This window comes from Marmota monax, unplaced genomic scaffold (assembly GCF_021218885.2).
Source record: "Marmota monax isolate L192 unplaced genomic scaffold, Marmota_monax_Labrador192_F-V1.1 WCK01_AAM20220418_F8-fsc00376, whole genome shotgun sequence".
NCBI lineage: Eukaryota > Metazoa > Chordata > Mammalia > Rodentia > Sciuridae > Marmota > Marmota monax.
This window is the reverse complement of record NW_026692651.1, coordinates 159,510-231,598: the sequence shown is the minus strand read 5'-3', so window position 1 is coordinate 231,598 and position 72,089 is coordinate 159,510. Positions and strand designations below refer to the sequence as shown.

The following is a 72,089-nucleotide window of genomic DNA, read 5'->3' as shown; positions in this document are numbered from 1 at the left end:
CCTCACAGTTTTCACAGGTCACAGGGCATTGCATGCACACACAATGCCACATGGCTCAGGTGAAATTTTCTTGGCAGATCTGAGGAGACAATTTCCAGTCAATGTGGGAGAACTAGGGTCTTGTCAGAAACCTAGGAATCCAATCCTCCTTTTAAGCACAGGTGTGAAGGGAAGGGAAGGTATAACAGTGGGAATTTTCAGGGCCCCCTAATCCCAGGTGGGTGTGGTGCCTATGATGTTGTTGTTGCATGATCTTACCTGGGAGGTGGAGCTCCCACAGTTCAGGGTGTGCAGGAAAGCTGCAACAGTTCACTAAAGCTACCTTGCATTCAAGTGCATATTTAGACACTTTTCTTCTCCTTGTAGTGGCCTTGGCTAAGGCAGAGACCAGCAAATGTACTGAGGGTGTTAGGTGATGCCACACTTTGTCATGAGCATCAACCCTGATCTTCTGCCGATGATAGAACCAAGCCTGGATCACTGTTACCCTGAATACTATGCCTCCAGAACTTAGCATGCAGTCTAGGCTTTATTCTTTTTGTTGTGCTGTGTCTTGGAACTAGCAGTTCAAGAGGCACCAGTCTCTTCGTACAGCCCCAGAGCACCAGCTGGCAATTAATGACCTTCCCTAGATTGGCTAGGTAATTTAATGCCCCAAGTTAGGGCCCAAAGGACCTTAATAAATGTGATTCTGGGACAGCAGTATGGATGCAAGTTTCCGCACAAGGACACATCACCGCTGGCCAACAGCCTGCAGCCAAGCCAAGTTCACAACTTCAGAGAAACTCTTCTGCTCCTCCCAAGAATTCATTCCTCTTTATTCTGACAGCAATTGTCTAATATGTCCTGACACTGATGCTGTTATATCCTGGTCATCACCAATTCCTATGGAAAAAAAGTGTACTTCAGCTTAACCTGATTTTCCCAGGAACTTGCTCAAGATAGCATCTATTCATCTAGCATATGGTTCCCAAACTGTGCCTAATCAAATTCCTTTTAAGTTTGTCCAGAGTAGCATTATTAATCCAATGTGCCAATATTGGGCCAAGAGAACACTCAGGAATGTACTTTCTGGGGCCCCAGACTGGGTGCTGGTTTCCACTCTTACACAGTTCCCAGCCCAACCTGGGGCCAAGTCAAGGACACTTCCTCAGAGAAAAAAATTCCCTCTCCCACCCTGAATTTCCTGTTCCCTATTCTGCCACGAATTATTTCAGAATGCCTGAAACCAGAAACCTTAAATCCCAGCTGTCCTCAATTTCTGTGGGAAACATTCTATTTAGCTTACCATCCTTCTAATAGTAATTAAGGCAGAGAAAACTTCTCAGTCCATCCCCTGGCTCCCATCTGTGACCAATGTAGCTCTGAAGTCCTGACGGGGGCGGGGGGGGGAATTATTCCAGTAAGCAAATCATAGGCCAGAACAACCCTGAGTGATGTGACTTTCCAAGTCCTCATCCTGGGTGCACTTATCCATCCATATGAACTTCACACCCAGACCCAAACTTGGGACCAATGACATCCAATGACCAGGAGAACCTAGGCTTCTTTTAGGACATTCTTCCTCTGTTTTTGTAGCAAGGATATCCTCAGGTTGTGTGTAAAAGGCAAGTTTTTATCCTGATTCACCTACTTTAAAAGAAAATTTATCTCAACTTTAGAAAACTGATCCTAGAGTTATCACAGGTAAAGTACTTTTATGGGGGTCCTGATACCCACATGTGACCAATCTTCTAAGTCTTGTCAGGGGAAGCAAAGCTCTAATGTTCATGTTTGGGCCATAAGAACCTACAGGAATGTGCCTTTGTAATTTGGACCTAGTAGGAACAGATCTCCCTGCATGCAACTTTTACATGTCACCACAAATATTTGGCCTATCCAAGCACCCTCACTAATATAAATATTTCTTATATTTCCAGGAATTTCTTTATCCCTCTTCATACCATAAATGGCCTCAGGTTGCCTGCAGCTGGCTCAGTTGGAGACTGAGTATCACCTGCTTCTGTGGCAAAAATTTTACTTCCACTCTTTCTGCTTCTCCTAGTAGTTGGGATGCAGTAAGGTTCTTCATCCAGTCCTTGGATATCCAGCTATGAATAATAGATCTCCTTATAAAACTAGCTAGGAGAAGAGAAGGTAATTCACAAGTCCAAAAGATGTGCCAGAAGAATCCTCAGAACTCCTCATAAACATGGCTTTATAAGACATCAGACTTATTGCAGGTTTTCATACATGAGCACATCACAGCCCATTCATAATCTGCAGTCAAGCCAAGACTGTCCCCTGATAGAAAGTGTTGTTCTCTGCCTAGGAATTACTTCCTCACTCTTATGCCAGAAGTCACCTCAGACTATCAGAGACTGGCACTCTTGCAGCATTGGTGTATGCTATTTCTTTAGAAAAACTTTGACTTCTATTTACCCTTCATTTTCTTTATATCCAGCACCTGGATCCCACTTGCAATCAATTCATCACTTCCTAAGTATGGCTATGGGAGGAGTATTTCACTGAGCCAAGTTTGGGACCAAGGAAACCTCAGGAATGTGGCTTTCTGGGGCCAAATCCTAGTTTCAGGGATCCAGGTCTGCATGCATCACATGCCACCACCAACATGAGGCCAAGCAACTCCCATTTCTGTGGAGAACATTTTCTCCTCATTCTTGGAAATTATTTCTCATTATTCCTGCAAGAAAGGAATTCAGATGGCCTGAAAATGGCAAGTTTGCATTCTCAATTTTTTTTCTACTTTTTAGTGAATCCTTTATCTCATTTTTTTCTAAGCTGCATGTAGGGTTATCACAGGCAAGTCCCTTCATGTGTCTGCTGGCTCCCTACATGTGACCAAACTCTCCCCTTCTAACTCTGTTGAAGAAGGGGTTATTGCAATATTTACATTTGGGCCAAAAGAAACCTCAGGAATGTGACTGGGATCCCATTCTGGGATCAGGAGTCTAAGCATGTGCACTATGTATCCTGCCTCCAACTTTTGGCCTAGACATGTTTGTTCAAATGTTTCTCCTATTTCCAGGAATGTCTTTACAGCTCTTTCTACCACAAATTGAGTCAAGTTGCCTACCATTGGAACACTGAATCCTGAGTGTTTCCAGATTCTTCTCCTAATGGTTTGAGTCAGACAAGTCTCTTCATTTAGCTCCTAGAACCAACCCCAGCTGAGAATAATCAAACTGTCCTTAGCCTGTATAGGGGAGTGTAACTCCTATTCCCAAAGGTTAGGCCAGCAGTGCCCTCATGAGTGAGGCTTTCTGGGACATCAAAAATCATATAGGTTTCCATGAATGTGCATTTCACGATCCATTCAGAGCCTGGAGCTGAGCTATGAACACCACCTCAAAAAAGATTTATTACTCAGCCATAAAGAAGAATAATTTATGACTTTTACTGGTAAATGAAAGGATCTAGAGAATATCATGCTAAGTGAAATAAGTCAATCTCTCAAAAGCAAAGGTTGAATGGTCTCTCTGATATGTGGATGCTAACACACAACAAGAGGAGGAGATAGAGGTTCAGTGGATTAGACAATGAATATTGAAGGGAAAAGATAGGGATAGAAATAGGAAAGACAGTGGAATGAATCTGACATAATTTTCTTATGTACATATATAAATCCACCACAGTAAAATATCAACATTGTGTACATGCACAAGACTGGGATACTATTTAGGAGAATAACTCCATCTTTGAATAACTGTGTCAAAAGAGACTCTACCATCATGTATAACTAAAAAGACAATGTGTGTATGTGTATATATATATATATATATATATATGGAACCAGGACTAGTGTTCTATAGTATATTAGGATGACTATTATTAACAAAAATATTATTTATTTTGTGAAAAATGAGGACAGGAGTATAAATGTTTTAAACACAAAGAAATGATAAATGTTTTAGAAGGATACTGATTATCCTGAGTAGGTCACTGCAAATTGTATTCATTGATTGCAATATCACAGTGTACCCCATAGATGTAGACAATTATAATGTGTCAATTGGAAAAGAGAAAGAGACCCTGAAGAGCTTTCTAGCTCCTTCCACCACCAGAATGAAGAGAGAAGGCACTGACTACAAAGAACAGGACTAAGACAGACCATGTAAATGACAGAAACTTGATCTTGAACTCTCCATCCTTCAGAACTATAAGAAATAACTAATTATTGTTTATAAGTCAAAGAATAATACAAAGTGAATGTCTGAATATAGCACAATGGATTGTAATTTTATATATAGCTAAAATGTATCAATTAAAAATGAATAAATTGAATGAAGACCACTAGAGTAGAGAAAGGAGATTGGGGGAGGGAGAAGGGAAGAAAAAAGGGCATAATATGGAAATTTCAATGGCAAAAACTGTGTTCTACACATTTATGAATGTCAGGATGCATCCCTACAATTATGTATACAATGTACTAAAAAGAACTCATAGTAAAATATCATAATAAAAAGAGTTATTCTAATACTACATATTTCCTTTACCATCTTCTAGCAGTAATGTTTTCAGACTGCCTAAAACTGGCACACTTAAATCCTGTGTGTCTACTATTTCTGTGGAAAAATATTTAATTTATCCTGTCCTGCTTCTCTAGCAGTGCAACAAGGGCCATTTTTTTTTCAGCCCTTGACTCCTCAGAGCTGATCAATAAATCTCATAAATGTGGCCAGGGAGAATTATTACAATGCACTAATGCACTAAAATTGGGTCCTTAGAATCCTCAGAAATGCATCAGTCTGAGAAATGTGAGTGCAGTTTTCCACACATGGAAAACTTCACATAGCAGCCATAACCTGAGATCAAGCCAAGGAAACCACCTGAGAGAAACATTTCTCCTCCTCCCAGGGACTTCTGATTGCAGCCTACCTGACCTCTTCTCAATTCCTACAACTTTCTGTGGTAGACATCCCATGTGACTGGCATCTCTTAATCTGAAGCTTTGGGTTTCTGCTCACTTCTTTGCTCATCACTCTCTGAGAGTCAGTCCACAGAGAATCTGACCCTGCTACACATAATTCAGTTTAATTCCCTGGGTTCAATAAGCAGAAATAAAGAAAAACAAAGAGTGCAATTAAAAAGAATATTCAGAGTGGTATTCATTTCCATATTATAGAGGTATAATTAAACAACAAAATTTGCTTACATTTACATTGTATGATGATGATGAGATATGTATATATATAGTTTGTATATGTCATATATATGACTATGTGAATTGGTAAATGTGATATGTATATTTTTTCAGGTATATAGGAGGCATATGTGTACTACATACAAAATGATAATCATAATAAGGCTCTTAGAATGTGAACTCTGGAAATTTTGATCCCACAGAATTATGTGGAACAGAAATGGAGTGAGGTTGGCTGGGGTCAATAAGTTCTGGTCAGCTACTCCCCAGCATGAAGACTGCACTCCAGGGCATTGTGTACTTGATGGTTGCAGAGGGCAGATCCTAAGTTTTCTCACCACAGACATAAAAAAAAAATAATGATAACTATGTGAAGTTGTAAACGTGCTAATGTGTCTGAATGTCTCCTGCTTCTTCTTCATATCTCTGTTCTCTAGATAGAATGTAACATCCTAGTGTTCTGTTGAGGAGTAGTGCTGAGAGTGGACCTTGCCTTATTCCTGATCTTAGATGCACTGATTTCAGTCTCTCCATTGATCATGGTTTTTGTACTTCATTTGGTTAATTTGATGTATTACACTGATTGATTGATGTAAGTTGCACCACCCTTGCATTCCATTTAAAAAGCCCACTTGTTCAGGAGTATGACTTTTTTTAATGTGCTGTCCAATTCAATTTGCTTTTTTTTCCCCAGGATTTTTGTATTACTAGTTCCTTGCGGATACAGCTCTTTGGTTTTTTTTGTTTTTTGTTTTTTGTTTTGTAATGTCCTTCCTTGTGGTTTCAGGGCAATGATTACCCACTCAGAATGAATTTTGAGAGGGCTACCTTCTCTTCAGTTCTTCAAAAGTGTTTGAGAAAGATTGCTGTAAACTCTTTAAATGTTTTTGAGAATTATTTAGTAAATCATGTCTCTGGTTTAATTTTTCAAAGGGAAGATTTGAAAACCAAAAACATCTTTTTAAAGATTAAACTATCAAAGTTTTAGTTTCACATTATTTGAAAAAAAAGCATGTTAAAGTAAGCAGAATTCTCACAGAAGCATTGAAAGTGCTGCCTCTTCATGCCAGGAGCCAAGTTCTCCCTTTGACAGCACAATTAGCCCAACAACTTCAGTACTCTCTCTTCTTTCTTGGCTCATTGCTCTTGCAACATGCTTTGGGGCACTAATTTTCTCAGTCCTTTTGGCCACCTAATTTCTTCAAAGATACTGCCTGCATCAGACACTTGAGGCTTACATCAGATGCCTCTGGGTGTTGCCTGCTAGGTGCACCAGGGTTCATGTATGAGGGATGCTCAGTAGGCAGAACTCTGCAGATGAGCTCCCAGGGGTTATCTGCCATCTCCTTAACTTAATGAGTCTCATGGCTATTCTTCAAAACTTAATTTGCCAGATTCCAAAACTTTCCCTCATTATTCCAGCCATTGCTTATCTCTATGTTTTGCTCATTATTGTGCCTCTGTCCTGTGTGGCCCTCTAACTATGCCCAGAGGGGATTAGAAGTGTTTTCTGGGAGTGAAGGCGGTCTGCAACTGTCCAGGGCTGGTATCCAAAAACCTCACCATGAAGACCAGTGTTGAAAATATTTTCCCTTAAGCTCCTCTCCAGAAGTTTGATAATTTCAGGCCTTACTTTTATGTCACTTATCCATTTCAAGATGATTGTATGTGTGATGTAAGAAAAAGGGCCAGTTTCATCCTTTCACTTATGGATATTCCTTTTTTCTCAACAATATGTCTGGAAGAGACTCCTCTATCTCAATGTATCTTTTTGGTGCCCTTGTTGAAATTCTTTCTACCTGAACACATATATTTGGATGATTTCTTAGCTCTCTACTCTGTTCCATTTATTTAGGTTTCTAGTTTTGTGCCTGTGTTGTACTGTAGATTTAATGGCTTTGTAAAAATATCTTAAATTAGAAAGTGTAATGCCTCCAACTTTGTTTTTCTTTCTCAGCGTCTCTATGAACATTTCAAATTTTTGTAGCTCCCTAAAGTTTTTTTTTCCATTTTTTTTTGTGAAGAATATTTATGTGATTTAATAAAGAGTCTATCAAATCTACATTTATTTGGGTAGCATGGATATTTTAACCATATACATTCCATATAATAACCATGGAAATATGATATATTTCCATTTATTTATGCCTTCTTTGCTTCTTTTCGCTAATGCTTAATTTTGAGTGTACAAATCTTTCACTTCCTTGCTTAATTGATTTCTACAGTTATTTTTATGCAATCAGAAGTGTGGTTATTTTCTTGATTTCCTTTTCCCCTAGGTAATTATTTGTGTAGAAAAGTAATACTGACTTTTGTATGTTGATTTTTTTCTAATTTTTAAAAAATTAATTAATTAATTTGTTCTAATTTGTTATACATAACAGCAGAATGCATTTCAGTTCATAGTATACAAATGAAACACAATTTTAAATTTATTTGGTGGTACACAAAGTAGAGTCACACCATTCATTTCTTCATACATGTACCTAGGGTAAAGGTGTCCATTTCATTCCACCATGGTATGTTGATTTTGTATCATTCACTTTCCTTAATTTATTTATTAGTTCTAAATTTTTGTGGTGCCTTTGAAATATTCTACATATAAATTATGTTATCCACAAATAGAAATCATTTTATATCTTCCTTTTTGATTGGGATTACTTTGATTCCTTTTTCTTTTCTAATACTTCTTCTTAGTACTTCCAGTACTCTGGGAGGTAGAGCTATGAGAGTGGGATTCCCTGCATTCTAGTGCACTATCCAGCCTTATGTTAAAGTATTTAATACAGTTGAGTTGGTACATCGAGGAAGTGCTGAAAGTTTTCAGTGCTATTCTGCATGTAGAAATCTGGTTGTCCATATACCACTCTTAATCCTCCTACTAGTATTTCAGAACTTGTGTGTATTATAACTGCACTTTTAAAAGGGGTTTTGGTTTGTTTGTTTGTTTTGTTTTGTTTTGTTTTAGTGTGCTGGGGATTGAACCAAGGGCCTTGTGCATGTAAGGCAAACACTTAATCTACAGAGCTATATCCCCAGTTCCTGAAAGAAAAAAAAAATGTTGAATGCTGTCATGCATTTCATTTTCTATTAATGCAAAATATGTCTTTTCACATATTTCTACATGTATAACATTCTTCTGTTATTTTTTTATGTTCATTCACTTTAGGCTTGTGAAGCCGTGATGTCCTCTTTATCTATTTCCTTATGATATATGTCTTCTCGCAAATAAGACCAAGGATATTTTATATTTTAAATAATATATTAATCCATTTGTTTATAAGCTGTTTTAAATATATTAGGATTTATATATTAGGATTGTGTTTGACTTTATAATATATTATTTACTCTTCTTTTGAGTGTATATTTTTTGTGCATTATAGTTTTGTGTACTAGTGGGACTTTGTTACATATTCACACATCCACACGCTATAACAATATAATTGGCCAATATCATTTCTCAGTATGTTCCTTTTTCCTCCCCTCCTCCCTCCCCATGCAAACTTTACTGATCTCATTTCTATTTTTAGGAGACTCCCCATCTTTTCTTTCTTTTTTCTGTCTACTTCCACTTATACACTTGACCTTCTGAGTTTGACTTATTTTACTTAACATAATGATCGCAAGTTTCATTCATCTTCCTGCAAATGACACAATTTCATTGTTCTTCATGGCTGACTAAAACCTCATTGTATACATACAACACATTTTCTTTATCTGTTCATCCATGGATGGACACCTAGGCTGGTTCCATTGTTGGAAGCTGTTTTGAATTGTGCTGCCATAAACATGGGTCTGAATGTATCCCTGTAGTCTGACAGCTTTAATTCTTTATAAATACTGGGGAGTGGTATAGCTGGGTCAAATGGTGGCTCCATGCCCAGTCTTTCATGGAACCTCCATACCGACTCCCATAGTTGTTGTACTAATTTACAGTCCCACCAACAGTGTAAAAGTGTTCCTTTCCCCACTTCCTCTCCGCCATTTATTATTATATGAACTCTGCATAATTTTTCTGTGTATCTCACCTACAGGAATGTCTTTAGGTCACTTCAACATCTTTCAGATTTTCTGAATGCTCAAGTCTTCAACTGCCTATGTGTGGAGTACGTTTCCATTCATCCCTGCCTACTGTGACTTCTTTCTGCCATGTTTTGTAATTTTCTGTACATGAGCCTGTCACCTCCTTGTCCAAGTTAATTCCTGAATGTTTTATTGTTGTGCCCTTGATTAATAGTGTTGCTTTCTTGGGGTCCATTTACAGACCCCACATAAGTGGTTTGAAGCCCAGCTGTACCCATCGCCTTTGGCCTGAGTAATTGAGCCTTTCTCATGTCACTGTGGAGATGAGGAAGCTGGTTTCCCATCTCAATGAGCACAAATCCAACACCCCCACAGCTGCTGGCTAGCTGGCCAGCACCACAGTGAAGTAGACAAGTGCCCCCTTTGCTGAGTTTTCTTTACATTAGCTAGTTCCCTGAGAAAGCCTACAGATAATGCCTGTGGATCTTGATGAAGGCAGAGTCCCATGGTTTCTCTCCCCAAACTTAACTCTTTCTCCCTGTCACCTCCAACTCTCAGTTGTCACCTCTGACACATCTGGGACATAAGCGTAGGAGAGCAGTACATTTCTCCTCCTCTTCCCTCTGACACACCTGAACCTGATGTTCTTCAGTCAGAGCTTCTTCAGGGAATGCCCACCTTGGCCTCTGGCCTCTGTCAAGAGAGAGACCTCAAATCCACATTGGAAGGAAATCAAAGCAAAAGACAATCATGTTTATTCTTTTTGTTGCTACAACCAGGAATTGTTTTCTTTATTTCTTTCAATTGCTCATGGTTATTAGGAATCACTGGATTTTTCTATGGTTTTGTATTCTGCTTCTTAGCTACAGTCATTTATTAATTATAGCACTTTATTGGGAAAACTTCAGGATTTTTTTAAACAGATAAGATCATGCTATTCGTAAATTAAGATAATTTTGTCAGTTATTTTGTTAGATGTCTTTTATTTATTTTTATTTAATTCATTATTCTGGCTGTGACATACAGTTCTTCATTAAACGAAAGTAGTGAAAGTAGGAAATTTTTCTTGTTCTGATCTTAGAAAGGAACTTTCAGACATTCATCATTGGTCATTGTCTTTGCTTTGAGATTTACTGTAAGAATCTGACTGTTCAGAGGTAGTATCCTTCTTATTAATCTTGCCATTCAAATTCTTTCCCTGTTCCTATTGTTTCCCTAAGTGGATTCACATTTCCTTCAATTTCCAGTTTAATAGCCTACGATGAAATTATACTGAGTTTTACAGAGTGCCTCTTCTCCACCAGTGGAGAGCATCATCAGTGATTTTTCTCCCTTATTTCTGCTAGTGTGTATTGTGATATGATAGATTCTTTTTGTGTGAGTGCATTGAAACTCTCTTGATTTTTGGGATAAGTTGTAGTTATTTATGCTGTGTAACACCTTCAGTGTGCTGTTAAACTCTGTTAGACAGTACATTTTAATGTTTTATGAGTACAATTTAGTTATTCATATGTTGGGGTTTATTATGACACAGTCATACAAGCATAGAACATAATTTACTCTAATCCAGTCCTGAGAGCCTCCACTTTCCCTTCTCTCCTCCCTCCCTAGTTCCACATCCTCTGCTCTTCTGATGCTCCTTCTATTTATGAATATTTTAAGTTGATCTCCATAGATACCCATAAAGGTAGAATCACTGTGATATACTCATATATGTAGATAGGACAATTTGATCAATTCATTCCACCATTTCTCTCTTCTCCCATCCTTCTTCCCTTTCCCTCAGCCCCTTTCCTCTATTCCACAGATTTCCCTGGTTTGTTGATGGGATTTCCCCCCTTTTTTTCTAATTTTGCTCTTCCATACATGAGGGAAAACACTCAACCCTTGATTTTTGAGTCTTTCTTTTTCACTTAGCATGATGTTCATCAGTTCTATCCATTTACCTGAAAGAGCCATGATTTCATTCCTCTTTATGGCTGAGTCAAAGCCCATTGTGTTTTTGTACCACATTTTCTTAATCCATCATCTACTGACAGGCTTCTGGGCTAGACCATGACTGGCCAGAGTGAATTGCTCTGCTGTAAACATTGATGAGCCCATTTCCCTGTAGTTACAACAGAGAGCAGATAGGAACATAGAACCATTTCCCCTGCTAATTTTACTTCTTTTGGATCAATACCAAAGAGTATGATTTTAAAAATACTCACCAGGGATATCTGTTTTGTGTTTAATATTCTATTTTTATCTTTGGCTTTGGTGTGAAGTAATGCTAGTCTCAAAAATGAGTTATGATATACTTTCTGTCTTTTATCATATAAGAGTTTTGTAAAAGTTATTTTTTGTGGTACTGGGTATTGAACCCAGGAACTTTATCTCTGAGCTCCATCCCCAGGTATTTAATTTTCATTTTATTTTGAAACAAAGTCTTGCTGTTTTGCTGAGCTTAGCATCATTCTTTTAAAAATTTGAAGAATTAAGTACAAGTTGCATTGATTTTTCTTTGTGATGTTCTATTTAATTTTTCTTTTTTTGTCAATCTCTATGACTCCATTCTTTCCTAAGTTTGTGTCTAATTTGTTTTGCTTGTGCTGTGTCTTCAATGTGCAAACTAAAGTGACTGTTGTAAAGTATTTCTTGTTTGAATCTGAGTATTTTCAAATTCAAATTGCCTTTTCCCACTGGTCTCTTGGCATCCTTCCAGTTTTGTGAGTTGTTCTTTTATTTTCATTTTTATACATACATTTTCTGATAGGGATGGCAATTTCTTCTTTAACTGCCTGTTTTCTCATGAGACAATGTTAATTTACACACATCTGTGTATTTATCATTTTTCCTCTGTCTTTGCTATGTAGTTGCAATGCATATTTCAAGTTTATCCCTTTCCTATCACTGAGTGGAGTGCTATATAGAGGTCTGTTAGGTCCAGGTGGTATGTGGTACTGTTTTAGTGTTCTATGTTCCTATCTGCTCTCTGTTGTAACTACTAGTTAAATTCAGTTGGGTATTGAAGTATATGAATATGAGATCAGAGCTGTCTCTCCCTTTCATTTCTGCCATTTTTCTCAAAATGTTATGAAGCTCTGATATGTGGTGAATATGTGCTCATGATCGTTAATCCAGCATGTGCATGATCTTTTATCATTATGTAATCGCCATTGTATTTTTAAAAGTTTTTGACTTTGAATTAATTTGCTTTCTGATATTATTATAGCACCCTGGTCTCTTTCAGTTGCTTCTTAAATGGAATGCATTTCTTTATCTTGTTATTATAGCCTTTGTGTGTACTAAAATCTGAGTTGATACTCCAAGAGACATAAAATGTTTGTATGGTTTTTAAGATCCAATTTGCTCACCAAGTGCAGTGACACTCTCCTGTAATTCAAGCTGTTTGATAGATAGAGACAGGAGGATCTCAAGATCAAAACTAGCTTCAGCAAAAGTGAAGCACTATGCAACTCACTGTGACCCTGTCTCTAAATCAAATACAAAATTGGGCTGGGGATGTGGCTCAGTGGTTGAGTCCCCCTGTGCTCAATCCTCGGGACCAAAAAAATATTTTTAAAAATTCAATTTGCTGATGTGTGCATTTTGATTGGAAAATTGAATCCAGTTACATTTAATGATGTTAATGTCAGAGGACTTCTTCTTGTCACTTGTTGTTTTCTATGTGTCTTGGAGCTCTTTTCATTTTTATTCATTTATTTATTGATGTCCTTTGTGTTTGATTATTATCTGTAGTGGTATGTTTTGATTCACTTCTCCTTTGTATTAAGTATAATATATATATATATATATATATATATATATATATATATATACACACACACACACACACACACACACATATTGTGTGTGAGTGTGTGCATGTCTGGTTAACTTGGGAATGATATCTATCAATCTAAGTTTATCTTTGTTCATAACACTCTGTTTTTAAAAGTCACTAACTTAATTTTGATCATGCACAAAATTTTTACTTTCTTAGATTTGACCTTACTACATTAACAATGTCACAAATGACATATTAATATGTTATCTACCAAATAACAAACCTTAAATCATTTGGATGTTTTTTCTTCTAAACTGTAAGAAAAATTAAATTTGGAGAAGTCAAATGAAATAACAATATTAATAGCTTTTATATTTTCCTTTATCAGAGAATTTTACTTTATATGACTACATATCACTCTCTAGTGTCATTTTTATTTTAATTTAACCCTTTCTTGTGGGATATGTATAGTGCTAATTAACTTGCTTACTTTTTATTGTTTCTGGAATATCATTATTTCTCTCTTATTTTAAAGAGTAGTTTTGCCATATATAAAATTCTTACCTGTTAGTTTTTCTTCCCCAATGCTAAATATATCAAACCACTGTTCTCTAGCATGCAGAGTTTCTACTGAGAAACTGACCAATAATATTCTAGAGGATTAGTTTTATAGTGAGTTGCTTTTCTCGTGTGCCTTTTAATATTTTCTTTGCCTTTGTTTTAGACTCTTCTTATAATAATGACTCTTGATCTTCATCTCTTTGGATTTATTTTACTGGAAGACATTGAGCATCTTGGATATGCAGATATATATATATATATATATATATATATATATTTAAGTATGTATAGTTTTGTATGTTTTTACAGAAGATCTCAAATCTTTCTCTGCAGTCTGATATTATCTTGTAAGTTTCTAAGAATATTTACTTTTTTTCATTTTCTTTTTGTTAGACTTGATAATTTCAATTTAAATGTCTTACAGTTCCTTGATTCTTCTTTTGGTGAGTTTAAATTTGATATTGAACATTTAAGTACATTTTTCAATTCATTTCTGACTTGTGGCTTCAGAATTTTTCCATTTCTTTTACTTTACAATTTCTATGTAATTTTTTGTAATTTCACTTTTTCCAGGTATAATTTTTCTGTTTTGCTTTCACTGTTTCTTAGTATTTTCCTTTAGCTTTTTGAATGTGTTTAAAGCAATGGATATTAAATCTTTGTCTAGTAAATCTGGAGTTGGTGTTTTTAGTATTTGTAGATTCATATTGTTCCTTTAACTAGACACATTTCCCTCTTTCTTTGAGTGTTGTATGATCTTTTATTGACAAGGCGGATTTTTATAAGGCATCAACTATATTCTGCAATTGAAGGCTGATTCTGTGTGTGCTAGAAACATCATTGATCTGAAGGCTCACTGAGAGGCAAATTTTCTCAGCCTGTGTCTTCCCTTCTCTGTGCATGTGTCTTTCCACAATCCTCCCAAGGTCATGTCTTCACTTTCCTGTGATTCTTATCTATTCTTTTTCTTAGTGACTGAATGTTCTTTTATGTTCTTTGGCCTAAAATATCTTGCCCCCACATATCTGCAGGTCTCTCTCCTTTGATATTTTATTCCCATGGTGCCTGCAACAGAAATTGGCAATTTCCAACTTTGGGAAACAATTGTGCTGCTATTGTCTTTGAAATCGTATTCAAGTGATACAAAAATAGCTCCTATGATGTCCCACAGATAGGACAGACTGCATCAAATTCTGTCCTTTCCCTCCATCCCAAAGGAGGAAACTGAGAATAGGATTACTTCCTCTTGTATGTTATATGATGTATAAATGTGATAAAGATTTAAAAGAAGAAAAAGAATATGAAAAGACTCTACAAATTTTCCTACTAACTGGGTGTGAGTTTTTTGATGATTGGACATCCAGAGGGTTCATATGGGTCATTGAAGAGTGTACATAGTTCTCAAAAGGCTAGCCAATCTATAGATTTTTAATATTTTCATGGGGATTGATGTTTTGTTACTGCCTAGCCCACGATCATGCTGACTTCCTATAATTTTGCCTAAAGGAGAGTTTTTCTGGTGTTTGTGTTCCATAAGATAATATCTAATTTTGCGTAATGACTAAAGAAAGAAGAATATTTGTCTGACCATTTTGATGGCTGGGAAGTGCAAACATCATGGTATCACCACTGAATATGGCAAAACAATGGAGAGTCAAAAAGAGAACTGGCCTTGTGAAGAAGATGCACCATGTGAGCCAGGAGTCACGAGGACAGGGAGGAAGTCCTTGGTCACAATTTACAACAACTTGATCTGACAGGAACAGATCTAACCCTATCAGAGCCACACTAGTCTCTCAGATGGTGCTGCTCATGTATAGAATCATTCAAGGCCTCACCACCTAAGGACTGTTCTTGTCCCATAATTTTTGTTGGTGCATCAGAGTGGTAAATAATTAGATTCATTGTTACATATTCATACTTGTGCACATACAACAATATAATTTGCCCCCATCGCTCCCCACTTTTCCACTTTCCCTCTCCTCCTCTCTCCATTGGACACTTTCCTATACTCTACAGTCTCCCTGTGATTTCCTGAGGTCCACCCAACACACATTTTTGTCCTTTTTAGCTTCCACATCTGAGATCATATATATGTCCCTGGACTTTATGAGTTGGGCTTATTTTGCTCAACTAATTTTCTCAATCTCCATTCATTTTCCAGCAGATGACATAATTTCATGCTTCTTTATGGCTGAGAAAAAAAATGTGTATTACCACATACTCTGTATCCATTCATCCAAGGACTGACATCTGGGCTATTTTCATAGTTTGGCTATTGTGAATTGTGCTGCTAAGAACATGGGTATGCATCTATCAGTACAGAATGCTGACTTTAATTCTTTAGGGTGAGCACCATGCATACTGCTAAACTGGGGACCACCCTCTTGCACATAAAACCTTAAAGGAAATACTCAGCATTCAAAACAGAGCATTATTTGTTTGTAATTATAATATGGAAATGAATGAAAAGTAAAAGCAATGTAGATGATATTTGATAGGCACAAGACAAACCCATCATCTTTCATTAAAAAGATTTAGATTCCACACAAGAGTTTTGCTTGTGCATTATTGAATATTAAAGAAGGGTCATTGTGGTGTGTAGCAGGTAAAGCAAGTGAATATGAAGAAGTTAACCTGATACTGTAGTCTGAGCTTTGATTCTGCTTGCTGTTTTTTCCCACAACTTCCTGCAACACATCTTCTGGATGCTTTTATGTAAGCACCACCCATACTGTTAAACTGGGGACAATTCTCTAGCACATAAAAACTTAAAGGAAATACTCAAAAGACATTCCAAACAGAGCATTATTTGTTTTTAATTATAATATGGAAATGAATGAAAAGTAACAGCAATGTAGATGATATTTGTTATGCACAAGACAAACACATCATCTTTCATTAAAAAATTAAATTCCACACAAGAGTTTTACTTATGCATTATTGAATATTAAAGAAGGGTCATTGTGGTGTGTAGCAGGTAAAGAAAGTGAATATGAAGAAGTTAACCTGATACTGTAGTCTGAGCTTTGATTCTGCTTCCTGGTTTTTCCCACAACTTTCTCAACACATCTTCTGGATGCAATATCTAAATGTTTTTTTTTTTTTTCTGGATTCATACATATATGTTTAAAGGAGCTGAAAGTTCAATTGAGATTGTAACCCTCTCAGTATTTGCCCTTAGTAATTCCTGGTGATGTCATCCTCAGGGTGAAGAGAGATTGCTGTTCCAGTCCTGAGACACTGGGCATGTAGACGGCAGGCACTTTCTTCAAAGCCAAGGCACATGTTGTATTGGGCTCTGTATTCAACCACCTCTTATTTTTACAGATTAATCTCCAATATGCTGTGTTCTGTTGTGTTGTGTGTGTGTGTGTGTGTTTGTCTGTATATGAGTCATTTGTTTGAATATGGTAGAATGTTCTACTGACTCTTGTGAGTTTCTTCCTTGTATACATTTATATATTGGATGTCATCTGGTCTCATTTGGATATCAAGGTTTTATAGTCACATTTAATGTGTGAAGAAAGTTTTCAATTTACTTTCATGTGCAAAAACTCATCTAGTGCCTGTATTTTGAAGGAAAAGCATTTGATGAATCTCTATCACTGCTGGAATGGAGCCATGGACTTGGGACGTGGAATACTTCTGGCTATCAGTCATGGTTTTCAGTTGCTGTTTCTCCTGTTTACATTTGTTGTTGCACAGATGGATTTTTTCCAATAAAAATATATTTTACAAAAATGTCTTTGCCTGAATATATTTGTAGTTTTCTTCTATGAATTTTTATCTCTACTCTTTGGTTACACACTTTTTTCATTTATTTTCCATTAGTCCTATAATTTTCCATTAGTCCTTTGTATTTTTGCAAAGGTAATATTTAATATAATTGCACATGTTTAAAATGCTTTCATTTGAAATATTTGATTTTACCATATTTATTTCACTGTTTGAACATATAAACATAAATGTCAAGTGGAATATATAGTTAACGATATGGCCATATGGGAAAATAGAGCCTTGATCACTCGTGCACAGGAAGCCAGCCTGCTGAAGACCAGCCTGTAGAGGGCACCACCCCCTTTAGGGGCGTGGGCACCCAGAACAGGGCCTCACCTTCTCCTGCTCGCTGGGACCATTCTTTCTCAAAGGGGTGCTTCAGGGGCTCCTATTTTTCTTTAGTTTTTATTTTCTGCTCAGGAAGATTATGTGGGAAGACATTAGTTAAAATCACACAGAGCACCCAGAGTAGAATCTGTATAAATCTATTCAGTGTGATGGTGGCTTCAGCCGCAGTGTCTGCACAGCAGTAGGTCCTCCATCAGTGACAGTTGAGGGGTGACCAACAGCATTTGCTGAGGGCCCCTTCCCAGCACTTGCATTATTGATATAAGATTTATAGAGACACTGTGCTTGCTCTTTTCTAAACACTGGGGCATGAGCTGGTCACTTGGTCCTCTGGGTAAAATGAGAGGCCAAAGATAAGTGGTGACATCTATAAAATCAAGTAACCTGCACAGTCTCAAGTCACTGCTTAGAAACTTGCTTAGTGGAGATTTGGACAGTCAAGAAGGTCTAGGCCATTTTTTTCATATATTTGTATATCATCTTCTGAGAAGTGTCTGTTCAGGTCCTTGGCCCATTCATGGAATGGGTTATTTGTTTTATCAGTGCTTAGTTGTTTGAGTTACTTACATATCCTAGAGATCAGTGCTCTATCTGATGTGTGATGGGTAAAAATTTGCTCCCAGGATGTAGGCTCTCTGTTCATCTCACATATTGTTTCTTTTGCTGACAAGAAACTTTTTAGTTTGATTCCATCCCATTTATTGATTCTTGGTTTGAATTCTTGTGCTGTAGGTGTCTTATTAAGGAAATTGGGGCCTAGTCTCACATGATGGAGATTCGGATCTACTTTTTCCCCTATTAATTCCTAGGTCCTTGATCCATTTTTGAGAGCAGTTTTGTGCATGGTGAGAGATAGAGGGTTAATTTCATTTTGTTGCATAAGGATTTTTGTTTTTCCCACCACCATTTGTTGAATATGCTATCTTTTCTCCAGTGCATGTTTTTGGCACCTTTGTCTAATATAAGATAACTGTAATTTTTTGGGTTAATCTCTGTGTCCTCTATTCTGTACCATTGGTCTATCACTCTGTTTTGGTGCTGAAAGCATGCTGTTTTGGTTACTATTGCTCTATAGTAGAATTTAAGGTCTGATATAGCAATGCCACCTGCTTCACTCTTCCTCCCAAGGATTGCTTTAGCTATTCTGGATCTCTTATTGTTCCAGATGAATTTCCTTATTGCTTTTTTTCTATTTCTATGAGGAATGTCATTGAGATTTTGATCAGATTTGCATTAAATCGGTATAGTGCTTTGGTAGTATGGTTATTTAGGTAATATTAATTCTGCCTATCCAAGAGCAAGGTAGATCTTTCCATCTTCTAAGGTCTTATTTGAGTTCTCTCCTTAGGGTTCTATAGTTTTCATGGTGTAGATATTTCACTTCTTTGTTAAGTTGATTCCCAATTATCTTATTATTATTATTTTTTTTTGGTTATTGTGAATGGGGTAGTTTTCTTCATTTCCTTCTCAGAGAATTTGTCACTGATATACAGAAATGCCTTTGATTTCTGGGTGTTGATTTTATATCCTGCTACTGTTCTGAATTCATTTACTAGTTCTAGAAGTTTTCTGGTGGAGCCACATTGATGTTTATAGCAGCACAATTCACAATAGCTAAACTGTACCAACCTAGATTCCCTTCAGTGGATGAATGGATAAAAAATGGTGGCATATATACACAGTGGAATTTTACTCAGCATTAAAAGAGAATAAAATCATGACATTTGCAGGTAAATGGGTGGTGTTGGAGAAGATAATTCTAAGTGAAGTTAGACAATCTCCCCCCCAAAATACCTAATGTTTTCTCTGATATAAGGAGGCTGACTCATAGTGGGGTAGGGAGGGAGTGCATGGGAGGAATAGATGAACTCTAGATAGAGAAGAGGGGTGGGAGGGAAAGGGATGGGGCAGGGATTAGCAAGGGTGGTGGAATGTGATGGACATCATTATTCAAAGTACATGTATGAAGACTCGAATTGGGTGGCAAAATACTTTATATATATACAGAGATATGAAAAAATGTGGTATATATGTGTATTAAGAATTGTAATGCAAAAAAAAAACCCCAAAAAGTACATGTATAAAGGCATGAATTGGCATGAACATACTCTATATACAAATATATGAAAAATTGTACTCTATAAGTGTAATAAGAAGCATAATGCATTCCACTTTTTTGTATTAAAAAATAAAATGAATAAAACTAAAACCAAACAAACAAAAATAAATAAAAAAGAATAGCACTTTAGAAGAAAAAAAAAAAAAAGAATGTCGAGGCCAATGCCAAGTGCTTGTGCCCTCTTGTGTTCACCGTCAGGGTGAGCACATACCTGTGGGGAGGGGCAGCTCCTCATGCCTGTCAGTGGGTTGCAAGGGCCTTGGTTGATACAAGTGTGAGAATATTCCTGGATAGGTCTTCTGCTTTTCTTCAAATTTTCTAGGCAAACCAATTCTAAATCATTTGAATTCAGGATACACATGCTCATCATTACTTATAAAATGACAGTGATGCAAAATGTGTATTATGTGATGTTAACATGGTCTGCTTAACAAAATAAACACCACAATGAATTAATTGATAGATATAATTCCTTAATTGCTTAAAATTTATGTCTCATAAAAAAGAGAATTAAAACAAATGGCTGTCTAAAGATGGAAAATATCTATGTGTTAGCACATTCAAGTTAACCACAAATGTTATAACTGATTAATGTAGAAATATATGAAGACATTATTTTCACTACTGTGACACTAGCATTTTCTTCTGTCTCACAATCAAAGCAAACCCAGAGTGTTTACACTATCCCTAAAGAAGAAAGGTACTTCCTTGTATCTCCTATTCCACACATGATCATTAGCCATTTCCTGATTAACTTTGCTTTATTGAAGCCATTTGATTTCAGGTCATGTGTGTCTCCATGACATTTCCCAGATGTGTGCTCTAGGACAGGCTCAGGCAGCAAATACCTTCCCCCAACCTTAACAAAACCTTAAGACAAAGAGTTTCTTCCCATCCCTCTTAATAAAACTTAATTAACAAATGGATGACTATCAAATCCTGCCCTCCTTGCAGTCCCCACGTGCCTTCATATGACAACACACCTCAGTTTCAACAGAATTTCCAGGAACGCTTAGCTATAGAAGACGTCCTTCAGTATAGCCTATAATTTTAAAATCTTTTTGGTTTCTGGAAAACATAAATTTTAGGGATACAATCATATCTAAAATTTTCTATTTTTCACAATCTCTAATTTGGCTGTTATTTTATTCCTGCTCTGCAGTTCTATAGGACATGAAAGCTGTAGAAGTGTCCTACTGTACATAAGCCTCATATTCACCAGACTATTCATTTTCACAATGAATCTCATTAATGGCAAAATTATTATGTGTTACTTATAATGAAAATGAATCAGAAAAACTTAAATGACAAGGCATCTTTTTATGAACATATTACAGTGTTTTGCTTACATTATTCAGTTTTAGTATGAGAAATGCTAGCAAGAAACATCATCTCAATAATAGTTTCAAGATGGTCTAATCCTTGCAGCTGAAGCATGGCCTCCATCTGGATACCCCTGAGTGGGTGAATGGAGAAACGTGTGGAATATGGCCACAAAGAATGTTACTCAGGGTGAAAAATGGTGAAATGCTTTTGCTTGAGGCGGAACACAAACTGGTGGAAGGGAGGTCATTGTGTGGGATAAAGTGGACCCAGAAATCAGACACCACACACTCTAACTCCTTTATGAAAGCTGAAAAGCAGATCTGAGGGAAGAAGAGAATGGGATGGTGTCACTAAAGACATGGAAGGCCTGGGAAGGGAGGACAGAAAGAAGTGTCAGGGTGGCCACCCTACCAGGGAGAAGAGGGAACTGGGCACTGGCCCTGCACTAGGGCAGTTGAATGTACTGGAGAGAGCAGGTGGGGCGAGGTCTCAGAAGGACTGGAGAAGAGGAGGATGACATGCCCAGCACACAGGAAGGCCAAGGTCTAAGGAGGTTGCTCAGCTTTGATCATCACACATTTGACAGGGGATCACGTTAACATGGTGTTCTGTCTAACACATACAGACACTACATCTCAACTAAAAAAAAAAAAAAAAAAAAAAAAGAGAGAGACAAAATTAGATTTGAAGTTAAAAGCATTTGTCTATTTCATTTTCTTAGATCAACATATTCACTGCAATCTTTTTATGCTAGACATTGTGTAGGTAGTTAAATTATAGCATGCATTAATATTAAAAATGATTTCCAAAAAGTAAAATGAAATTCCAGTCATTTAAGAGAAATTTTTGCAACATGGGAAAAGATGTTAGTAATGTTAGTATAAGAAATCAAAAGATCAAGTGTCTATTTTTTCATCTGACTGTTCATGAGTAGACTTCAAATTAACATGATAGTCTACATCAAAATCAGTGTTGAGCTGCATGCAAAATCAAAGTATTACATTGGTGTCATGAAATGGATTGCTTCAAAATGAATTAGCATTATGCAATGTGTTATTAATGCAATTTATTATAGATTATTTAGAGGAAATTTTTCAGATTTTTAGAGACAGAAGATAGAAAGGAGATGTCTTGGATCACATGGCATGAGGCCAGCTGCTGGCCAGGATGGGCCACACGGATGGTGCCAATGGGTGGCACCAGAATTTGACACTACAGAGGAAATAATTAGTAAGGAGGAAGCATATTTTCCTCAACTTTAGTTCTTTCTTCATATTCTTTAAAATATGTAAAGTATACATTGATCAATAAAGTTACTCTTGTATACAACTATAATTTTGAAAAATTTCTCCTTGTAAAATATTGGAGATAAAAGCAGATGCTATATATTAAACTTATCTTTCTAAACTTAAGCAATTCAAACATTATGTTTGCTTAGGATGCAGATCTAAAGACAATGAAATTCTCCATCAATATTTAACTTTCTTTCTGTGCCAGAGATACATGTGACTGATAATAGTGGTTAAAAGACATCACACCACCCCAAGCAAGAGTAAATAAAATAAAATTTTATTTCAAATGTGCTATCAATTTTTCAATAATTATTTCTGTGTGTATGTTTGCACTTGCACATGTGAATTCTATGTATCAGACAATGACAATGGCAATTTCTCTTCTCCCTATCCTATTGGATGCTTGCTCTTACTCTATCTCACCTGCTTGTCCTGAAGACTTCCTTGCTGAGTAGAAGTTTCAGGAAGATGCTTTCATGCCTGTTTCATAACTTCCCAGAGATACCTTCATTTTGTACATTACTGGTCTGAACAGAGGTTGTAGTTCTTCTCCCATGGCCTGTGGCAGGTGCATGAACTTAAGATTCCTTTCCTCACTCCAGGACTCCTCCTCTGCTGCTCAGCATGCATTTCTTCATGCTGGTTTTCTGTAGTGCTTTGTGTCTCTACAAAGCTCCATTTTAAATTAATTAATATATACCAATTAAAATGAAGAAATGTATTCACATAATATGGCAAGAATCTGCTACAAAATCTGAAGTGTCTGTATTGTGTTTCACCTATAAGACTTAACAAATGCTTTGAGCAGTGTCACTGAAAGCCACTGTTACTTGAGACATGTCTTGTTCTGCTGGATCCTAGGGCTCAAGTGACTGAGAAGTTTGCATGCCAACTTGGACTTGCCACAGAGGCCTCTCTTCTTCTCTTTCCCAGTGAGAGTCAGAGGCTTCATGGCCACCTGGTCGATAGGCTGAAGTGGCACACCCATGCAACTAGTAGGATGTCTTGAAAATTCAGAGCAGCTCTCTACCCAGTGTGACTCTATTCATTTGTAGAAGAGACCAGATACAATGACTTATACTTCACATAATAGGGCAAATCTAATGACCCAGACTATGATATCCCAGCTGTTTTCCTGAAATGTGAGACCCCTGATCTTTTATTGTTTTCATTCAGTTTATGACACACAAATTATTGCCAGCCAGCCAAGAGCAGTTCCTGCTTCTTGCTTGGTGGGTCCAATCAGTATTGCACAATTGACCATTGCTAGTCCTGGAAATGGTGCAGGTTGTCAAAGTCTCTGCTAAAAATCCTGATGTAAAGCTAAATGTCGATATGTACCTGACCGGACACTGATGGTGTGTTTTTGGTCTTACCAGGTGAAAGAAGTTTGCTTCCAGTGGCCTGTACTAAATTATACTGGGAAAAAAACAGCTGCCCATGTCAGAAAGCCCAAAAAGGTCTCATTATTTTATTTTCCTTGGTGCACAGTCACCCTGGTCGAAGACTGTAGGTCTTTCCCAGATGGCTGGCAACACTTAACAGTTCCTGTGCAGCTTCGGCAGGACTTCAATGGCTTTTTCTAACAGAACCCATCTTAAGATTTGCTGGGAGTTAAGGTTTGCATCCTGGCTCAGGTGAGGAATGTGCTGGAAAGCTGGGACTCTGGGGTTTCATGGTTCCATGGAGACTTGTTCCCTCAGTCAGGGCTCATGATTGTGAGTTGGTACTGATGGGCGGATACTGACACAAGGACAGCAGGAGCCAACCCAAGACATGGCAGTGTTTCTGAGGTCAGGGTGTGTTGGGTGCAGCATGTGAGTTAAAGTGGGCTCATTGACACAGCCTCCTTCTTCCCCGTGAGGCTGGAATGGAGACACAAGATGGATGATACTTCTGCTGTGGCTGTAAGCTTGGCTATGGGTTTCCTGAAGTGACATGGAAAGTAGAACAGGGGATCCTCCCAGGGAGACTCCCACATCACTGTTCAAGATGGCACTCATTCTTTTTTTGTTTGCTCATAGTTAGCACCAAAAAGAAGAGAGTGAAACCAAGTCAATGGCTCTTAGACAATAAGCAACTCAGATATGATAGTTTAAAACCTCTTATCAATGACAAATGCTCCCCACAGATAAGAGACTATAGTTTAGAAGAGGGTGCAGAGAAACATGGACTTTGAGTCCATTTGAAAAGAGCCTTCATCAATTGTGGTTAGCTATCGTGTCAGTCAGATCCTGACAGTGTGCCCTGAGGACTCCTCCTTCAGACTTAAAAGTAAGCAGTCATCCTGGAAATGACTACAGGCTGTCACAGAGGAGAATTAAATCTGGACTCTGTAAAAGACATTGCAGAGCCAGTGTTCACTGTCTTGCAGAGGGAAGCCTTCCCAGGTTCCTGGGACACCAGGCAGCCCCTGTCGAGGTGAAGTTGCCGATCATGGTTCCTTGGCTGAGTGCTCTTTCTCATGTCTGAGCTCTTTGCTTTGCTACCCTCCTCTTTAATACTCTGGATGCATTACGGTAGTTTTACCAATTGGAGCTCTTCTTTCCTGTCACTCTTGTCATCTTGTTCTTAATGTTCCTACTTCCTCCACGAAAAAGACACATGTGGTTTGATTTGACTCAGGATCTGCCTAAAACTGTCAAGCCAATGTTGTGCTTGTCCTTATTTCTCTTTGAGTACCATCAAGATCCACTTGTTACTAAATTTGGTGGTGATTTACTTATTTTCCTAACTGACTCCATTCAAACATGAAACACTGTTTTAGGTGAAAATACCCCAAGTGCAAGTGACCATAATTCCATGAGGCCCTGTAAGTAAAAGCCAGAATAGAGTGTGACTGCTGAAATAACATGTGGGCCTTCTGTAGACTTTAGCCACTGTGGGAGGCCATGCTCGCACATGATTTGAGTTAGCTCCCTGGCTGGGCAATAGGCACTTAGACACAGCTGTCCAAGCTTTCCCCACCTTCTCCAGGTCCAAGGGCTTGTCTGTGCAGAGACATGTCTGGCAACTGCCCTGAAGACCCAATCATCACCCCTGACCTTGGGATGCTGCCCCCCTGAATATTCATTGGATGGGATTTCTTGTTCGCCAATAAAAGTCCACTACCTGACGTGTTCTTTCTCTCACTAGCCATTCAGTAAACCTCGATACCACATTCCGTGGCTTAAGGCTAGAGCTCGGAGGAGCCATCCTGGAGCTGGTTTTAAAGCTAATTAGAGTTTTGTCTCTTTAACTTAAAACTCCGTAGCATTTTCTCACAATTCAAACCTTGTTTCATGAAGCCAGCGTGGGTCGTGGGCTAAAAGCACTTCTCCAGATTTTCACAAAAATGAAGCTTAGAGAAGAACTGTGGATGTCAGTGAACAAAATTCAAGTCTTCCATCTGGGAACCTCACAGTAAACTCATTAGTTGGGGTTTTCTGCTTATCTTTAATTCAGTTTGCTGATCTTTCTACTTGAAGTCTCTCCACCTAAATACCAGCTTTGAGAAGTGAGGCCCACACTGTGCTATTAGACAATTCCAAAGAGGTATTTTACCAAAAATAAATTATTTGCATTTCCACAGGGACTGGTATGTGGTCCCAGCCAATGAGCAAATGTTGCATCCTGCTCCTAGGCCAGGCAGGGGTAGTTCCCAGAGATAGCTTCTTAGATTCACATCAACCCTTAAAACATCCAGGACTGATACTGGCCTTGCATATTCCACTTTCATCATAAGAGATGTGACTAAGGTAGGATAAAAGCTCAATTCCAGTTGAAAAATCAACAATTTGACTTCTGAAAGAAAGTTCTGCACCCCATCTTTTATCCTAGATCCTATACAATTCCAAGTTTAAATAAGGCCTGCCAAATTGGGGAAAAGTGCTACTGATGCCCCAAACACCGTAAAATATTCACTCTGATGAATAGACTGAGCTGGACACATGTTAGTTTGACCGAGCAAATCTGGACATGATGCAGGATTCCTAAGATGGAAGAACATCCTGTCTTACTGGGAATCTTATGTCCTATAGAAGTCTATGACCTTTCATGCCATTGCATTGGAACCAGTATCTTGAAATCAAAGTAGGAGCAATTTTATTCATATGAAATCCACTTTTGTTGGTACATTAGAAAGGAACCTTTCTATCTTTGACTCAAGGATGATTAGCTGATGGACCAGGTGGAGATGCACCACAGACTCTGATTCTACTTCTCTGCTCAAGTTGGTGTGTATCTTTGATTTTTTAAATGTTGAACAACTATGTTTGCATCCATGAACTTACAAAAAATTAGAAGAACATGTAAAACTTTGAATTGATCTTGATGTAAATATCAATCTGCACAGATAATTCAGTGAACACTGGGGCACATCTGAATTGGTCACTTCCATCCCTGGGTTGCATATTCTACAATCCAGCTTTGCATCACCAGATGCACTAATAAACCATGGGGTCCTGTAAGTTCTTACTGAGAAAGCAGAACCAAGGGGCTGGGGCTGGGCCTGGGCCTCAGTGGTAGAGCACTCGCCTAGCATGAGCGAGGCCCTGGGTTCGATCCTCAGTGCCATGTATAAATAAAGGTATTGGGTGCAACTACAACTAAAATACATATAAATATTTAAAGAAAGAAAGAAAGCAGAATCAAAAAAAACTAGAATAACTTGAGCATTTTCTCAGGAAACTCATTTGATCCAGTAAGTCGAGGCCCATTGTGAGCTCATCAGCTGTCAGTCTGCTCCTAGGAACTGCCTCATCAAGCCATGCTGTTGAAACTTGCCCCTTGAACCCAAGAGTCCAAACTCAGTACCTATGCCTCTGTCACCCCAGTCTGAGCCTTTACATGGCCAATTTCACCAAGTCACAATGACATTACTTATCATTCTGTTTTGAATCATTTACCAGTAGACCACACTAGTAACTTCTTCCATATCCATGTCTGTAAAGGTGATATTGTCTCTTGATGCAGATAATTTAATAAATAACAAGAGAAGAACCACATTAAATAGATTAAAACAATCCCTTATTTTATATGTGAAAGAAATACCTTAATAATTATCTGTTGCTATTATCTATTTTTAACTGATATTCTCTTTTTTTCTGTCTTTGGGAAGTTATCTTCATGGCTTTGCATAATTTGACATCTGATATGGGATTCCATATAGTCTTCGTACCAATATTTAGTTATTTGCATCTCCTTTGCAACCAGCTTTTTGGGTTTAAAACACAAGTTAAATATCCAATGACTTTCACCAAGATTGATGTCTCTCAATAGGACTGGTGTATGCTATTTATTTTTTTTTCTAAATGTATACATTAAAGTTAAACTTTATTGTCACCTCAACTCATGTAAGATTTTGAATGCCACTCATTAGGATTCAATAAGTTATAGTTGTAAAGGTGGAGGTCACAGAAGTCATCTGTGGTGCTCTGAGGGTCCTTCTGCTCTAGCTGGGATCATTGGAGCAGGGAGACCCAGTGGTAAGACACAGTGGATGGAGCCTGTGCTCTGGTTGGATCCTGTTACAGCAGGTCAAGGCTTCCTGCTGATTGTCTAGTGTGCTCATTGGTTCCTACTACAAGTATTCCCTTGTCTGCAAACTTTAAGATATGCTGTTATTCATTATTCACATATATTTAGATTTTTGCGTTTTCCTAGGTAATACATATATTTATAATTTTGTCCACTATTTTCTTATTAGTGAACTGGTAAAAAAATTGTTCTCAGAATTTGGAGTTTGATGCATTGCCTGCAATATATATGAACTCTTTTTTTCTTATTTTGTTATATTAAAATTTCTAGATCCATTGACAGTGAGTATATGTCAGTTTCAATTAATAACTAGCAAAACACATTCCAGTTTGGCCACTAAAATATTTCAAAAGACATAACCTCTGTGAGAGGATGAATGACTGCAAAAATGCATTAGAGGACATGTACAGATACAGGCTTACATTACATACTTACAGAAAGTTGATAGTTGACATAGGGGAGACACTTAGGTCAGATAATTAGTATCTGTCATTTCATTTTTATCAGACATGACAAATGTCTTAAATATTACAGAATTAAGTTACATGGGGGAGACAACAATCTTAATGCTCACCTACAACTTAGCCCTAAGGTTTGGTCCCCATCTCTGGGTCAATCATGGACATAAGAAAGACTGGCAGCCAACACGGCCTAGGAAGGCAATGTGGCTTCCCCAGGGGATGGATTTCACTGTCAGGACACAGGGGTTGGTAACCATGGCCCTCTGTTTACTTCATGGATAAGGACTTTCCTCTTTTTCTATGTTCCAGAAGGAGAGAAATGTTACTATGATTCCCTCTACACTTTTGTTTATTACTTCTTTAGGATTTTATTTTTGTGAATTTCCAATGTATTTACATTCACACAATTGTGTACCATAGATCTTCCATATTTATTTCACACATCACTAAATGAAATCACTAAATATGATCAAATGATTTCAGGATGTTCTCATGATTGATTTGTAAGGTTTGTATCTGTGACTTTACTTGATAAAAGTACTACAAACTATTTGATGAATCATAAACATATATAATCTCAAATGATTATAGCAAACAACTTGAATTATACTCATTTATAAAAGATGCATTTTTAAACATTGTACATTTTATGAAGAATAAATAGAAATGATGGTGTGAATTAAAACAAAAATTATTTTATAAGTTGAAGTACCCAGGACCCAATAAGGTGACATTAGAGTAAGCAGTATAAATTCTGAAGCACAGCTATGAAGAGCATGATCTCTAATTAAGAAGCTCAAACAGGGAAATTAGAATAATACTGAAAATCATCTTCATTATTTCCCTGAGAACAACTGTCTTTGCATTACTCTCCTCACAGCTTCCTTTACCTGTTTGTTCCTGAGACTGTAGATAAGAGGATTCAGGAAGGGAGGAACCATGGTGTAAAAGGCAGAGAGAACCATGTTCTGGAGGGTGTCAGAGGTTGATGAGGACCTCAGGTACACACCTGCGCCAGAACTGAGGAAGATGGACACCACGAGGATGTGAGGGGTGCAGGTGGAGAAGGCCTTCCCTGATTCGGGAAATTTCAGCACAGCAGAAAATATGCGAATGTATGACATGGCAATAAGAGTAAAGCAACCACCACCAATTGCCACAGCAGAGACAAAAAGAAGGACCATGTTGCTGGTGGTGTCAGAGCAGGACAGCCTCAGCAGAGAGGGGACATCACAGAAGAACTGGTGGACCACGTTTGACTGACAGAAGGACAGCCAGAATGTGTTTCCAGTGTGCATACCTGCATACAGCAGACCACTGACCAGGGTGGCCAGGGTCATGTGGACACAAATCTGAGGATTCATGATGAGTGGGTACTGGAGGGGCTGGCAGATGGCCACATAGCGATCCCAGGCCATGATGGTGAGAAACAGAAGTTCAACACATGCACAAAAAAGGACCAAGAAGATCTGGGTTGCACAGCCAGCCACTGAAATGGCTCTGTTGCCAGTGAGAGAGTTGACACAAGCATTGGGAACAGTGATGGAAATATAGAACATATCCAAAATGGACAGGTTCCTGAGGAAGAAGTACATGGATGTGTGCAGGTTCTGGTCAGCAGTGGTGACAGTGACGATGAGAAGATTCCCTAACAAGGTGCCCAGGTAGGTCATTGAGAATATTGTGAAATAGAGGAAACTCAGATCCCAGCCATCAGGAGAGCCCAGGAGGAGAAATTCAGTTACCATGGTGGCATTGGCCATTTACTGGAAATTCAGGTTGACTGGGATGATAAAGAGATAAAAGTGGAAAGAAAACAGATTTAATGCAATTACTTTATATATTCATATGCACCATTTTTTCTTGTATTTTGCAGTTAGATTCCCTGCAGAGGAAGGTCACTCTTGGTTTTCTGATATGTTTACTCATTTCTGAGCAGAGTGCACCTCCTAGTTCAGGTGTGGAGGTCTGCAGCCCAGGGTCTGGGTGTGACCTGTAGGGCTTGTGTTCCGCTCCTCCTCATCAGGCCTCCCCTGACCTCCTGATACTCCATGCAGAGCATGTGACAATGTTTTTTTTTTTAATTTTTTTAATGATCAGTAATATAGTTATCTACATTCTCTTCCATGAAAACAATTTCAACATTATTTTGCCATTTTTCCACACTAAATAATTCAAAGTATGATTAATAATTCCAATTGTAATTAATTTTCTAATATTTTTACATGGGAAACTCTTCATAATGTAGAAGTATTTATCTCCATGAACATGAAAAAATTTTACTGATGAGGAAAGAATCTCAAGTATTCATAGTTTCCCATTCCAGGGCTGCAGGACCAGTGCTGTGGTAAACTGAGGTGGTGTGAGTGCACTTGGACTCTTCTGCAGTCCCCCACTCTCCCTGCTGCTCCCCAAGATGGGGGGTACTGTATGCAGGCCACACAATCTCAGATAGGGATCTGGTCCTGTTCCCACTGGGGCTCTCTTTTTCTCTCCAACACATCAGTGTGAGGTTTAAAGCTACAGATTCCAGCCCAGCTGACATTCTCCTAAACTTTTATTTTTTACCTTAATGTGTTTTTACTCTGTGTTCAGCACTATGAAGTTGAAGATTCCTTGGTCTACATAATAATTTGTCATTTTCTTGTTGACACCTTCCATTTTAATCCTTTCCTCCAAATTTCATGATTATACAAAGTGATCCTGGCTGTATACCCTAAAAGGAAGATTTTGCTCATATTTATAGCACTTATGAAGCAGTTCAGACTGTTCAATCCCAAATCAGCAAAACTGTCATTTCTTCAGCCCTCTGAAAATCTAGGTCCACCTCAGCATCTTGCCAGGTTAACCACACTCATCCTTAGAAAAGTGATTTTCCTCATGAGTTTGTCTGGACTTTACTTAAATTTTTTGTGTCCCCCATGGACTGGGGTTTGTGTCCTGACACAGGTAGGTTGGTGTTAATTTCACAGTTAATTTCAAGGACCCCATACACAGTCTAACTTCAATCTCTTGCTTGCCTTATTCCCCATTTCTCCATGACACAAGCCTGAATCTCACACCTCAGTAACACCCTTGTTCACACCGTGCCCTAGAACTTGCTGACAGAGGCCCTTTTCTACTGTGACATAATGATTCCATTTTTCCCATTACTATGTACTGAGCTTTAAAGGATGCTCAAATGCAACTTTTCCTCAGAAACCCTCTTGTAGCTTCTAATTATTCTTCTATTTCTCTGTAGTGTTAGAAATCAACATGTTATTCTACCTTTCAGTAAATAAGTATTGTATTTATCCCTGGAAATGCTTTTGCAAATTCCTTGATTTTTGACCATGTATTCCTTCATGTTTTTATTCTCATAATAGCAAGTGCATGACATCATGCATAGTAGTTAATAAAAAATGCAATATAGCATAACCAACTAACTGTTAACATGAACTAAGTTTTTATTTGACTTATTTACAAACAAGTAACTCCTAAATTGGTGAAGCCCTTTCTTCACATCTGTAAGAAATACAGTGTTCCTTCTTTTGAAATAACTCACACTTGCCTGTGGGCATAACATAATATCTTTTCAAATTAGGTAATCTTTCCACAAATATTTACTAATGATTCATAACATGGCAAAATCTGCTCCGGATACTGGTTTTAGTAAAAGGGGTAAATTATCATCTTTAAAACATAATTTGAGTATTGTGAAGGAAAAATAAAATGGTACATATGTAAAAAGTCAAATAAACATGAAGAATTTTGAAAGTGATATATGATGAGACTATTCAGTTTTCTTTATGGAAATCTGCCAGGTTTTTCACCTTCTATCCTAGATTCTGGGATCTTCAGGAGTTTTTGTTGATCATCGCAGAACATCTTGTCACATACAGATAGAACATAAACTTGGGTTTAAATCTAGAAGTTGCATAGAACTATAGAGACATTTTCTTTTTAAAAAAAAGTTTTAATTTTCTGTGTGTGTGGTGCTGAGTGTTGAACTCAGAGTCTGGTGCATTCGAGGCCAGCACTCCATCAACTGTCGTATGTCCCCAGTGCTCTTTCTTTATTATGGTTTTTAACACTAAAGCACTTACTGCTTTTCTTTCTCCAACAGAACTTAGAAAATTCTCCACAACTAGTTTGAATTATAGGAACTTACTTCATGTCCTCTTTTCCTTGTGAGATTTAGGTATAGTTTGATAAATTCATCTCAATTCAACTTTCTTTTTTCATATGCCAGTCAATATAGGGAAACTTCCAATTATGGAGAACTGATGCAAAGTCATGTATAAATACAATAAGATAAATGTACAAAGCACCATCTATTTTATACAAAGGGCCTGAGAAAATTTCAGTAGATTCTAAATATATGGTGATTTTTGAAGCTGGATTTTTTTAAAAAAAATATGGCTTAGATTGCATAGGTTGAATTTAAAATTTTAGTATGGTTCAGTATGACATCCTCATTTAAGAGGCAAAAAATACCCATAGATGATTCCCTCTTAAAGACAATAAGATGAAGGTATAAATAACAGAAAGGGTTGGTAAAAGTGAGAGTCAGGACAATGTGTGTAAGGAGAATCTAGCATGTTTTAACTCCAGGAACATGAAGAGACACTGCCCAGGTGCTTTCTCTGGAAGTGAAAAGCCAGGAGTTTTTCTTTTTTGTATTTCTCTTGATAGTGTTTCAAATAATTAAATATATGATAAATAGATCATTTCAAAGCTGCTAAAAATTTTTGGTTTGAAAGATTCAAGAATTAATTATTTCTAAATTACATTTTCCTTATTAGGAAATTGATTAGTGTCTTTGATAAGCCATTGAGGAATGCTGAGGTATATATAATCTGAAAATTGAAATATGCTTCCAAATGTTGCACAACTTGAAATTTATATTGATACCACTAGACACACACACTCTTAGAGTCATACTTAATATATACTCAGTAAAAAAATGTTAAGAATACAATTGAAAATTTGGGCACAGTGACACATGCTTGTAATCCAGCAGCTCAGGAGGCTGAGAGAGGAGGACGGTAAACTCAAAGCTAGCCTCCCAACTTGTCAAGACTGTGTCTCAGAATAAATAATCAAAAGGGCTGGGATGTGGCTCAGTGGTTAAGCACCCCTGGGTTCAATCCCTGAAACCCCAAAACAAAAAGTAACAAAATGAATAAGTGAAAAAATGTATTTGTGATAGAAAGAAAGGGGTGAGATTAATGTTCAAACTATTCCAATGAAAATTGTGTTCTACATTAAATATCTTATTCCCCACAGTTATTTACATATGTGCATGTTTATCAGTTGTATAAAAACATTCCTATCTACCTACCTATCCTATACCATATTTTGCATTTTGTGTTTGTGTCTTAATGTGAATGTGTTTATTTTTCTCTGGAATTTTACAAGTATGCTATAAGGAATAGTAATCTGAAGAGGAGAATTTTAAACTATCCAGAATCAGCATGAAGAATTTTCCCACACTATACTTGCATACATTGTGCAGACCTCCCAAGGGTCCCTGTGTTCCTATTGCAGCAGTGGCAATCACCCCCAAAACCATAGTGCACTTTTAAGGTCTCTCCATGCTTGCTGTGTTCGTCTCAGAATTAAACCTTTTCCTGGACTAGCTGACTCTTTGGATGACACTGTAATTTGCTGAACAGAATAAAAGTGAAGCTCAGATGCAATTAAACTCTAACTGCTTCTTACTCACTCCTGAGTGTCACTTGTTGCCAACATGGAACAGAACCGTGTCTCCCCTTGCTTCTCCCATTAATGGTGTCTGCAGCCAGGGTGAATCTGTCCAGTCAGCACAGTGCTATGTAGGATGTGGGGAGCTCAGTCACTTCTGCTTTATGTGAACCTGGGGGCTGGCCAGTTGGAGTGGGGCCCCCAGGAGCACAGAGATCAACCTGCAGAGACAGCAGGAGACCTGCGCACACCCCCAGGCAGCAGCTCCTCCAGAGCCCAGGAGAGAGGACTTGGCCATGTGCCAGCATGGACAGTGGAACTGCTCTGCTGCACATGGCTGTAAGTCATTACTGAGAAGTGAGTAACACTGAAAAGATTGATGGTTCTCCCGTGTGTTTTCATCTCTGTCCCCCTTTCCTCATTATGAATTAAGGGTGTTGGTATGGATCAGGTAACATCAAGGCTGGTGAGCAACTCTCAGTCACTCACCAACTTGTAAGTGGGAAACAGTTCACACTGTAGTTCAGCAGAAAAATTTCTTATCATTGACATGAAATTCACATGACATAAAGTTCACCTTTATGACAGTTCATGGTTATAAATGTAGTGATATTTACTACATTACCAAGTTGTAGAACATCCAACTACAACTTGTTCCCAGATACATTTATTGCTTCAGATGAACCATCTAATCTGTTACACATGGTCTTACAGACACTAGAAAACTCTAGTTATATTCTGTACCTCTGAAATTATATAATTGTGAAATTTCATGTAAATAAAATCATTCAATTATGTTCTGGCTTGACTTTCCCTAACTTTTTCAAAATCAGTCCACCCTGTACAGGCATAGTTTGTACATTCCTTAGGATGAGGGACATTCTGTAATGTGTACATTCCACAGATCTTTAAATCAGCATGTCCATCTGTGAACTTATTTCTCCTCAGTCTGGTAATATAATGTGATTGATTTATTGTGTATCATAAGTTTAGCCATTTGGTCATCTCTGGTATACACTCTGCACTCTATGTGATTATGATGAAGAACTGTGTCAGATTTGCCTGGCTGTGACCAAAATACCTGGTTAAAAAACAAACAAACAAAAAGAACACACCCACAATAAACAAAACCAACCCAGGTTTGGGAAAGCATATTTTGTCTCAGGGGTTCAGAGTTTTAGTCTATTTTTGGCCAATTTCATGACTTTGTGCCCATGGTGAGGGCACATTGAGTACCAACACAGCAGAGGGAAGATGCTCAGAAAATGGCTCCAGGAAAGCAAAGACAGGAAAGGATAATGAGGGTTAGATTAGGGTTAGACAAAAGCTATCAGGAATAGAAGAAAGCTGTCAGGGATTAATCCCAGTGGGCCACTTTCTCCAGCAATGTCCCAAATGCCTAAATCTACTACCCAGTCAATACATTCAAATTAAGGTGGATTGATTAGGTTGCTGCTCTCATAATCTTATCATTCTACCTTTGAAAATTCCTGCCTCAATCCAGGAACTTTTTGAGACACCTCACATCCCATCCATAATGTTTCAACCCAAGACCTTCAAAAGTCATGTCCATTTCACATTGCAAAATGAATTTAGCCCATCTCCAAATGTCTGTTTGTCTAAACAACTCCAGCTTTATCCTAAAGTTTGAGCCAAAAATATCACCTAAATCTGAAGGTGAAATCTTGGTTGTGAGCCCCCATAAAAATCAAAAGCAAGTTACATGCATCAATATCCACTGTAGAACATAAACCTTCTTTTTCCAAAAGGACTTAGTAGGGTTGTGGAAAGAATGGGTGGGGTAGAGGAAATACAAAACCAGCCGAGAAAACAACTCCATCTGTAATTCCTCATGTAGTAGCTAGGACTCTTGACTTAAGACAATATTTCCAAAATGTCTGGTAATTCCTGCCCTTTGGTCTTTCCAGTTGCAGAGCACAGGGTCTCTCTTTGCCTTTTCTTGGCAGAGAGTTTATGCTATTGGTAACTTGGGATTCCATGCCATCTTTGGCTTCACATTTACAGCTTCACCTATTCACCCTGTCAGGGGGAGCTTGCAGGGCCTCAGACTATGCTACAGTTTACTTGGGTTACCAAGCCTTTCTTTGAATTGATGGTGGAAGGCATTAATTTGAGCACCCTGCATTCCTGCATAACTGGCACAATGTAAATGATGCTAAAGTCTAATGCCTCCTCACACCATAGTTGGGTGCCCAAAATTATTACAATGGTGGATTCTGAATGTCTTCCTTGCTTAGCCTGGTAAAACAACTTTTTGTGCCCTCTGTGCAAACAGGGTGGCCACAAGACACTTCTCAAGGGAATATTCCTTTCTACATTCTTGAGTGTGCAACAGGTATGGTCCTACAAATTTATTAGATGCTCTCAGCTCCTTTCCTATTGAAGAGGTATGAAATACTTCACATCTCTTTAGGGCCTGCAGTCAGTTTACACCCACTCAGTTTTTCGATCCAACTTTTAAAATGATGTCTTTAAAATTCTGATCAAATCTAGCTTTTAACTCTACTGATACAAACAGTGATTCCTTGCATTTGATATAATATTCTAAAGTCATTGATATAAGTATTCTAAAGGATTTATGAAGGTGGAAAAAGTCAGATGGTTCTGGCATAACTCTCAGTTGTGAATATTATCTTAAAAGTCTCTATAGAATAAGTTACTACATTGCCTTGTTGATTGCTAAACTTTCATTATACTTCTAACTCTATACTGGGCTCAGGCTCAGTCTTCTGCAACTTTCATCCCACAGACACTGACACTCATAACCATGGGAGATGGTGATGTGCATCAGTTTTGTGATTGTCTCATGGTGGTGGTGTGCTGCTTGCACTGGGAACTCCCTGAGCAAATACACAGTTGAAGATCCCCCTGTTGCTAGGGTGACACTCTGCCTATGAAAAATCAGGGCAAAGGCTCAGAGTTATCAGTCTGAACCTTGAAACTGAGATAATATCTCCCAGGGATAGGGGATTCTGAGCATAGATAACAAGAACCACAATGTCTCATCGGTGCTGGGAGCCTCACACCTGCCTGCTTTGTTGACACTTTCTCACAAATAACCTTTGGATGATAAAACCTATAAAATAAATGTGCTGAGCCAGCTCGGGGTCACTAATCTCAACCAGAAATGAGTGTCCCACCTGATCCTGGCATTCTCTCTAAAGGTTTTTGTGTGTTTTTAAAAAATCTCTGGTCATCCCTGTCTGGTATCTGAATTAATGGCCATGGAGGTGGCAGCACATAGTCACACAAAAGGCTCTAACAAGTACTCTTAAATATTGTGTCCTTATTAGAGTAAACCTAATATTTTATGAAAACTGGCTAAATAAATAGACCTAATATTTCAGATAAGTTGGCTATCCAAAATATATCTGTGACATAATGATATTACTATAAAAATATGCTCCTTGGCTCATGACTAATACTCAAAGTAAATTTTTTTTACCAACTTCTGCATATATTCCATACCACACCAATTGATGGGACTTTGCATTATTTCACACACAATGTGAGCTATAATAAAGTCCTTTTGTCAAAATTTCTTTCTTCATCTCCTTTGACTCAAGGTTTTTCAAATAAAATATAAGATAATTATCCAAAAATGTACCCCATAGGATGCGTCTCAATAGGACTGGTGGTTGCAATTCAATTTCTTTTCAACTTTATCTGCTAAATTTAAACTTCATTTATGTGGCCACCTCAACTCATGAGAAACACATAAATTTAGATTCAGGAAGCCATAGTTGAAGAGGAAATGAATGTAAAGGTGGAGTTTGCAGAATTTATCTGGGGTTCTCCAAAGGTCTTTTCCTCTAGCAGAAAACATTGGAGCAGTGAGATCCAGAAGATGTGGACATAGTGTGTTGGTGGAGCCTCAACTCTGGTGGATCATATCAGAGGATGTCAAGCCTTCCCGCATCAGGCAGCACTGAGGTGCTCGTTGGCTCCTACTGCAAGTATTCCCTTGTCTGAAAATTTAAGAAATGCCTTTATTAATCAGTAACATACATATAGGCTTTTATATTGTCCTAGGTAATAAATTCATTTTTATTTTTAATCCACATTTTCCTATTAGTGTTTTGGTGACCAAAATTGATTGTTTAGAATTTGGAATTGAATACACTGATTGATTTTTGGTATAAATATTTTATTCTCATTTTTTTATATCATTACTCCTAGGTAACTTGATATTGAGCCTATGTCAGTCATAATTAACGATTAACAAAGCACATGCCAATGAGGACACTAAAATATTTGGAGTGAAATAACTCATGTGAGATTATGAGCTGTCACAAACTGGGCACAGGGGTGCACACCTGCAATCCTATACATGAGGAGGCTGATGAACAATGATCACAGGTTTGAAGCACCCTCTGAAACTCCTGGAGTCCCTAAGCAACTTAGCAACACCCTATTTTCTGTGATACATTTTGGCACATTAGAAAGAAATCACTGTGTGAGTCTTGAAGTAGGACACTAAGTTTATTAGATGGAGGGTAGGAATGGCAGATAGAAAGGCAGCTCTGCATCCTTCAACCTTTTGCAGAAGGTAGGGTACATTTTTATAGCCCGAAAGTACAAGCTATCAGTAAGTCAAAACCATAGTAACATGGGGAGTGAGTCAGAATTACCCAGTTTAGGGTACAGTACACAGCCCAAGAAAAATATGAACTAAAATGAGAACAACTTACATATGTATTTCCTAATAATATGCTGTGAAAGAATAATTGAAATTTTTTAGTCTTATTTGTTGTCACACAGGCTGTGCTTGGCAGGAGGTGGGTCACATAAGCAAGTTTTCTCATGTGAGAAGCATTTTTCATATGCAATGGAGTCTCAGGGTAAAATGGAGTTTGTCTGGTCACAGCATGTATAGTTTGTCCCACAATAAAAACAGAAAAAAGTCTAGGATGCAACCTAGGTTCATTCCTGCTGAGCACAACAACAGCAACAACAACCAAAATGATGGCCAGAAATGCATCTAGAGGTTTACTTTACAAATTCCAAAAAACTGAGAGAAATTTTCAAGTTTACATGGGTCAGACAGTAAGGCTAGACAATTCCTGGCCACTTTTTCATAATGATCAGGTATTACTCATTACCATAGTTATTATAGAAGTAAGATGTGTTGGAGGAAAACCCTTAGAAAAATTACCTGCAACTCAGCCCCGAGTTTGTGTCCCCCATACTAGACCATCATAGACACAATAAAAGATTGGCAGCCATAACAGCCAGGGGAGCCCAAGGTGCTCTTCCCCAGTGGATGGATTTTACTATTGGTTCATAATGGATGTAACATTTGCTCTGTCTTTTCTTAATGGAAAAGGAGTATCTTCCTTTTTTTATATAAGTTAAATGGAAAAAAGTATCATTGTGGTTCTCTCTACATTTTTTATTACAAAGTTTTAAGGATTTGATTTATATATATTTTCAAAGTAATTAAATTGACACAATTTTGTATCACAGTTTGGCAGCAGATTATGTGACTGTACATTATCTTCATGTTTTATTTGTAAATATTTCCTCTGAGACAGAAATTGATGAAACTTTAATATATATCACCAGAAATTTTTTCAGAAAATATATTGGATCAATTTCATATACTAAAACGGATTGATAAAATTAAACTTTTATGAAGGATCTGTGGCAATAATAAGGTAAATTAAAAATATATGCTATAAAATAACTGAGATTTTAGTGAGGTGATAATAGGGTAGGCAAGGTAGAAGAGCATTTGATCTCATTTAACTCCACTCAATAAAATGAGGATAATGCTGAAAAAGCATCTTTATCATTTCCCTGAGAACAACTGTCTTTGCATCACTCTCTCACAGTTTCCTTTACCTGTTTGTACCTGAGACTTTATGTAAGATGCTTTAAGAAGAGAGAAACACTGGTGTCAAAGGCAGAGAACTGTGTCCTGGACTGTGTCAGAGGTCACTGAAGGCTATCTTTAGACAAATATGATGGGACTGAGGAAAACTGAAAACACGAAGATGTGAGGGGTGCAGGTGGAGCAGGCCTCCCTGACTCTCTGGGGGGAAATTTCCGTACAGTAGAAAATATGAGAATATATGACATGGCAATAAAAGTAAAGCAACCACCACCAACTGCCATAGCAGAGACAAAAAGAAGGACCATGTTGCTGGTGGTGTTAGAGCAGGAGAGCCACAGCAGAGAGGGGACATCACAGAAGAACTGAGGGACCACATTTGATGGCAGAAGGACAGCCGGAATATGTTCCCAGTGTACACACCTGCATACAGCAGACAACTGAGCAGGGAAGCCAGGGTCCATGAGGACACAAATCTGAGGGTTCATAATAAGGGGGTACTGGAGGGGCTGGCAGATGGCCACCTAGCAGACCCAGGCCATGATGGTGAGAAACAGAAGTTCAACACAAGCACAGAAAATGACCAAGAAGATTGTGTTGCTCAGCCAGGCACTGAAATGGCCCTGTTGCCAGTGAGAGAGTTGACACAGGCATTGGGGACAGTGATGGAAATTTTTTCCCTAACAAGGTACCCAGGTAGGTCTGTGGGAATAATGTGAAATAAAGAAAACTCAGATTACAGCTATCAGGAGAGCCCTGTGGGAGAAATTCAGTAACCATGGTGGCATTCGATATTTAGTGGAAATTCTGGTTGTCTGTGAAGATAAAGAGAGAAGAAAGAGGAAGCAAAATTATGATTAACACCAGTACTTGGGCCTGGGTCTGTAGTTCAGTGGTAGAGCACTTGAATAGAACGTGTGAGCCACTGGGATCGAATCTTAGCACTGCATATAAATAAAATAATAAATAATATATAAATGTTCATAGACAACTGAAACATATTTGAAAAATAAAACAGTTAGTTTACACATTCATGTCCAACATGTTTTCTTGTACTTTTCAGTAGCTTTCCCTGCAGAGGAAGGTACTCTTGGTTTTCTGATGTGTTTACTCATTTCTGAGCAGAGTGCACCTCCCAGTTCAGGTGTGGAGGTCTGCAGCCCAGGGTCTGGGCCTGATCTGAAGAAATTGTCTTCAGATCCCCATCAGGCCTCGATGACCTCCTGAGACTCCATGCAGAGCACTCCAGGATTGCCCCCCTCCTCTTCCCCATGAACATGGTGTCACCATGCATTCCTTTTGTTCTCAATTTTCATCACCTCCATTTTATTTCATTAATATAATTGTGCAAGTTATTTTCTCATTTTTCCACATGTAATAATTCTAATCATGTTTGTTTTATAATTTTTTTAGGTAGGAAATGATTCATAATTTTGGAGTATTTATTCTCATGAACAAAAATAAAGTTCTCATGAGGAAAGTTCTCCACCACATTTTCCCATTCAAAGCTCACAGGTCTGGTGTTACAGTAAACTGAAGTGACCTGACTGCACCTGGCTTTTCTGCAGTCCTCTACTCTCCCTGCTGCTCCCCAGGACATGAGTGGTGCTGTCTCATGGTCACACACCATCAGACAGGCACCTGTTCCTGTTCGCACTGGGGCTCTCTTTTCTTCTCCAACAGATCAGAGTAAGGTCTTCAAAGACTCCTGCTGACATTCTCCTAAACTTCTACTTTTACCCTGTTGTGTTTTTATTTCATGTTCAGCACCATGAAGTTAAAGATTCCTTTGTCTAAAAATTAATTTGCCTTAGTCTTGGCACCTTATATTATATTTCTTTCTTCCTTTTTATTTTAAATAGCTTTATTTTATTTATTCAATTTATTTATTTGTTTATTCAATGTATTTGTTCAATTTGTTTATTTATTTCAATATCTTTATTTTGTTTATTTTTTTTATGTGTTGCTGAGGATTAAACCCAATTCCTCACATGTGCGAGGCAAGCACTCTGCCACTGAGCCACAACCCAGGTCTATATTGTTTCTTCACAATTTCATAATCATACAAAAATACTGACTGAATACAATGAAAGGAAGATTTCACTTATAGTTCAACACTTCTGTAACAGCTCAGACCACTTCAATCCCAGGTCACCTCCATCATCATCTCCTCAGGCCTCTGCTATCCTGGGTCCTCCTCAGCACCTTGACAGGTTAAACACACTCACCCTTAGTAAAGTGACCTTCCTGATAAGCCTGCCTGGGCTTCTCTGGAAATGTGTGTGTCTCCCGGGATAGATGTTGCATGGCCAGACACAGGTAGGGTGCTGCTCTTGCACACTGTGGGTGAAGTTCAAGGGATCCTACTCAGCCTATGAAGTAGGACAAAATATATAATCTTGAAAAGGACACACAGTGATAAAGATAAGAAACCATAGCAGAACATTCAAGAAACATGAGATAGCATAAAAAGACCAAATTTAATAGTAATTGGGATTGAAGATGCATAGAGTTCCAAACCAAAGGAATAAATGATCTATTTAATGAAATAATGTTAGAAAGCTTTCCAAACATGAAGAATGAATTGGAAATCAAAATTCAAGAAGCCTACAGAATGCCAAATGTACAAAATCACAAAAGATCCACACCAAGTCACATTATAATAAAAATTCCCAACACACAGATTAAGGAGAGAATTTTAAAAGCCATGAGAATCAGATTACATATAGGGGGAAACCATTTAGGATAACTGCAGATTTTTTAACAGAGACCCTAAACGCTAGAAAATCCTGGAACAACATATATCAAGCTCTTAAAGAAAATGGATGTCAACGAAGAATCTTGTATCCAGCAATATTAAGCTTTATATTTGATGAAGAAATAAAAACTTTCCATGATAAACAAAAATTAAAAGAATTTATAGTTAGAAAACTGGCCTACAAGATATCCTTCGAAACATTTTCCATGAAGAGGAAACAAACAAACAAACAAACAAACAAAAAAAAACCAATGAAATCAGCAGAGGGAGATACTACCCTAAAGGAAAAACTAATTGAAGAAGAAAATCAAGTCAAGTTAAATTAAAAAAAAAAAAAACAGATAAAGATGGCTGGGAATACAAAACATGTCTCAATAATAACCCTGAATGTCAATGGCTTAAACTCACCAATCAAAAGACATAGGCTAGAAAACTGGATTTAAAAAAAAAACCAACAATATGCTGCCTCTATGAGACTCATCTGATAGAAAAAGACATCCACAGACTGAAGATGAAAGGTTGGGAAAAATCATACCACTCAAATGGACTGCGGAAGCAAGCAGGGGTTTCTATCCTCATATCAAATAAAGCAGACTTCAAGCTTCAAAGTTAATCAAAAGGGAAAAAGATGGAAATTACTTACTGCTCAAGTGAACCATACCAACAAGCCATAACAATCATAAATATATATTCCCCAAACAATGGAGCAGCTATGTTCCTCAAACAAATTTTTCTCGAATTCAAGAGTCAAATTGACTGAAACATGATAATCTTGGGCAACTGTAACACACCTCTCTCATACCTGGATAGATCTTCCAAACAAAAAATGAATAAAAAACTATAGATCTCAATAATACAATTAATAACTTTGACTTAAGTGATATATATAGAATATTTCAACCTGCATCAAGTGGATAAACCTTCTTCTCAGCAGCACATGGATGCTTCTCTAAAATAGACCAAATAATATGCCACAAAGCAACTCTTAGCAAATACAAAAGTGTAGAGATACTACCCTGCATTTTATCAGATCATAATGGAATGAAATTGGAAATCAATGACAAAATAAAAATTCCTACAACACGTGGACTGAACAATATGCTACTGAATGAACAATGGGTTGTTTCCTCCTTGATAGGAGGAAATTTAAAAATTTCTAGAGGTAGATGAGAACATAGACACAACATATTCAAATCTCTGGGAAACTATGAAGGCAGCACTAAGAGGAAAGTTCATTGCAAGGAGTTCATTCCTTAAAAGAAGAAAAAGTCAACAAATGAATGACCTCACACTACATCTCAAAGCCCTAGAAAAAGAAGAACAAATCAACACCAAAAGCAGTAGAAGAGAAGAAATAACCAAAATTAGAGCTGAAATCAATGAAATCAAAGCAAAAGAAACAACTAAAAAAACTGACAAAACAAAAAGTTGGTGCTTTGAAAAAATAAATAAAATTGACAGACCCTTAGTTATGCTAATGAGGAGAAGGAGAGAGAAAACTCAAATTACCAGCATACGTGATGAAAAAGGTAATATCACAACTGATACTACAGAAATACAAAGGATAATTAGAAATTGTTTTGAAAACATATACTCCAATAAAGTAGAAGATATTGAAGGCATTGGCAAATTCCTTAAGTCATACAATCTGCCTAGAATGAACCAGGATGATATACACAATTTGAACAGACCAATATCAAGTGACGAAATGGAAGACACCATCAGAATTCTACTTCCAACCAAGAAAAGCTTAGGACTGCATGGATACATAGCAAAATTCTACAAGACCTTTAAGGAAAAAGTAACACCAATACTCTTCAATTTATTTCACTAAATAGAAAAAAGAGAGAGCACTCCCATACTGATTCTATGATGCCAATATCATCCTGATTACAAAACAAGGCAAAGATACATCATAGAAAGAAAACTGTAGACCAATATCTCTAATGAGCATAGATGCAAACATTTTCAATAAAATTCTGGCAAATAAAATACAAAAACGTGTCAAAAATATTGTACACCAAGATCAAGTGGGAATTCATCCCAGGGATACAATGTTGGTACAACATGTGAAAATCAATAAATGTAATTCATCACATCAATAGACTTAAAGATAAGAATCATATGATCATGTCATTAGATGTAGAAAAAGCATTTGACAAAATACAGCACCCCTTCATGTTCAAAATACCAGGGAAACTAGGGATAACAGGAACATATCCCAACATCATAAAGGCTATCTATGCTAAGCCCCAGGCCAACATCATTCTAAATGGAGAAAATTGAAGGCATTGCCTCTAAAAACTGAAACAAGACAGGGATGCCCTCTTTCACCACTTCTATTTAATATAGTTCTTGAAACATTGGCCAGAGCAATTAGATAGATGAAAACAATTAAAGAGTTACATGGGAAAACAAAAACTCAAATGGGCACTAATTGCTGAAAATATGATTTTATACATAAAAGATCCAAAAAGCTCCACCAGAAAACTTCTAGAACTAGTAAATGAATTCAGCAAAGTAGCAGGATACAAAATCAACACTCATAAATTAAAGGCATTTCTGTATATCAGTGACAAATACTCTGAGAGGGAAGTAAGGAAAACTACCCCATTTACAATAGCCTCAAAAAACAAAAATACTTGGCAATCAATTTAAAGAACAAGGTGAAAGATCTATACAATGAAAACTATAGAACGCTAAAGAAAAAAATCAAAGAAGACCTTATTAGATGGAAAAATCTACCTTGCTCTTAAATAGGCAGAATTAATATTATCAAAATTACCATACTACCAAAAGCACTATACAGATTTAATGAAATTCCAATCAAAATCCCAATGGTATTCCTCATTAGAATAGAAAAAGCAATCATGAAATTCATTTATACAAATAAGAGACCCAGAATAGCTAGAGCAATGCTTAGCAGGAAGAATGAAGCAGGTGGCATTGCTATATCAGACCTTTGACAAAATACAGCCTAAAACTATACTACAGAGCAATAGTAACAAAAACAGCATAGTATTGGCACCAAAACAGATTGGTAGACCAATGGTACAGAATAGAGGACACAGAGACTAACCCACAAAATTAAAACTATATTAGACAAAGGTGCCAAAAACATGCATTAGAGAAAAGATAGCCTCTTCAAAATATGGTGCTGGGAAAACTGAAAATTTGTACACAACACAAAGAAATTAAATCTCTATCTCTCACCATGAAAAAAACTTTAAAAAAGTTCAAAACTTCAACTCAATGTGGATCAAGGACCTAGGAATTAAACCACAGACCCTGCACCTTATAGAAGAATAAGTAGGCCCTAATCTTCATCATGTGGGATTCGGCCCCAAATTCCTTAAGAAGACTCCTATAGTGCAAGAATTAAAACCAAGAAACAATAAATGGGATGGATTCAAACTAAAGAGTTTCTTCTCAGCAAAAGACACAATCTTTGAGGTGAATAGAGAGCCTACATCTTGGGAGCAAATTTTTACCCCTCTTACATCAGATAGAGCACTAATCTCTAGGATATATAAAGAACTCAAAAAGCTAAACACGAAAAAGCAAATAATCTAATTAATAAATGGGCCAAGGACCTGAGCAGACACTTGTCACAAAATGATATACAATTAATGAACACATTTATGAAAAAATGTTCATTACTGCTAGCAATTAGAGAAATGCAAATCAAAACTACTCTAAGATTTCAGCTCTCTCCTTTAATAATGGCAGCTATTATGCATACAAACAACAAGTGTTGGGGAGCATGTGGAGGAAAAGGCACACTCATACATTGATAGTGGGATTGCAAATTGATGCAGCAGATATGGAAAGTAGTGTGGAGATTCCTTGGAAAACTTTGAATGGAACCGCCATTTAACCCAGCTATCCCTCTTTTCAGTCTATACCCACAGGTCTTAAAAATAGCCTACTACAGGGGCACAGTCATATCAATGTTTATAGCAGCACAATTTACAATAGCTAAACTGTGGAACCAGCCTAGATGCCCTTCAGTAGATGAATGTATAAAAAATGGAGCTTATGTACACAATGGAATATAACTCAGCAGTAAACGAGAATAAATTCATGACATTTGCAGATAAATGGAAGGCATTGGAGAAGATAATGGTAAGTGAAGTTAGTCAATTCAAAAAAAAAACAAATGCCGAGTGTTTCCTCTGACATAAGGAGACTGACTCATAGTGGGTAGGGAGGAGAGCATGGGAGGAAAAGAAAAACTTTACATAGGACAGAGGGATGGGAGGGGAAGGGAGGGAGCAGGGTGTTAGCAAGGATGGCGGGATGTGATGGACATCATTATATAAAGTACATGTATGAAGACATGAATTGGCATGAACATACATTATATATAACCAGAGATATGAAAAAATGTGCTCTGTATGTGTAATAAGAATTATAATGCATTCTGCTGTCATTTATGTAAAAAATATAAAATGTGTTCTATATGTGCAGTAGAGATCGTAATGCATTCTGCTGTCATATATAACAAACTAAAATTTTTTTTAAAAAAATAATAAAACACTACCAACAACAAAAACAACAAAATGACTATCACAAATAAAGATAGAGGTTTACATTACAAATTTGAGAAAAGTGAAGAAATGTAAGAGTTGGCATGGCCCAGACACATGTGCCAGACAACTATCGTTTATTTCTCCATGATTATTAGGATAAGTCATTAGCACAACACTACAGGAGTAAGATGTGTGGAAGACAAACCATCAGAAAGCTGACCTCAATTCATAGACATAATCAAAGACTGGCCCCTGTCATGGTCACAGGTTGCTGTTCCCTGTGGAAAGTTGTCAATGTTGGGACACAGGGTGCATTAACCATTGCCACTCTTTACTTCACAGAAAGGAGTCTCTTTTTTTGCCTGGTTCAGATGGAGAAAATGTTACTGTGAAATTCTTTACATTTTGGCTATAACTTCTTTAAGATTTGATTTTTTATATATTTTAAAATAAGTAAATTGACAAATTATGTATCACAGTGTTTACAAGTAGGTTCTACACTATTCTGAATAAAAGCAAATTATATAAGAATAAGCAATCTCCAGATTTGAAAGGTTTTCCTTGGTGACAGTATTTAATATAGGTAATTGACATATGGGATGATTCTTTAAAATATATAACCACAAATGATTTCAGCAAATATATTGAATTATATATAATCATTAAACGATGCATTGATGAAATTACACAATCTATGAAGGAAACCTTGAAATGATATGGTAAGTTACAGAAATATACTTTACAAAATAACTCAGCTTCTAATAATGCAATAGAAAGGTAGACAGACAGAGTAACTTGTAAAGTTCGAATATGAAGAGGATTGTATCCAATTAAGAACCATTATCAATGAAATTAGGATGATGCTGAATGGCATCTTTATAATTTCCCTGACAACAACTGTCTTTGCATTACTCTCCTCACAGCTTCCTTTACCTGTTTGTTTCTGAGACTGTGGAGGAGAGGATTCAGGAAGGGAGGAACTATGGTGTAAAAGGCACACAGAACCATGTCTTGGAGGGTGTCAGAGGTTGCTGAGGACCTCTGGAACACACCTGAGCCAGAACTGAGGAAAATGGACACCACGAGAATGTGAGGGGTGCAGGTGGAGAAGACTTTCCCTGGGGCTCTGATGGGAAATTTCAGCATAGCAGAAAATATGTGAATGTATGACATGGCAATAAAAAGAAAGCAACCACCACAAATGACCACAGCAGAGACAAGAATAAGAAACTTGTTGCTGGTGGTGTCAGAGCAGGAGAACCTCAGCAGAGAGAGGATGTCACAGAAGAACTTATGGACCACATTTGACTGGCAGAAGGACAGCCAGAATGTGTTCCCAGTGTGCACACCTGAATACAGCACACCACTGAGCAGGGAAGCCAAGGTCATTCGGACACAAAACTGAGGGTTCACTGGAGGGGCTGGCAGATGGCCACATAGCAGTCCCAGGCCATGATGGAGAGAATCAAAATCTCTACGTATGCACAAAAAGGACCAAGAAGATCTGTGTTGCACAAGCAGTCACTGAAATGACCCAGTTGATAGTGAGAGAGTTGACAAAGGCATTGGGGACAGTGATGGAAATGAAGCCCATGTCCAATATGGACAGGTTCTTGAGGAAAAAGTACATGGCATATGCAGATTCTGTTCAGCAGTGGTGACCATGATGATGAGAAGGTTCCCTAACAAGATACCCAGGTAGGTCATTGGGAATACTGTGAAATAGAGGAAACTCAGATCCCAGTCCTCAGGAGAGCCCAGGAGGAGAAAGTCAGTTACCATGGTGGCATTGGCCATTTGCTGGAAATTCTGGTTGCCTGGTAAGATAAATAGATGAGAGAGGAAGGAAAAAATAATTAATACAATTATTTTACATATTTATGTCCAAAGTGTTTTCTTGTATTTCGCATTAGCTTTCCCTGCAGAGGAAAGGTCACTCTTCTTTTTCTGATATTTTTAATCATTTTTAAGCATAGTGCATCTCCCAGTGCAGGTGTGGAGGCCTGCAGCCCATGGTCTACGTGTGGCCTTCAGGGCTTGTCTTCACTTTCCCCATCAAGGCTCCTCTGACCTCCTGAGACTCTTAAGCAGAGCACTAGCAAGTATTGGTCACCTTCTCTCCTGTTTGATCACCTGTGTGACAATGCATTCTTTAATGCTCTGTAATTTTATTACCTCATTGTCTTCCATAAATGCATTTTCACCACTTTTTTGGCCTTTGTATCCACACTAAATAATTCAAATTATAATTTATAAATATTTTTGTAAGAATGGTGTCAGAGACTTTATCATCATGAACATGAAAAACTCACACATGCTTAGCCAGACCTGTTTCAGCTCCCCCAGGGGCTATTTTTCTCTCCAGTAGATCAGTGTAAGGACTTTAGAGGCTGACATTCTACTAAACTTCTGCTTTTTACCTTAATATGTTTTTACTCAGTGCTCAGCACCATGAAGTTGAAGATTCCTTTGTTTAGACAATCATTGTTCCTTTTCTTTTTGATACCCCCCCTTATATACCAATCTTCTTAAAGTTATCATAAGTGTACAGAAAGTTACTGACTGCATACCGTACAAGGAATGTTTTGCTCATAGTTATAGCACTCCTGCAGCATCTCAGACTGGTTCAATCCTTTGTCACCAAAATCATTATCTCCTCAGCCCTCTGCAACCTGAGTCCATCTCAGCACCTTGCCAGGTTAACCACACTCACCCTTAGAAAAGAGACCTTCCTGCTGAGCCTGCTTGGGCTCCTCTGAAAATGTATGTGTCCCCCAAAGTCATTGGTGGGTGGCCAGACTCGTGAACATTATTGTTAATTTCACAGTGTGGGTGAAGTTAAGGTGTCCTACTTAATCTACTTGCAATCTTTTGCTAGCCCCATCCCCCATTATTCCCTGACACAAACCTGAACTCACACTTCAGTGACTTCCTTGTTCACACCATACCCTGGAACTTGTTGACAGAGCCCCTTTTCTACCAAGCCATAACTGATTTAATTGTCCCCATTAGTATATACTGATCTTTAAAGAGGCTAAAATGTAACTTTTCTCTGAAACCCTTTCTTAGTCTTTAATTTTTCTTATATTTTTCTGTTAGTGTTAGAAGTCGACATGTTATTTTACCTTTTAGTAAATCGATGCGTACTAATCACTCAAATCACTGGTATAAATTCCTTGATTTTGGACCTTGTATCATTCATCATTTTATTGTCTTAGTAGCAAGTAAGTGACTTCATGCATAGTAGTTAATAAAAATGCAATGTAGCACAATTGACTAACTGCTAATATGAACTAAGTTTCTTGATTCCACTAATTTACAAGTGAGTACTTCTAAATCAGTGATGTCCTTTCTTCACTTCTGTAAGAAATACAGTATGTGTTCATTTGAAATAACATAGCCCCACTTCTGTGCAGAAAGAAGATTTTTTCAAAGCAGGCAATCTTGACAAATATTTACTAATGGTTTATAATATGGCAAAATCTGCTGCAGATACTGAGTTTTAGTAAAAGATTGTCTTTTAAAAAACATGATTTGAGTACTGTGAAGGAAAAAACATAATATGGTACATATATAAAAATTCAAATTAATATGAAAAATTCTGTATGTGATATATGATGAGACTAACTAATAAGGAAATCTGCCAGACTTTTTACATTTTAAACTGGATTCCAGGAGCTATAGGAGCTCCTGTTGATCACCCCAGGACATCCTGTCACATACAGATGGGATGTCAACATGGGTTCAAATCTAGAAGTGCATAAAACTACAGAGACATTTTCTTTCTTTATTATTATTTTCTACACTAAGCCAAATACTGCCTTTCCTTCTCCAATAGAACTCATCAAATTCTCCACAAACAAGTTTGAGGCTTAACTTACTCGATGTCCTCCTTTGTGTGATTTAGCTATGGTTTGATAAATTCTTCTGAATTTGTCTTTCTTTTTTTATGTATCAATCTTCAAAAACTTCCACTTATGGAGCACCAATCCAAAGTCATGTAAAAATACAATAAAATAAATGCATAAAGCACTGCCTAATTTTTACAGAGAGCCTCAGATAATTTCAGTAGATTCTAAAGATAGGATGACTTTTTGAACCTGGATTTGTAAAATAAAAGTATGGCTTAGATTGCATAGATTGGCCTTAATATTTTGGTGTGATTCAATTCTACATTCTCATTTAAGGAGCAAAAATGCCTATAGAGAATTCTCTCATAAAGACAATAAGATGCAGGTATAAATAACAGAAAGGGTTGGTAAAAGTGAGAGTCAGCACAATGTTTGTGAGGAGAACTAGCATTTTTTAACTCCAGGAACATGAAGAGGGACTGCCCAGGTGCTTTCTCTGTAAGTGGTAAAAGCTGAGAGTTTTCTCTTTTTAATTTCTCTTGATAGTGTTTCAAATAATGAATTACAAAATGAAAAGAGCACTTCAAAACTGCAAATATTATTTGGTTTGGAAGACACAAGAATAAATTATTTTATAAATTATATTTTCCATATTAGGAATTATTGATTAGTGTCTCTGATAAGTCATTAAAAATGCTGAGGTACATATATTCTGAAAATAAAAATATGCTTCCAAATGTTACGCAACTTTATTTTTATATTTATACCACTGGACACACACATCCTCATAGTCATACGTAATATATATTTAGTATAAAAAATTAAGATTATAATTGAAAGCTTGGGTATGGTGGTGCATGCCTATAATCCCAGCAGCACAGGGAGCTGAGACAGGAAGATTTCAAGTTCAAAGCTAGCCTCAGCAACTTGTCAAGACCCTGTCTCAGAATAAATGTTCAAAAGGGCTGGGATGTTGCTCAATGATTAGGCAGCCCTGGGTTCAATCCCTGACACCAAACAAACAAAGAAATAATTGAAAACATGTATTTGTGAACAAAAGAAAGGAGTGAGATTAATGGTCAAAATATTTCAATGAATCTTGCCTACTACATTAAATATATTTCCCACAGTTATTGACTTATGTGCATGTGTATCAGCTATATAAAATCATTCCTCTCTACCTCTTTATCCTATACCATGTTTTGCATTTTATTCTTGTTGTCTTAATGTGAATATTTTTATTAGTCTTCTATGGAATTTCTATGCAAACTACTTTGGGTGTTATCTAAGTGTACTAAAAGTTAAAGTAATCCGAAGAAAAGAATTTTAAACCAACAAGAAGCAACACAAAGAACTATTACACACTTTACTTCCATACACCATGCAGATGTCCCCAAGGTCCCGGTGTTCCTATTGAAGCCATGGCAATCACAGCAAATACCATAATGCAGTTATAAGGACCTCTGTGCTTCCTGTGTTCTTCTCAGAATTCACCAAACCCTTCCTGGGCTAGCTGACTCTTTGGATGAAATTGCAATTTTCAGAGCAGAGTAATTATGAATCTTAGATGCATTTGGACTCTAAATGCCAAGTCCTCACTACTGAGTGCCTCCTATTCTCCATGATGGTGCAGAACCACATCTCTCCTTGGCTTCTCCCATCCACTCTGTCTGCAGCCAGGGTGGATCTGTCCAGTCAGCCCACTGCCATGTAGGATGTTGGGAGCTTGGTCACCACTGCTTTTTGTGAGCATGGTGCCTAGCCAGTGGGAGCAGGGCTCCTGGGAACCCAGAGCTCAGCCTGCAGAGACAGCAGGAGGCCTGAGCACACCACCAGGCAGTGGAACCTGCAGAGCCCAGGAGAGAGGACCTGGCCATGTGCCAGCACGGACAGTGGATGACACACAGGAATTCCTCTGCTGGGCATTGACTTTAGTCATTATTGAGAAACTAATGACACTGAGGAGAGACTGATGGTGCTCACTGTGTGTTTTCATCTCTGCCCTCCTTCACCTCAGTGTCAGTTAGTGGTAGGTCTTTGTATGGATTAGTTAACATTAAGTGTGGTGGACAGCTGTACCAACCTGTAAGAGGAAAACATCTAAAACTACCTCCAGTTCAGCAGCAAAAAAATTCATATCATTAAGATGAAATCCACATGATATAAAATTAACCTTTGTAACAGTTTATGGTTCTCAAGACAGTGTGAGTTATCACACTGCATAATTGTATGATTTCCAGCTACATCTTTTTCCATAATACTTTTTACTTCAAATTGACCACCTAACATATTACACACATTTTCTATATTATCCCTAATTGCAATCACTGGAAAACCCTAAATGTATTCTGTATCTTTGAATTTACATATTTGTGAAATTTCATATAAATAAAGTCACTCAGTATATGATGTGTATTCTGGCTGAAGTGAGCGTAACATCATTGAAATTAGTCGACCTTGTAGTATGCATCATTTGTTCATTTCTGGAAGATTAAGGACAAACGATTATTTGCATATGCCAGAAATATTTTAATCAACATATCTATTTGTGGACATATGTTTTATTCTCTAGTATAATTTGACTGATTTGTTTGGTTATCTTATGTTTTGCCGTACTTGACTTCTCTGGTAAACACTCTACACTCTCTATGATTATGTTTAGAAACTGTTTCAGTGAGCTTTGCATTGCTGTGACAAAAGTACCTGAACAAAAACAAAATACCACCAGGCACTGTGGTGCATGCATATCATCCCAACAGCTGCTGAGGCAGGAGAATTGCAAGTTCAAGAGAGAAGATAAGAGGGGAGGGGAGGTGGGATAGTAGAGGATAGGAAAGGTAGCAGAATACAACAGTTACTAATAGGGCATTATGTAAAAATGTGGATGTGTAACCGATGTGATTCTGCAATCTGTATTTGGGGTAAAATTGGGAGTTCATAACAACTTGAATCTAATGTATGAAATATGATATGTCAAGAGCTTTGTAATGTTTTGAACAACCAATTTAAAAAAAGGCAGTCTCAGCAACAGCAAGGCACTAAGCAACTCAGTGAGGCCCTGTCTCCAACATATGCCTCAGTGGTTGAATGAGCCTCAGTTCAATCCCCAGTACTGCAAAAAGAAAAAAAAAATATCCTTAGATGATCTCAGCCACTTTCCTGCTGTCTCTGTGTGAATTGCTTAGCATGTCTTTACATGCTGGTATCTATTACAATTACAACTTCCTTGGCCCTAGTTTTTTAAACAATCCCTTTCAAACTGTGATCCAAATTGGTTTTTAACTCTACTAATATAAACAACTGCTTTTTTTTTACAATGCAATATATCTCTGGTATTAATGTAAATATTCTAAAGTCTTTATAAAACTTAGAAAATTCTGAATATTCTGGCATAATAGTCTCAGTCAGGAATATTACCATAAAACACACTTTAGAATAAGTTACTACATTTTCTTGTTGGTTGCTAAACTGTCATCAAATTTCTAACTATGTGTTGTTCTAAGTCTTTTTTCTTCTGAAGTTTTGATTCTGCAAAGCACTGAAAAAACATAATCACAATAAAGGCTCTAGCAAGTACTCTTAAATATTGTTTCCTTAGAGGGTAGAGTTAATATTTCAGAAGAGCTCTCTTTCCAATAGATATATTTCACATAATTTGTATTACTATAAAAATCTATTTCTTTGTTCATGACTAATACACAAATAAAATATTTTTGCTCAATTCTGCAGAAATTTTATACCATTCTCATGCACTTGGAGGGTTTTGTGCTATTTGACACAAAATTTGAGATATCACAAAGTCCTTATACCAATGTTTCCTTTTATTTGTATATTTGCTACCAGATCTTATGATACAAAACATCTTAAAACAGGTGTTAAATATTCAATATCTTTCATCAAGAGGTATACATTTCAATAGAACAGTTGTTTGCTTCTTAGTTTGAATACATGCCACGTGTTGATTCTTAATTTTCCTTCTTGAGCTTTATGAGTCTTGTTAAGGAAGTCCAGTGCTAAGCTGACATGATAAAAATTTGGGCCAACTTTTAGAATGGAGTCAAACTTTATTTCTTTTCTCAGAAAAGAAATAAACAATAACATGAAAAGACATCCTACAGAATGAGAGAAAATCTTTACCACATTCAACTCAGGTAGAGCGCTAATCTCCAGGATATATAAAAAACTCAAAAAACTTAACTCAAAAAAATGAGAGGAGAAACCCACAAATAATCCATTTAATCAATGGACTAAATAACTGAACATACACTGTACAAGAAGAAGAAATACAACTGATCAACAAATATATGAAAAATGTTCAACATCTGTAGCAATTAGAGAAAAAAATTAAAACTACTCTAAGATTTTATCTCATTCCAATCAGAATGGCAATTATCAAGAATACAAATAAGCATTGGCAAGGAGATGGGTAAAAAGGTGCACTTGTATATTGCAGGTGGGACTGAAAATTGGTGCAAACCCTCTAGAAAACAGTATGGAGATTCCACAGAAAATTTAGAATGGAACCACTGAAAAGAATCTCAAAAGAGACATAGAAACAAGGTGGAAGAGTTACTCTTTGTCCAAGTGGCCACATTTATCTATATCAATAGGTTACATTAGGTCGTTAGTACCACAACCACATTATTATTTGGAGTATCAGTAAGATTGCTTATTCTGCAGTTACATTTCATAGTTACAATATGCAATGTCAGGAGCTTTGTGCAGCTCTCCAGAAAGTCTGTTTTCTGAAGTTACTGTTAGGTGGGCAGTCCCACAAGCATGCTTGATAAAAAATTGTAGTTATCTAGCCAAGAAATTCTTCTATTCCCAGGAGCTATGTGCCTAAGATCAAGATGGAAACCCTCAGGGAAGAGCATTGCTATAGTGGTCAGGCATCCCCATGTCTATAACATAGAAGTTTTCCAGCATCCAGGCATTCTGCACCTTTTCACAGAAACTTCCTAACCACCAAATGTGCCACAGTCATGAAGTTTATCAGAGACCCAATCTCAAATGTAAATCTCCTACAAACCACCACTTGACCCAGCTATCCCCCTCTTTGGTTTATATTCAAAGGACAATGTCAGCAAACTTTTTGACACAACCACATCAATATTTTTGGCAGCTCAATTCACAATAGCTGAACTATGGAACCAACCTAACTGCCCTTCAACAGATGAATGGATAAAAGAAATATGGTATATATAAAGGGAATATTACTCAGCATTAAAGAAGAATGAAATTATGACATTTTCAGGTAAATGGACGAAGCTGCAGAATATCATGCTGATGGAAATACACCAATTCCTAAAAACCAAAAGCCCAATGTTTTCTCTGATACACAGATGCTGATCTGTAATGGTGGATGGGCTAGAGAAGAATTCAGAAACTTTAAATTGGACAGAGGGGAGTGAGGGTAGGGAAGTGTGGGCTGGGAAGACAGTGGAATGAGGACATTTTTATTATATATACATGTGTGATTGCACCACAAATGACTCTGCCTCATGTACAGCCAGATGATGAGAAGTTGTGCTCCAATTATGCTCAATGTTTCAAAATGCCTTCTGCTGCCATGTGAAACTGATTAATTAGGACAAATAAAAAATACCATCTGTACAAAAAAGAACTGGTGTTTATAATTTAATTTCTTTCCAACTTTTTACATTAAATTTAAAATTAATTTAAGTAGCCCTCTCATCCGTGTAAAATGTCCTGTAACACTCACTAGGATTCAGTAAGCTATAGTTGTAGATGAAATGCATGTAAAGGTGGAGTGTACAGAATTTATCTGGGGTTCTTTGAAGATCTTTCTGTTCTAGCAGGGAACATTGGGGAAGTGAGAACCAAAAGCCATGGGAAACAGTGTGGGGATGGTTGGATCCTGTTAAGCAATTCAAGGTTTCCTGCAGCAGTCAGTGCTGGGGTGCTCATCTGCTCCTACCACAAGAATTCACTTGCCTAAAAACTTTAATAAGTCTATTCATCAATTAATCATATATGTTTATTATTTTGTATTTTCTTAGGTAATAAGTACATTTATGTATTTCTCCATATATTCATATTAGTGTAATGGTGAACAAATTTTTTTCCAGAATTTCTAATTTAAAATCTTGAATGTGATATTATATAAATATTTTTTCTCACTGTGTTATATAAGTAAACCTAAATAAAATTGTCCTTCAGCATATATCATTTATTATTGATAATTTCAAAGTATATGCCAGTGAGGGCACTAGAATACTTGGGGAGAAATAACTTGTGGGAGGTGATGAAAGAGTGCCACAAGACAGGTGTGGTGGTGCAAGCCTGCAATCATAGTGCCTCAGGAGGCTAAGGCAGGAGGATCAGAGATTCCAAGACAGCATTAACAAGGGAGCAAGATCTGAAACCACTTAGCAAGACCCCATTGTAAGTAAAACCCAAAAAAAGGACTGGGTATGAGACCTTAAGTACAATCTTTGGTTAAAATGAATAATAATAATAATAATAATAATAATAATAATAATAATAATAATAATCAGAGCAAATACACTTCCATAAGGTTTCAGGGAACAAATACAGACAGATGTACTTTAAGAAAGAAGTACAGTAAACTGGGGGGAATTTTATAGTTGACCCAATCAGAAATTTAGGCCAAGAAATAATGGTCATTAGCATAATGGCACATTAGCATAGATGTCACAGAAGTAAGATGTGTGGGAGGTAAACCATAGAGCTGACCTGCAATTCATGCTGCATGCTTTGTCCCTCACACTGAGTCACTCATGGATATAATAAAAGACTGGCAGCTGCCACCGCCAGGAAAGCACTAGGTGCTCTTTCTAGTGGATGGATTTGACTGTTGGAACACAGGGTGTGGTAAACAGGGCTCTCTGTTTATTCATGGACAAGGAATTACTCTTCTCATGTTCCAAATAGATTGGTTATAACCCCTTTAGTATTTAATTATTGCATATATTCAAAGTAGTTAAATTGATACAGTTAGGTACCACAGTGCTTAGAATTTTGCTTGACACTTCTCTGAATAATAGCATATTATGTGAGTGTAAGTTTTCTTCAGATTTGATTGGTAAGTTTTCCTCTGTGACAATACTTGATACAGGTACTGCAATGTATTTGATGAATCTTTAATGTATGCCTCCACAAATGATTTCAACAAATAAATTATATTTACTCATTAAAAGACACATTGATTAAATTACACATTTTATAAAGGATCCATATTCACACAAAGTGACATTAAAGTAGGCAATTTAACCTGTATCACCCAGATATGAAGAGCATTTGCCCTAATCTTGAACTTCACTCAGACAAGTTAGGATGATGCTGAAATGCATCTTTATCACTTCCCTGAGAATAACTGTCTTTGCATTACTCTCCCCACAGCTTTCTTTACCTGCTTGTTCCTGAGACTGTAGATGAGAGGATTCAGGAAGGGAGGAACCATGGTGTAAAAAGCAGAGAGAACCATGTCCTGGAGGGTGTCAGAGGTTGCTGAGGACCTCAGGTACACAGCTGTGCCAGAACTGAGGAACACAGAAAACATGAGGATGTGAGGAGTGCAGGTGGAGAAGGCCTTCGCTGACTTCCCAGTGGGAAATTTCAGCACAGCAGAAAATATGTGAATATATGACATGGCAATAAATGTAAAGCAACCACCACAAATCAGCACAGCAGAGACAAGAAGGAGGACCAGGTTACTGGTGATGTCTGAGCAGGACAGCCTCAGCAGAGAGGGAACATTACAGAAGAACTGATGGACCATGTTTGACTCGCAGAAGGATAGCCGGAATGTGTTCCCAGTGTGCACACCTGCATACAGCAGACCACTGAGCAGGGAAGCCAGGACCAGGGGAACACAAAACTTGGGGTTCATGATGAGCGGGTACTGGAGGGGCTGGCAGATGGCAGGTAGCAGTCCCAGGCCATGATGGTGAGAAATAGCATCTCCACATATGCACAAAAAATGACCAAGAAGATCTGTGTTGCACAGCCAGCCACTGAAATGGCCCTATTGCCAGTGAGAGAGTTGACACAGGCATTGGGGACAGTGATGGAAATGAAGCCCATGTCCAAGACGGACAGATTCCTGAGAACCAAGTACATGGGTGTGTGCAGGTTCAGGTCACCAGTGGTGACAGTGACAATGAGAAGGTTCCCTAACAAGGTACCCAGGTATGTCATTGGGAATACTGTGAAATAGAGGAAACTCAGATCCCAGCCCTCAGGAGAGCCCAGGAGGAGAAATTCAGTTACCATGGTTGCATTGGCCATTTGCTGGAAATTCTGGTTGTCTGAGAAGATAAAGAGATAAGAGAGAGGAAGGAAAAAAAAGAACATGATGAATACAATTACTTGGGGCTGGTATTGTTGCTCAGTCATAGAGTACTTGTCTAGCATGTGTTAAAAAACATCCATTGATGATTTGAAAAAAATGCAATTACTTTGTATATTCTTTTTCATAGTATTTTTCATGTATTTGGCAATTGCTTTCCCTGTAGAGGAAGATCACTCTTGGTTTTCTGATATATTTACTCATTTTGAGCAGAGTGCACCTCCCAGTGCAGGTATGGAGGTCTGCAGCCCAGGGTCTGGACCTGACCTGCAGGGCTTGTCCACAGCTCCCCATAAGGCCTCCCCTGACCTTCTGAGACTCCTGTGTAAAGAATTTCTAGGGGTTTCCCTGTAGGGCATAATGTAATCTGCGGCATGTTGCATCAGAAAAGAGGAAACTTAACTTGCTGGCTGCACCCGCTTCCCAGGCCTGGGGCCACATGTGGCTAAGAGAGTACCTAGCTATTAGCCAGAAGGCATTGCCCTGGGTTAGGATGAAGAATGGAACCACCTCTAGGATAGGCTCAGAACCCCTCTGCCCTCATGGATATTACTGCCTGTAGGATGGGTGTAGATGTAAATTCTCCCAACCTGTTGACCTTTATCCTGATTGGCTCCTGTACATTATATTAGCTGTGTATGTTTTCACATTAAAGGAGATCCTGCTTTGACAGTTCTCCCTGGCATGTCTGATTGTCCTCCAGAGAGGGAGGGCTGGTTGTGGGTGGCCAGTCAACCTTTACCTTTCTTGGCCTGTCCTGGTCAGGGTGTGCACCCCCAATCTCTCCCACAGGTCAGGAGGGAATGGGGGGCTAAAAACCCCGACATTTCCCTCTTATCCTGCATGGCCACCTGTCTGATAGTGCATTCTTTAATATTCTCAGATTTATTTACCTTTAATTTATTCCAAGAATATAATTTCCACATTATTTTGCTATTGTATTCACACTTAATAACGCAAATAATAATTACTTTCTACTTTTTTTAATATATAGGAAACTGTTCATAATGGTGGAGAATATATCTCCATGAACACGAAAAAATTGGGCTCATTTGGAAAGCATCTCAAGATTCACTTTCCCACTCAGGCTCACAGGTCCAGTGTTGTGAAAACTGAGGTGACCTGACTGCACTTGGACTTGCCTGCAGTCCCCCACTCTCTCTGCTGCTCCCCCAGGACATGCATGGCTGTCTTATGGCCAAACGACCTCAGCCAGACCAGTCCCAGCCTCCCTGAGGCTCTTTCCTCTCCAACTGAGCAGCATAAGTTCTTTTCAACCTCTAGGTCCCAGCCCAGCTGACACTGACCTAAATTTCTACCTTTACCTTGTTTTGTTTTCATGTTCAGCACCATGAAGTTGAAGCGTCTTTTGTCCAAAACATAATTTGCCTTAGTCTTGGTGACACCTTCTATAATATTGCTTTCTTATCAATGTCACAATCCCACAAACTGAAACTGGCTGTAAACACTAAAAGGAAGGTTTGGCTCATAGTTTCAACATTTCTACAGCAGTCCAGTCCAATTCACTCCTGAGTCACCTACATCTTCATCTCCTCAGCCCTCTGCAAACCGGGTCCACCTCAGCACATTGCCAGGTTAACAACACAGGCTCTTAGAAAAAAGTCTTCCTTCTCATCCTGCCTGGGCTCCTCTGAAAGTCTGTGTGTCTCCCAGGGCAATAGGTGGGTGGTCAGACTCAGGTAGGTTGTTGTTAATTTGGTGGTGAGTGTGAAGTTCAAGGGGTCAATCTACCTGCAATCTGTTCCTCCTGACACACACCTGACATTCAGCCTGAGGGACCCTCTTGTTCACTGCTGACTTTTTTTTACTGTGATGTATTAATTTCTTTTTTCCCCTTAGTAGGTATTGGGCTTTAAAGGAGACTCTACTGGAATCTTTCCTCTGAAACCTTCTTCAAAATCTCTAATATTTCTTCCAAATTTGTTGAGTGTTAGAAATCAACATGGTATACAACATTTCAGCTAATCAATATACATTCATCACCCCAAGTCTCTGGTGCAAATTCCTTGATTTGGGACCTTGTATTATCCATAATTTTACCTTTCAGTAGCAGTGCATGACTTCCTGCTCAGTGGTTAACTACCTAGCACCTGGTGGCATAGTTCAGACCACTCACTTAGACTAGTTTTCTTTATGCCACTGATTTACAGATGAAGAGCTCCCAAGCAGGCTCTGCTCCTTCTGCACTGCTGTGGCACACACAGTGCAAGGTAGTGTGATGTCAAGTTCACTTACAAATCGAGATGTCTTTAAAGCCGTACTCGCCCAACAAATATTACTAAGGACATAAATATGGTAACAGGTATTTCAGACCTTGAGGATTTGAAAAGATGAAAAATATTGGTATTTTAAAATAAATTGATTACCATTAGAGGACAAATATAATAACACAATATATAAGGTGTAAATATATATGACAAATTGAGAATGTGATGGGTGATGAGATAATTCCATATTAAAAACCTAGCAACTTTTTCTCCTTCGGTACTGACTTCTGGGCACTTCATGGGTGATTGCTGACCAATCCCAGGAATTTGTGTAAAATATTAGTTGGAAAATCAACTATCTGTTAGGATTTGGAAGCTGGAGTAGAACCACTTGAGGCATTTTCTTTGTTTCACTTTTTTTATACTAAACCATTTACTGTCTTTGTTTTTGCAACAGAATTTAGTAATTTCTCTAGTAAGTAGTTTGAATTACTTCTACTTAATTGATGTCCTTTTTTGCTTATGTGGTTTAACTACAACTTGAAAACTTCTCTACGTTTAACTTAATTTTCTCATGGATGAATCTCCTAGAAAACTTCAGACTATGGATGTGATACAGTAAATACATGAATCATTACCTAACTCTGATAGGTCCTCAGAGTATTCCTGCAGATCTTAAAAATATGAATACTTTATGAACCCAGATTTTGTGAAATAAGAAATTGGCTTTAATTTTTGCAGTTTGACCTCCATAATTTTAGAGTGTTCAGAACTACATTCTCCTTTAATGGGTGAAAATTGCTTATTGAATATTCTCTTAGAAAATCCAAAAGGTGGGGCATAAAGAAAAACAAGATTAGATATTTTGAGGGTACAAAAATAAGTACAATGAAATATTAGCATATGCTTAATGCCAGAAGTATGTAGAGAGACTGTTCCAAGTGCTTCCCTCTGTAACTGGGGACAGCTGACATTTTTTTTTCCTTTTGTTACCTCTCTTGATAGTGCTTAAAATAAAGAAGTGCATGGATTGCAAGTAAAAATGCAAAACATTTCTTTTATTTTTTGGCTCATAATATATTTTTTAAAATTTTTTAGTTTGTTCTAATTAGTTATACATGGCAGCAGAATGCATTTTGGCACATTATACACAAATTGAGCACAACTTCTCCTTCCTCTGGCTGAACATGGTGCAGAGTCATACTAGTAGTGTAATCATACATGTATAGTGGGTAATAATGTCTGTCTCATTCCACCATCCTTCTGATCCCCACATTGCCTCCCCTTCTTTCACTTTCCTGTGCACAATCCATTTATTTCTTGGGTTGTAAGAGACAGGAAATTATCATTTTCTAAATTACATTTTTCTGTATTAGCAGTTATGGATTAATGCTATTGATCAGCCATTGGGGAATGCTGAGAGGCACTTATCATATGATGAGCTAGATAATGAGCTTCCAAAGGCTGCACCACTGTATTTTTATATTATTTACACTGGACACACAATCCTCATCACACCTGATATAACTTTAGTATAAAATGTGAAAAATTATTGAAAGGATATCATAATTGTCATCATGACAGAAAGGTGAATTTGGTGAATTCAAAATGCTTCAATGACAATTTTATAGTATATTAGAAGTTTTATTTTAAATGCTACTGAAAAATAAGAATGTCATTTGCTAAATGAATTCAACTATTTGGCAATTTTCTTTCTTGTCATGATACAAATGTTTTCCTGGTCATCTCTCTTATCTGTGCAGATAATTTTGTGCATTTTCTAAGTGTGTGGTCAGTAAAATAATTTGAAAAGAATAATTTTAAACCAACAAAAGGCAGTATGAAGAGCGATCACATTATATACTTGCAAACAGCATTCATAAGTCCACAGCACTCCAGTTACACTAATATGTACACAGCAAATAACTATAGTGTTTAGAAGACTTCTCTGTGCCTGTTATTCTTGCACAATTAACCAAGCATTTATTGAGATACCACAAAATATGCATGTGATTGTAATTTGCTGAGCAGAATCAAAATTAGGCTCAGATGAGCTTGGACTCTAACTTCCAAGTACTCACTCTTGAGTGTCGCCCATTCTCCACCTGGGATCAGAACCCTGTCTCTCCTTGGCATCTCCCATCCACTGTGTCTACAGCCAGAATGACCAGTCCAGCCAGTTCTGTACCATGTGGGATGTGGGAACCTCAGTCATCTCTGCTTTATGTGAACTTGGTGCCTGGCCAGTGGTAGCAGGACCCTTGGGAGCCTAGAGCTAAGCCTGCAGAGACAGCAGGAGGCCTGAGCACACCACCAGGCAACAGCACCTACAGAGCCCAGGATAGAGGACCTGGCCATGTGCCAAGGTGGACAGTGGATGACACAGTGGAACTCCTCTGCTGAGCATCACCCTAAGACATTATTGAAAATTGAGTAACACTGAGGAGATACTGATGGTGTTCACTGTGTGTTTTAATCTCTGCCCTCATCAATGTGAGGGAGGGGTGTTTACAGGGATCAGTTAACATTAAGGGTGGTGGGCAACTCTCACTCATCAACCTGTAAGTGGGAAACCTCTAACAGTGTCTGCATTTCAGCAGCAACATTTCTAATCCTTGAGATAAAATGCACATGATTTAAAGTTAACTTTGGGAAGAGTTAATGGTTATCAATTCAGTGTTATATGCTATATTTAAAAATTGCACAATACCCAACTCCATCTTGTTACAAAATATTTGTATTTCTTCAAATGAACCATCTAATCCATTACACACAATATCTCTGCTTATCATTAATTAGAGTCACTGGAAACCACTGTGTATAATCTCCATTTTTTAATTTATATGTCCCAGACATTTTGTTTGACTCAAATAATTCAATATGTCCTGTTTTTATGATGTGGATTCAGCCTGATGTTTTCAAAATTAATTTACATTGTAGCATTTATCACTATTTCATTTTTAAGGGATGAATAACCGTCCACTATATGTATATACCAGCATTTTAAAAATCCATGCATCCACTGATAGATGTTTTGCCCTTCACTGTGGTAACATGAGGTGGGATTTGTTGGTAATCTTCTATAGGGGCTTCTTTGTATCCTGGGAGAGATTCCACATGAAGGTGTTCTATAATCCATCTGATATGCTGCTGGATTGGCTTTGCTAGGTTTTGTAGAGAATGTTGGCCTATGTTCTGATCAGAGCTATTATCTTGTGGTCTTCTCATTTCAATATGGCCTTTTCCATATTGTCTTTAGCTACTCATCCCCCACCTTGTGCCTGTCCTAAAGGAAAAATAAGGAAGAAAATAAATCTGTATTGATCCAGAAAAAGAGAGAACAAACAAAGACCCTGTATCTACAGGCATTAGGAATGATGGCCACCTTGGTCTTTAGGCCACTAGGTCTGTGAGATTGAAAGACCCAATGAGGAGGGATGTCACTGTATGGTCCCAGGGGGCTCCAAGACTAGGAAAAGAGTACAATGTGAGTGGCTTCATCTGCAGTAGAGACAACATTATTTATTACGTCTATGCACCTTATTTGACTTTGAGTCTCATGGACAATGAGAGGAAGGAAAATGTTCAAGAACAGGATTCAGTATTTGACTTGGTCACCATTGTACAGCTAGAGGGTGATCCTACATTCTTGAAAATTCAAAAGTTACAAAGTAATCTTTAACCTTTTGTACTCATATTGGTACAGACCAAACTAAGGCCCAGAGCCCAGCACAGGGAAGGAACACTGATTATGATGAGCCACAGAGGGAAGCATGCTGAAGGAGGGTCACAGAGTGAATCATGAGCATCGTCCCCTTGTCTCACTCATGATCTTCAGCAGACCCTGGCCAAGGCCAGCAGGCTTCACTCCTTTATGAACATTTTACCTGAGACTAGTGAACAGGACCTGGTATTGGTCATCAGAACAATGTAGCTTCTAAAATAAGACCAATCTCAGGTGTACTGGTGATCAGTGTAGTTTTCACAAGTTAACTATCATTTCTAGTATAACCTTTCCTACATCTAGGAAGAAAGTACAGAATATAAAAACCATTATGAAAGAATACCAAGTCATATGCCTAGAAACAAGTTTAATGTAGAAAGAATGATGTGGATGAACAAACTTCTCTTCAATCCATCAGCAGTGTTCCACAGGTGAGGGATCCCAGATAAAAAGGACTCCTCTGTTTTTATATTTATAAGAAGGAATGATCAAGAAATCAGGAAAGAAAGTTAAGACTAATGAAGAAGAAAAATAGGCTTCTTGGAGGCCCAGAGGGGTCTAGGGGTCACAGTGCTGACCTCCCTGCAGGCCATGGAGTGAGAGGAGCACTCCTGCCATGGAATCCTGTTCATCTTGTCCTTGGACTGACCCTGGACTATTGGAATTGTGTTTCCTCCCGTCCCTCAGGACCTCGGAGAGGTCAGCAGCATCGTTCAGGGCAGAGCCAGCCACAGACTCCTCATGAGCTCAACATTCATCAAGCACTCTCCAGAGTGGGGCAAGTGAGGTGGAGACCTGCCCTTTCTAGGCATGGTGGCCTCTGTGGAGGTGGGAGGTCTGTGCTTAGGGCTGGAGCAAATCCAGTTGTCTTGTGGGCTGTTTCCTTAGAGGGGTGCATTGAGTCTCTAATCTACAGCAAGCACAGTGTGAAAACAGGGTTTTCTGCAGCAGAGGCTGGAGCAATACTGAACCTGGTAGCCAAAGGCAGCCTGTCTGCTCCATGCACCTCCCTGAGCATGCTCAGAATCATGTCTACCGTGCACTGCATGCATGGTCAATGGTTTGTGTGTCAAGTTTCTGAGTCCTCAAGAGACCTCCTGGCTGCTCTCCCAAGAGTTTCTATTTGAATTTATAAAAATTTATTTATTATTTATATTTTTGCCTGGGATAAAATGTATTATTGCAAAAATGTGGATGTTGTTTTCATAGCTCAGAAGGTAGTCTCATATATGTAGTAATTCTTAAATATGTTACTGCTTTCTCTTTTTCTGTAGTTCAACCTAATGTCATTTTATGAAGGATGAATAGAAATAATAGTGTAGATCACAAAATTATTATATTAAAGCATTCATGGGTCTTAATTAAGTGATACCAGGGTAGGCAGTGTAACCTGTAAAGGCCAGATTTGAAGACTTCATCTAATTATAAATCTTAACAGTAAAATTAGGCTAATGCTAAAATGCATCTTTATCGTCTCCCTGAGAACAACTGTCTTTGCATTACTATCCCCACAGCTTCCTTTACCTGCTTGTTCCTGATTCTGTAGATGAGAGGATTCAGGAAGGGAGGAACGATGGTGTAAAAGGCAGAGATAACCATGTCCTGGAGGTTGTCAGAGGTTGCTGAAAGCCTCAGGTACATACCTGTGATGGAATTGAGGAAGACGGACACCATGAGGATGTGAGGGGTGCAGGTGGAGAAGGCCTTCTCTGGGGCTCTGGTGGGAAATTTCACCACAGCAGAAAATATGCAAATGTATGACATGATTTTTATTTCAAAGTAGCCACCACCAATGATTATAATAGAGACAAGAAAAAGGACCATGTTGCTGGTGGTGTCTGAGCAGGAGAGCCTCAGCAGAGAGGGGACATCACAAAAGAACTGATGGACCATGTTTGACTGTCAGAAGGACAGCCAGAATGTGTTCCCAGTGTGCACACCTGCATACAGCAGACCACTGAGTGGGGAAGCTAGCATCATGCAGACACAAATCTGAGGTTCATGATGAGGGGGTACTGGAGGGGCTGGCAGATGGCCACTTTTGCTCTCCTATATCATCCTTTAATGCACAAAAAATTTAATTATGTATATCCTGAACTTTGTCTCTGGCATTTTTTCTGCTGTGCTGGTCATGGATTCTAATAATTTATTATCTTGGTTTGTTTAGAGCACTTTCTTCCCTTGTTTGTTCTTGGTGTTTGGGTGTCTTCCCTTCTATCACTGTAGATCCGAGGTATTACAGTTTTTACCCTGCAGGCTTATGGTGTCCCTGCAGGATTCCAATACCTCCCCTTTAGTGGGGAGAACAACATTAACACATTGCAATACAAACAACATTCAGCCTTAAACCAAATAGTTGATATTAAGATGTTTATGGTTTTGTCACGATATACAAAAATGGTGAGTTCAACTCTCATCTTCAACACAATAAGGAGGTTTGCCAAAGGGTCTATAATTTCTGGTGGACAATGAGAAAGCCAGAGCTGAGGTGTAGGATAAAGAGTTAAGGAGGTAGGAGGTGAGGATACAGAGTTTTGGGCTCTTAGGAAGAGTGGAAAAGGAATCTAAAGTTAGCTTGTAGGAGTAGAAAAGAGAGAAAGTTATTTTGGGGAGACAAGCAACTGTAAAGACAATACAGAGTACAAAAAACAAACATAATTTTTTAAATGTAAAAATAGGCAATAAAAGAATATGCAACACAACAGTAATATACTATTCAGACATCCCAGACCTCAGTAGCATAAGGCATGAAAAGTACTTGGTTCCACCAATGTTGGGGATGTGAGGTTGGGAGATAAGAGAGAGAGAGAAAAGAAGAAAAAAATCTCCAAAGAAAATAGAAGGATTGTTTTTGTTGGAGGTCAGGATCTTTCCTGCTTCCCTTCTCATCTGATAGGTGGGCTTGTCTGTTGTTTCCTGGTGTCTCCACCCTCAGGAGGGTGAAAGTTTTTAGAGTGGGAGGGTTGATCTTGGAGGCAAAGGTCCTCAAGTTGGGGTATAGTATCTGCTGGTCCCCAGTGGAGACTGCACCTCAAGGATCTCCTTTGGAGCCTGCTCCTGTGATGTGGGCACTTGGTCTTATCTCCTTGTATCACATGTACCCCTCACAGTTTCTGGTCTCTAAGTCTCTAAACTGTATCTCCCTCATCCCCTCCCTTTTTACTTTCCAATCAGGAACCTCTCTCTGTAGGTATGTGGGAAGCACTCTGGGGGACGTAAACCTGTTACGGAGAGCTGTTTTGTAGCTGGCAGAGCAGAACCAGGCTTTGGGGGATATGGACCAGCTGTGTAGCCTCAAGCCCTATGCCAGGTTAGTGGTGGCAGGGGAAGAGGGGTAGTTGGGGACTATAGGTACCTTGATCTTGCTTCTAGTCCCCAGCCTGTGTCCCAAGCTGGGATTTCCCCCAAGTAAATATGGTGACAAAGGTGTCCCATGATGGAGGCAGCTGCTGTCACAGATGGGGTGTCGGGTTGGGTTGGTTGAGTGGTGTAGTTGGGTGGCATTTTCAGAGACGCAGCTCTGTGGCCTGCAATGTTGTTGCTCATGGCTATCCCCAGAACTCGTCCTGTGTCTCCAGGCTTCGTCCTTTACCCCCAGGTGCAGGCTACTGCATGAAGGGGACTATGGCAGTGGTTTCAGTGTCCCAAGATGGAGACTACCAGGGGAGCCCCATATTGGTAGATGGGGGTCCACATAGGAGTGCCTCTGGAGGCCCTATGTGTGGGCAGTGGCTGGGTATCCTGTGTGAGTGGGCAGCCAGGGATCCTGTGTGCGTGCTGATGCCAGTGGTCCCACCTGTGCACAGCAGCTGGAGGTCCTGTGTGGGCGAGCAGCTGGGAGTCCTGCACTGAACTAAGGCCTGGAGACCTGTGCGGGAACAGTGGCCAGGATTGCTGCACAAGCAGCTTTTGGAGGTCCTCTAATAACTAGCAGAGAAACTGTATACCACTACTAGAATTGCAGGTCACAGAGCAACACAGACTGCAGCCTCCCTCTAACTCGCCATCTTGGGTCCCCCTCCCTTGTCGTGTGGGCTGTGCAGGGCTTGCTTACCTGCTGTTGAGGTGTTCTGTTAGGTCTAATGACATTTCTCCATGTTTCTCTATCATTTGTTTTCCTGGAGAGGAGAAATGTGTTTTCATTTAAAAACATGCATATAGCACTTATTTATTGCAACATCTTAAGTAATGTGTTTTTATTTCAGATTATTCATGGACATAGGAGTATATATTCCTTCTTATGCTTCAGATGGTGGTAGGAAGCTGCATTAGATGTCCCAAGTCTGCAACGTTGCAGAGGAAGGAGGACTGTCCTTGCTTCACATGGGGGTCAATTATGGGGTCACAGCAATGATGACCAGATCTGAGATGTCCATGGCAGAGGGAGGACACTGTGTTCCAAGGGAACTGAGGTGCTCTGCTGCACCTGGGGGGAAATGGCCCTCTCTTGAGTCACTTGTGTAATGTTAGGCAGAGACCCTGAGGCCCTGGATTGTCAGTCTGTACTAGGAGGAAATAAGAAGAGTAGGATCTCAGAGGCTCTAGGGAAGGCAGAGCATGGTCAGCAATTCCTGGGTGCTGCTGGCAAATAAAGTGGCTGTGTGTTTCTCTATCAGCACTAATAACAATTCTCCATGTTAAACATTCACCAGGTTCTTCCTATGAAGCTCAAGCAACTGCCTAAAGAAGGTGCTGTGTATGGTGCAGACCATGTTCTCACATTTACATCTTAAATCATTTAGAGTTGATTTTTGAGTACCATGAAAGACAGAGGCCTGGTTTAATTCTTTTGTAAATGTGAATTTCTAATTTTGGTCCTTTGCCCAATGTGTGTTATTGGCAACATTGTTAAAAATAATTTAGTTGTAATTTCATGGATTTATTTCTATGGATTTGTGGTAGATTTGAAAGTCAGACAGAATGAATATCTCTAATTTTGCTCCTTTTTCTCAGGATTAGGTTTGGTATTGAGGATATTCTGCTATCCCATTCTAGTTTTAGAATTTTTTTCTATTTATGAAGAAGATCTTGAGTTTTGATGAGGTTTGCATTGAGTAGTAAGAATATTTTAACAATATTCATTATTTCAATTCATGAACATAGTATAACTTTCATTTATTTTTGTGATTTCTTTATGAATATTTTATACTTTTCAATCTAGATTTTTTAACCTCCTGATTAAATTTATTTCTAGATATCTTTTGAAGCCATTAAAATATATTGACTTCTTTATTTGTTTTGTAGAAATTTTGCTATTACTCTGTAGAGATGATACTTGTTTTGTGTATTTATTTTGTATCATACTACTTCTTGAATTTGTTTATTATTTCCAACAGTTTTTGGTGGAGTTTTTAGATCTTTTTCTCTATAAAACGATATCATCATTATCATATGATAATAACTGATCTTCTTCTCCTCAATTTGCATGCTTCTTATTTCTTTCTAATATCTAATTCTCTGGATAGATCTTAAAGTAGTGTACTAAAGAAAATTCATGAGAGTGGTCATCCTGGTCTTCTTCTATGTCTTAGAGTAAAGCTTTCAGATTTCCCCATTCAGTATGATGTTAGTTGAAGGTTTGTCACATATGACCCTTATTGTGTTGAAATACGTACTCTCTACCCTTAATTTGTGAGCTTTATTTTTATCATGAAGAGATGTTGAGTTTGTCAAGTAATTTTATATGCTGTTGAAATAATTATATAACTTTTATCTTTTCTTTTAATGTGACATATCACATTCATTGTGTAAATGTGTAGATGTGTTGAACACAATAGTAAATGATATTCCCTGGGACAAATTCCATTTGATCATAGTGTACAATATTTTAAGTGTATTCTTGAGTTTGGTTTGTCAGTATTTTATTGAGGAATTTTGCATCTCTGTAATTTTGCATTTCTGTAATTTTATTTCTATTTTTGTTGTATTCAATGTTAGAATAATAAACATTTATATTATGTTCAAAATTTTCTGACTTTCTGTGTCTCCGTGGTTGCTTTTTTTGACCAGTGTTAAATGAGAAAGATGCTGAGGTTCAATTTTTCCAGTCCTACAAGCTAACTTGTGAATTCCACAAGCTGAGTTCCTGCCCTGGTGTTCCACTTAAACATTGGGGGAAGGCTGGGCAGGTTGGCACTTGCCTGTAATTTCAGTGTGAGGATGAGGCAGGAGGATCACAAGTTCATGGCAAATCTGGGAAACTAAGCATGGACCTGAGCAACTTAGCAAGACCCTGTCTCAAGAGTACCAGTGGCAGGAGGTCCATAGCACCTGGGGGAGCTGTTCTTGTGCCTCAGGACCTCTGGCAGGATCTAAAGCCAAAGAGTGATAGACATCTACTAAATGTCCCAAATCTCAATGAAATCCAAACCAAGATTCAGCAAGAATTTCATTCAGTTTGGCATGATTTACTACAAAGAACTCTAATGTGAGCTCACAAACTGTGGCCTGCCAATGTATCCTGAGGCAAGCAATGTGGTTTAGAATTTTGAAAAATACTTTTGATTGAATTTCTTTCTATTCACTTATATTTTCAAATTTATTAATTATATTTTACCTTAAATTTTTTTGTCTTACAAATTAATTATTTCTCTTTTAATATTTTGAATTTTGTCTTATTTTACTCAATATTTTAAGTGTCTTTTTCAAATTATTAAACATCTGCAGCAGTTTATACATTTAAGTTATTCTTGATATAATTTTCTTTTTTATTTGAAACCCCAAGTTTTCAGACTTACAATGTTAGCTTCAATTTTTGTTTTATATTTCTCCTTGGATACCTTA

General features: G+C 38.0%; 1 protein-coding gene and 2 pseudogenes across 1 annotated transcript; all 3 read right to left on the bottom strand.

Annotated features, from left to right (window-relative positions):
• Window positions 1–29,175: 29,175 nt before the first annotated feature.
• LOC124093812 (olfactory receptor 14C36-like) lies at window positions 29,176–30,102 on the bottom strand. Its single transcript, XM_046446356.1, has one exon. The coding sequence runs from the start codon at window positions 30,100–30,102 to the stop codon at window positions 29,176–29,178; it is 927 nt and encodes a 308-aa protein (XP_046302312.1).
• A 17,942-nt stretch (window positions 30,103–48,044) lies between these two features.
• Window positions 48,045–48,965, bottom strand: LOC124093811 (olfactory receptor 14C36-like; annotated as a pseudogene).
• A 9,396-nt stretch (window positions 48,966–58,361) lies between these two features.
• On the bottom strand, window positions 58,362–59,293 carry LOC124093810 (olfactory receptor 14C36-like; annotated as a pseudogene).
• Window positions 59,294–72,089: the final 12,796 nt, after the last annotated feature.

Bases quoted from the DNA above. Each gene is read 5' to 3' on its own strand.
- LOC124093812 (XM_046446356.1), bottom strand. From the start codon at position 30,102: ATGGCCAATGCCACCATGGTAACTGAATTTCTCCTCCTGGGCTCTCCT.